Consider the following 71,078-nt stretch of genomic DNA (forward strand, 5'->3'; position numbering starts at 1 on the left):
CGTCGAGGTCTCTGTTTATTGACTGGGTATTGAGGCTTATAAACAGGGCTTCAGGCAGGGAGGGGGAACACGGGAAGCACGGAGAGAAGGATGGAAAATTCCTAAGGGAGGGTGAGGTCACTTTGGTCCCAGGCCCCTGCAGCTGGCTGATTAGCAGGTACTCCAGGAAGTTGTACAGCCCGAGGTTAGGCCAGGAACTTCCTGCCTTTGTAAGGTTTGATAAAGTAAGGACACTGCTGTCCGGAATCGGTCCCCAACAGTTCCCCCTCTTTTCTCAAAAATGGACTAAATCCATGTGACCGGGGTGGTCCGAGAGAGTCCCTGTCTTAGGCTACACAGGGGGCTTCCCATGCTCGGCAGCATGCCGTGTTGAGCCGGTCTCGGGCGACCTCTGTATGCTGTTGTCTCCGGCGTGGGCCCTGTACTATTCCCGTCATTGAGTACCCTCTAGCAGGACCGTGGGGACGTTAGGGCCTTAGGACACTGAATCTGAGTCCTTGATGGGGCTCCTGGCCGGCCTCCTCAGAATCTACTCTGTGATAATGAATCGAGACGTGTTGTGGTAAGGCCGAATCAATCTGATTATTGATAAATCGAGTCAACCGCTGAAAGGCCCAGGGACCAAAGGTCAAACCACCCGTGCTGATTTTTAAACTCCCTTTTTCTTTGAACCAGCCTTTCCCTTAATTTTTCCATCGATTCCCTGACAATACCAGTGTTGTCGACATAAAAGCAGCATTCTTCCTTCAAGGCTGCACATAATCCCCCCTCCTTTAAAAAATAGTAAATCCAGACCTCTTATGAGCGAGGTTAAAGATTTCTCCAGAGCAGAAATGGATCTTTCTATGGCCTCTAGGTCAGTAGTCATAGCCATTTGTAACTGCATAAGGTGGTTGCTCTGCACGAGAGCAGTAGTTCCTGTACCAATTCCTGCAGTGATGCCCCAATACCTAACAAGAGGGCAATAGTCATAGACACAGGTTCTCGAGTGTATCTGCCTCTCTGCTCAAAGAATTCCATATCGGAGACTAATTGGACCAGAACATAAGAGTTTTCCCATTATCAATGGCAAAGCGAGCTTCCCCTTATTTAGTTTTTGCCATCTGCAAGTGTGTCATGGGTTCAGAGGTGGATATTGGAATTCTAGCATCCTCAGTTTAGTGGTACCCAGACATGAATCATCATTTAGTTAAGACATCAGTGATATAAGAGCCAACAGTAATTAGCAGAAGCACAGGGCCAAAAGCCTTATGATGGCTGACAGAGTTCCTTATCCTCAAGCAACTTGGAACTTTATCTCAGGTTCCCTATGACAAGAAATTCCCTTTTGAGCTAACATTCCAGGGTGGGGGGGAAACAGGGTCGATGTTTTCTCTCTTCTATAATTACTTCCTGCTGACATTTGGACGTTGTTATCAAGGCCCTGGAAAGCCAGAATGTTAGTCAAAGACAAGAGGGAACGTTTTATTGACCAGCTGAAGAGATGGTATGCATATCGGCTGAATTGGTCCATATCAGCTTTCAGCAAGTTCAGGGCTCATAGTCATTTGCAGTAGGTTGTCACCAGCAAATGATGCTTGGATGTATCTGTCAGCCAAGTGGAAACCTGTTGAGACAGATATAAACTAGGAACAGGAGTTAAAACTTATGAATTTTTGGAACTTTTAGACCCATAGTCTTAGTAATTGTAGTATTATCAATTTGCCCTGAAATCTATAGTGTCTTTTCTATCTAGAGAACCAAGTATAGATTGGACTGAAATTTCCTTGGCCCAATGAAAAGCATCTGTAAGGCTATATTTAGAACCTTTTTTAAAGAGACTTATTAGCTTTAATTAATTAATCCATTGATCAATCAATTACTAAGCTGAGAAAGCTATAGCTAGCCCAGTAATCAATATCATCAAAGATCTGAGAAGGATAAACTTTACCTGAGTGCAGACTTTTAAGTCTATTTAAAAAACAACATATACTATCCATTACCCAGACTGTCATCATCCCAGGCTCCTATAGTCTTCATAGTGTTGGCAGGACAGGTGTCAGGACAGCATTGTCCACAATTCAGCTGGCATCTTCTTGTCATTGTTCCATTTCTTCTTTGGAGACCTTGGGAGTCATTGCTAGGAGCTGGGGAGCTCAGAGTCTCTGTTTGCTATAGTAAGCTTTTTATCAAATAATGTAAATGCCATATTCATCAGATCCTTGACAGGTTTGAGGACTATTATCTATTAAATGTATCTGAGCCAAACAAATCTAGGCCTAATCTTGAAAATATCTCTAAGTTTGGTAACAATAACCAGGCCAATTTGTTCTCCTATAGATATATTAGTCAAATATACCTCTCAGTTTTTTATTTACATAGAACAGTTTATGTTTTAAACTAGTATCTGAATAGCCAGATGACTAGTATTAACTTGTATTTCTTAACACAAAGGACATGCAAACTCAGACATTCAAAACCAAACATACATGTGGCCACATTTTTCATTCATACCTGTAGAGTAGACAGACATTTTTACAACTATGACCCATTGGAGTCTCAATGTAACAGCAGAATAGCAAGACAAAGAAATCTGAAACATGTTTCATTTTTTTTTTATATATATCTCAAGTCATTTTTTATAAAAACATTATATTTTATCTTAACCAACAATAATTTAAAACCAATTCTCTTAAATGATGGTAAGTATTTGTAACCTACTGAACTCAAATGACCAAAACCCATGTAAATTTTTATTTTTCCTGTGGAAACAAAAGCATAATTTTCCCAGTATCTTGAACTGGTAATTTAACATTTCTTTTTAAGCAATATCAGGACAGAGAAGGGCTAACAAGAGAAGCTGCTGGCCGGCAGAAGAGACCTTGAAGTTATCACAGTAAAGGAAGGGAGGGTCAGATTCTCTCTTTAGTGTTCACATATTTTTTGTCAGTTGCAGGCAGTCCCCATTGCCCTGTCCAGAGCTCCCGTCTTTGCCTGCCTGTACCGAGAGCACGCACCCCCACCCTCGTGAGAGCAGCCAGCTGGCTGCAGTCCTGATAGCAAGAGAGCTAGGGAGGGACGGAGATGGCCTTTGTTATGCCTCTCTTTCCTCCTCTTCCTCTAGGAAAATAAGGGAGGTTAGTAAACAGAAACAAATAACATTTACACAGACAATCCAAGAACCGGAACATCAGCACTGAGACGATGGCCTTATTCACAGCCAGCAAGCCCCTCCTGCAGTATGCAAGCCCCACGTGGCAGGAGCTACCTGTTTATCTCAGTTCAATCGGGGAGTGGGGGTGGGGGACCCAGTTCCCTCTATTGTGGCTCACACATCCTTCCAGTGGGCTAGGCAAAGGTCTAGTAGAGAAGAAGGGAACTGTCCCATAGCGTCCGTCACAGTCAAGTCAACAAAGAGAACAATTAATACATTACACAGAAGACCAAGGGCACACGAAAAAACTTTGCCCCAACAAGACAACCAACAAAGCTCCAAGAACAATGACAGCCTGATGTGCTCTGGGAGGGGGGGGGGGTAACCCTCCAGGCTCAATCACATCAAAAACAATCCAGACTCGAGGATCTCTGTCCTTGATCAAACAGACATCAGGGGCTTCCACATCCTTGTCAGTCAGACATGCACCTTTTTTTTTGTTTTGTTTTGTTCATACACTTTATTATTCTGTGACAGTGCTCTCTCTACACAGCTTCTATTCTGCTCTCATGTCTAGCTCCTTTCTTGCCTGATTTCTCTATATATATCTACCTCTAGGTTCTATCTTAATTCCTTCATATAGTTCTGACCCTTCTAGGTTCTCATCTATCTAGTTCTTTCCCCTATCAGCTCCTCTCCCATCTCCTTCTCTCTCATCTGGCTCTTCCTCATCTTGTTCTTCCCCATCTGGCTCTTCCTCATCTTCCATCTCGTTCCTCTAGTCCTCTCTTCTAGCCCTTCGATCTAGTTCTTCCCCATCTCAGTTTGTTCCTCTCAAGTTCTTACCCATCTAGTTCTTCCATTCTCTTTTTTCTTTTTCTTTCTGTGCCCTGGAAGTCCCGGTATATAAAAGGGAGGGTCCAAACTAAACTGTGTAAAGCTATTACTTAACATCCACCTCTCCTAGGCGGTGTCTCCTTGTGGAATTTACCTTAAGTCAGGAGACTTGTATGTGGGTGGTTATCACTGTTAGTCCTCGGAAGTTGAGCGACCACCTGGGCGGTGTCTCCTTGTGGAATTTACCTTAAGTCAGGAGACTCGCCTGTGGGTGGTTATCACTGTTAGTCCTCGGAAGTTGGGTGACCACCTGGGTGGTGTCTCCTTGTGTCCCTGAAAATGGCTAGGGGAGATATCTGATTCCAGAGAAAGCCTTTCCTGGGGCTGTTCTCCAAATGCCTGGAATGTGTATGTCCAGAGAGTGATCAGTCCACACTGTTAGCCCTTCTTAGGGAAAAATCAATTGGGAAAACTATGAAGGCACACATGATTTTTATAACAGAATACAGCTGATATATAACAAGCCAAGTAACACCAAAAACTCCTTAGGATTTGGCTTCCTCTGGAGGAATTCCCTGATTCCTCCAGGTAGTGACTTTGCCATAACCAGCTGAGTTTTTATGATATATTCCTGCGGCCTGCAGCAGTTCCCCTTTTTTCGTTTAGTTAAACAATTTTTTTTTTTTTGAAGAGAAGGAGAGAGTAAAGTAACAATGATCACAACAAAACATACAAAAAAACTCATAAAATGGCTCTGACAAATTCCCGGGACAAAATACAAAGTGGCACTTCCTCCCATCGTGGGGGAAGATACCCAAAGATGCTCCTAAACCAAATGGTCACCTCTGAGGTGGCCTTAGGGCTCTGGGACGTCTCCCTTCGCTGCCAGGTTCACTGTCCGGACACGTCTGCCCCAGTGAGAGCCTGCAAAGTACAAATCGATCGACCGGTACAAAACAAAAGTCCATAAAAACTAAAAAAGGCGTCGGGGACATTTTCCCTGTCTCTGATTAATTTGTTAATATCTTTTCCAACCTTGTTCCAAGTCAGAGGGTGAATTCCTGGTCCATTAATCACTAACCAGGGACATTTCTCCTCCGCATATTAGAAGAATTTTATCAAATCCTTTTTCTTAACTCTTATTCCTCTCTCCCTAAGATTACCTTTTCATCTCCTTTAGAAAAACAGCCTCTTTAGATAAATTTTTGCCCATGATCGATGGGACGACATACTTACCTCAAGACTCTCCCGCGTTGCACGAGTGATGCAGTCCGGGCGTCTCTACCCTGATCCTCTCCGGGGCCCCTTCCGTTGTCCGTCGTCCGGCAGGTCACCGTGCCTCGAGCCCCACGTTCGGGCGCCACTTGCCCGGTCCCGCGGGCCAGGTTATTTGATGAGACCCGAGGAGGCACCTCCTGAAAGATCAATGGGGGCGAGAGAGAAAGGAGACCAGGCGCGTAAAGGAAGACAAAGTCAGTCTGAGTTGCGTCGAGGTCTCCGTTTATTGACTGGGTATTGAGGCTTATAAACAGGGCTTCAGGCAGGGAGGGGGAACACGGGAAGCACGGAGAGAAGGATGGAAAATTCCTAAGGGAGGGTGAGGTCACTTTGGTCCCAGGCCCCTGCAGCTGGCTGATTAGCAGGTACTCCAGGAAGTTGTACAGCCCGAGGTTAGGCCAGGAACTTCCTGCCTTTGTAAGGTTTGATAAAGTAAGGACACTGCTGTCCGGAATCGGTCCCCAACACATCTTGGTGGATTTTCCCTGTGATAAGTATGTAATGTCTTTCCTGATCTTTTTCGATTGATTTTAGTTTGAAGTCCATTTTATTAGATATTAGGATAGCTACACCACCTTGCTTCTGAAGTCCATTTGATTGGAAAGTCTTTTCCTAGCCTTTTACTCTGAGGTAGTGCTGTGGGATGTTTTGTATGCTGTGAATATGTGTTGCTCTGATTGGTTGATAAATAAAAAGCTGATTGGCCAGTAGCCAGGCAGGAAGTATAGGCGGGGTAAACAGACAAGGAGAATTCTGGGAACAGGAGGGCTGAATTGGGAGCCACCCTAGGAGCAACATGTAATGGGACGCAGGTAAAGCCATGGAACGTGTGTCGATACATAGATTAATAGTTATGGGCTAATTTAAGATATAAGAGCTAGCTAGCAGAAGGCTTGAGCCATGGCCATGCAGTTATAATTAATATAAGCCTCTGTGTGTTTACTTGAGGGATGCTAGTGGGAGAGATTTGTCCTGACTGCCGGCAGGCCAGGACACAGGAAAACTTTAGCTACAAATGGAGCCAAAAACGTAGGACCTAAAACCAGAGAAAGGTTAAAAAAAAAAAAAAAAAAAAAAAAGATTCTAAAATGGAGCTAAAAACAGCTTCCTAGTTGTGTCTCTCAGGCCAGCCATGAGCTATAGTATGGCGGGTTTGAAGAGGCATGTGGGCTTGAGTGCAGCATGGCAGATCTCTGCCGGTACGCAGTGGTGTCTCCAAGCCACACAGAGCACTGTGTCGTGACAGGTTTAGCTTTTGCTAGTACAAAAAAAGAGGTTTCTGGGCTACATGCTGCTTTGATAGAAGCATAGACCCACTGCTTCCCAGAGTCGGTGGTGAGCATGGTTCCCAGAGCTGACTATAAACATAGTTCTGCCATGTTGGGAAGCTGAGGTGGGCAGAGAATGCTGCAGTTTAAAGCAATAGATTCACAATAAGACAGATTCAGATGGGATAAACCTCTAAACGGTTTACAATGTGTGTAAAAATGTATGTAGGCTTGGAAGAGAGAAAAAAAGTAATATATGCAGTTATATAAAGAAATAGATAGTTTTAAAAAAGAAAATCTTTAAAGAGACAGTAAAGGTGGTATAAAAAAATAAGCCACATAAAGATGGATATTACACAGAGAATCTGGATTGTGTTGTCTTTGGGATTTTTAACTCCAGAGAGACATTTGATTGTAAAGGCTGCTCAGTTAAACCAGTATGTATATTTTAAAGGTATTTTGACTTCAAAATTTGGATCTAAGGATATGTTGCTTTGGAAAGGAGGCTCTGCTTTTGTTTCCACAGGAAGCAAGAGGCTATGGATTTGTTCCAGGTTAAGATACATCAGGTTTGGCCGGGCGGTGGTGGCGCACGCCTTTAGTCCCAGCACTTGGGAGGCAGAGGCAGGCGGATCTCTGTGAGTTCCAGGCCAGCCTGGTCTCCAAAGCGAGTTCCAGGAAAGGAGCAAAGCTACACAGAGAAACCCTGTCTCGAAAAAAACAAAAAACAAACAAAAAAAAAAAAAAAAAAAAAAAAAAACAACAACAACAAAAAGATACATCAGGTTTGACCAGCCAAGACTCCCTGAAAGCTGGATGCTGCTGCTTTATAAATGTTTCTGTCACTGAATATGTGTGCCATGTCATTGTTATGCCCAGATCACGGGGACCTCTAAAAGACCACCACAGAGACTGAATCTTATACGTAAGAGCAAAGAGCCTTTATTTCAAGCTCTGAGCTCAGTCCCTCTGTCTGTCCCATGAAGCAGTGAGAGCAGAGAGCCCTAAGCTCAGGTGGGGTGGGGTTTTTATCATAGCAGAGGTTGGGGTGAGGGGATTTCCAGGGTTCAGGACCCTGATTGACTGACATTTGTCTAGGGGTATAGGTGTGTGCTGGGAATGTTTGGAATATCAGGTATTTACCCTTCCCTGGGTGGATCCTTGGGTGGGGTCAGCTTATGGCTTTTCCTGGATCTGGGTGTTGCCTGCCAGTAAGCCTGTCACAGAAGCTGTGCCTGGGCCTCTAGGCCTGTCATGGCAGCTGTGTGATCACACTATTTGGGGGCCCCTCCACAGTCACCTGCTTTCCTTGAAACTGTGACAAAATGCCTGATGCAAGCAACTGAAGAAGAAATGGTTTACTTTAGATCACAGTTCAAGGAGGTTACGACCCACCATGGAGAGGAAGACATAGCGCTGGCCCGGGCCCAACAGGCCAAGGCCCTTGACACTGAGACTGAGAACCTGAGTTTGATCCTTGGAACCCATATGGCAGAAAGAAGAGAATAGCTATATTACACATTAACCCTTGACCACTACACATGTGGCATGCATTTGTACACACACACACACACACACACATACACACACACACACACACACACACCAAACAAATGTATAACAAAGGAAGTCATGGCCCCAGAAGCCTGAGGCAGCTGCTTGTATCCCATCTGTGATCCGGAAGAGGCTCCCATGGGGTGTCGCTTCCCGTATTCAGTTAGTCTTTCTGTTTTCGGTAAATGACTAGAGCTTCTGGAAATGCTGTCATAGGCAAATGCAGAGGTGTGTTTTCCTGGAGAGTCTAATTTGGGCCAGGTTGGCACTAAAGATTCACCATCATAATGTTATATTTTTTTCTTATCTATTTGTCTCTTGGAAAAACATTTAAGTTATTGGGGTGTGGTGATGCACACTTTTGATCCCAGCACTCGGGAGGCAGAGGCAGGCGGATCTCTGTGAGTTCAAGGCCAGCCTGGTCTACACAGAGAAACCCCATCTCAAAAAAACCAAAAAGTAAAAAAAAAAAAAAAAAAGAAAGAAAAACATTTAAGTCATTGCTATATTTTTGTGACTGTAAACAGTTTTGCCATGAACATGGATATGCAAACTATCTCTTTGAGATCTCATTTTTTTTTTTGAGACAGAGTCTCACTACGTACTTGTTGTGTGACAAAACTTTTCCTGGGGAGACCCAACACACATCTCTTCACCTCAGATTGGGAACCCATGGCAGACCAAAGTACAGAAATCAAACTTGGTGACCCTAGTGGGTTTTGTTGGGGTCACTTACAGGAGTGTGGGTGAGGGGTCACTTACAGGAGCAGAGATGACTCACAGACAGCTGCATCACCAAGGCCCACCCCAGCAGGGGTGACAGCTCACACAGCTGGGAGCCTGGAGCCCACTGTACAGCCTGCAGGTGCCCATCAGTTTGGACTCTCAGCTCTGTTGCTTACTCTGGCATAGTGAGTCTGAGGCTGTTTTGAGTTGTTTACCTTCCTGCTTAAGGAGGTTCCTGAGGGTGGAATGGTTCCTTTTTGGAGGAAGCTGTTATACAACAGAAGTTCTAGATGTTCTAGAATTCACAGTGTAGAGCAGGCTGGCCTCCAGCTTTCAGAGATCTGCCTGCCTCTCTGCCTCCCAAGTGCTGGAATGAAATGTGTATGCACCACACCTTGCCTCACTTTCTTTAAAATCAATTTTTATTGTATTTTTAAAATGTGTATGTATGGGCCAGGCAGTGGTGGTTGCACATGTCTTTAATCCCTGGGGAGGTAGAGGCAGGTGGATCTCTGTGAGTTCGAGGCCAGCCTAGTCTACAGGGTGAGATCCAGGACAGCCAGGGCTACACAGAGAAAGTTTGTCTCAAAAAAACAAAAACATCTAAAATATGTGTGTATAAGTATATGCATGGCACGGTGCACATGTGGAGGCCCAAGGACGTGTGAGAGTTGGTTCTCTTCTCCCACCCTGTGGATCCTGGATGTCAAGGAGAGGTTGTCAGGTTGATGTCAAGCACTGGCTGGTGTTTGACACTGCTCCCAGGAAGATGTGAACAAGTGTCTGTTGTCAATGGCAGACAGAAGTTCAGACACCACCGAAGTCCAATTGGTGAGCCAGCGAGTTTTGTTGGGTTTACTTACAGGAGTAGAAATGACTCAAAGTGTGTTTCATGAGTGTCCGTTGAATGAAGACTCAGAGGCACGTTAAGAATGAGTCCGGCCTTTTGCGGTTGCAGGGGATCTAAGCTCTAAGGACTGAAAACTTGCCCTTTGCCCACCCTTTGCCCAGGGCATTTGTATTTTTCTCCATGTTCACACTTTGGCCGGTTGATTTCCATATGTTCAAAACAACCTGTAAAGAGCTTCCAAAATACAATGCCAAGTGCAAATTCCCTGATTCATCAGGTACCGCAGTTTTCCAGGTTTCCCAAACTAAGTTTTGCATAGGATTTGTATTCTTGGGAGACTCTGAGACAAGATTCACATAGTGCGACAAGAGGAACAAAGGGTGTCTGCTAAACAAAAGATGGATTAGGGCAGGTGCTACTCTCTGGAGCCAGGCCAGGTGCAGCCACAGATCCCCCTTTATTTTTATACAATAATTAATTATCTTGAAGGTTATGCAGCCTCACAGTAAATACTTTTTTTTAATCTCTCTCTCTCTTACAATCTTACATAAGTATATCAAAACGCATTTTAAAGCCAATAAAGTTCCTATTGCTAAAACAAGGGTAACACCTGCAGGATAAGAAGTCTATTAAATGATTCGTAGGGTTGGATGAGGCTGTGGTATCTTCGAGATTTTCCATGATGTCCCTTTCTGTCATATTGTTGTAGCCCTTTTTTGAAACCCCCAGAGACCACCAAGGAGCCCGTTTTCGATGCAAGTACATAAGGGTCCTTTCATTCAGGTTCAACCTGGGCCACCACACGGCAGATGGAAGGAAATGTGGCGGTGGCCACGAGCCCAGGTGTAGAAAATTTTTATAGGGAAAAACCACAAGCCGGAATTACATGCTTGGGATTGGTTGGGTAGAGGGATATGGGGCAAGGTGACTTTTTGAAACTATTGGTCTAGACTTTGGGTGCAAAACAACATTTGAAACCATTGGGTTAGACTTTTGGTGGGGAACCACAACCTGCTGAACAGGATTATCTGGACTGCTCAGCAGGATTATCTGGATATCTTCAAGGGCCATAAACCACAGACAGGATGTCTGCAGGAGCATACTGCTCTGTATCCGTTCGAGTTGTCATTCCTGGGGTCCTTCCTGGAACTGAGTACAGCAGGTGGTCTGAGATGGTGGCCCTTTCCCTAAGATGGAGCCTGTAAAGTCAAGTCTAAACCTTCACAATATCAGGTAACTTTTTTGCAAAAGTTTCTTTAATTTTTTTCTGTAAATTAAAAACCGTTTGAGAAGAATTAGGGTGACCCAACAAATGCATTCTAACCTTTTCCCAATCATACTTGCTTTCCTTAAATCTTAAGGGTGTGATACAGTAACAAGAAACATTCCAATCATATTTTTTTTTTTTTTTTTTTTTTTTTTTGGCTTTTCGAGACAGGGTTTCTCTGTGTAGCTTTGCGCCTTTCCTGGAACTCACTTGGTAGCCCAGGCTGGCCTCAAACTCAATCATATTTTAATTTTATCTGCTCCTTCAAAATCTCTAACTGATCCCCTAACAATACAACAGCTTGTCTTAATTCAGCCAATTCATTTACTATCTCATTATCAATTTTATTTTGTCCAGTCCAAAGTTCTTCTGAATGCCTATGCCAGTCTCTAATGAATTCAGTGGTTTGGATTTCTTTATGAAGTGCCACTCCAGTCAGTAGTTGTTGCTGTAGCTGTCAATGCAATGATTCCCATAATACCTGCAACCACCAGTCCAGCCATACGACGTGTTCTTTTTAATATTCTTTCAGCGAGCTTCTGTACCAGGATCATTGCAGGAGAGTCTTGCTATGGCCTCGACAACTTCACCGGTATCCAGATTGCTGGCCTTGCTCTGAGAATATATAAACTTCCAAAAGTCAAATTTAATAACATACTAGAATTAACACAAATACAAAGGGTACACCGTTCACAAGTGATGCTGTAATTACTTGGGTGCCGTTGTACAGGCCCCTTTAATAGCAAGTAAGGTAATGGGACACATGCCATAAAAGGGTGGCTTTGAGTTAGTCTAAAAGACAGAGTGTACTTATCATCTTTAATGTTTGATTTTCCTTCTCACGCCTTAAGAGGGTGGAAGGCACTTGCCAATTTCCACAAGTTAGTCTGAATTGAATCACCAAATTGCAGGAGAGGCCTTGCCATTCCAACTCCATGCCACTGAATAGGTCCATTAACAGAAGCATTGATTTTCATAGTTCCATTTATATTATACTGTTTCCGTCTTAACTCTGAGTGAGAATATTTCCCCTGAGGGGAGCCGTAAGGGCTCCAATCAATGACGTCTCCTTGGGAGATAGTAATTAGCACTCGAGGTTTCTCACTCTTACACTGTCGCCAATGTATCCAATCAGATTCCTTGTTGGTAACCCTCATCTCACAGAACGGTAGATTTATGGAACCAGTAGCATTAATCTCCTGTCCTTTAAAGCCAGACACATGAAGCCTATAAAATTTATTATGATAATGTTGGGTAGTATTGACTATGGACAGCCATACTTGAGAGGTAATTTTTAGGCATTGAATTCCATTTCCCATGCAAATAGGAATTCCTTGTTCTCCAACAGTGTAATTGTCAATCACTCTACCCTCCTCCATTGGCTGAGCAGGACCTCAGCTGTCATAAGGACCAGGTAGCCAAAAAGATTCATTAACCACTACAGGAATATTCATATCTCCCCAACTTACTGCTACGTTAACTGGGTGGGTTTTGGGTTGTCACACAAACTCTTAAGCTGTCACCAGGTGGGAGGATTAGTTGTTTGCTCCAAAGGCCTTTGTATTTTTTCCTTCTCAGAGGCATCTCAGCAGCATTCAAGAGACTCTTTTTGTTCATGCTGGATTTTTGTCAATTTGATGGGATCCACAATTTTTATCTCTCCTGTGGAAACAAGCATAACTTCAGCCCTAACTTAACACTTTCCCTGGACTACTTTGATGTTAAAATATTTATAATACATGGGCTGACTCGATTCAGCAATTCTTTCCATAACTCAGTGTTGTTCCTGTTTCATTAATGTTTAAAAAAATTTAAAGTTAGTAAGACATTATGCAGTCTATCTCTGGGAGGTCTTCATATCCTGCTTCTGTCTAGCAAGCATCTCTGTTAGCATGTGATTAGATCTTTCAACAATTGCTTATCCTGTAGGTAACCTGTTTTATGTTGTAACGTGCAAAAGATTGTTTCATTTTACTGGAAACATAAGCTGGGGCATTATCAGTATTACTTGTGCTGGTATGCCCATTACAGCCATTGTTTCTAATAAATGTGTAATTATAGAATCAGCCTTTTTCAGAACTTAAGGCAGATGCCCATTGGAATCCAGAATAAGCGTCAATGGTATGATGAACATATTTTAATTTTCCAAAATCTACTAAATGAAATACATCCATTTGCCAAGTTTCATTTGTGTACCTTTAGGATTAGTTCCTGCAGGTAAAGGAACTTGATTATAAAAAAAAAAACAAGCAGGACAGTTTTTGTATGATTTCCTTAGCCTGTTGCCAAGTAATGGAAAATTTCTTCTTTAAGCCTCTACTATTAACATGGTGTTTCTTATGAAATTCTGAAGCTTCCAACACATTTCCTATCAATAATTGATCAATCTTCTCATTTCCCTTTGCTAAGGTCCAGGGAACCCAGTATGAGATTGAATAATATAATGTGGGCAAGTCCTTTCTCAGATTGCCTGTTGTAGTTGTACAAATAATAAAGTTAATTCTGAATTATCGGGAGTAAATTCAGCAGTCTCTATATGCAATACAACCCTTTTTGCATATTGAATATCAGTAATTATGTTGAGAGGTTTTTTTAAAATCTAATAAAACCATCAGAATGGCATACAGCTCTGATTTTTGAGCTGAGTCATATGGACTTTGAACAACCTTGCTGATGTTCCCTGCTTTCTGACCAGCCATTCCTAATTCATTTGCATCAGTGTACAATGTAAGAGGCCCAGGAACAGATGCTCACTTCACCACGTGGGGAAGAGTCCATTCAGTTCTTTTTATAAACTGAATTTGCTTACTTTTTGGATATTTGTTGTTAATTTCTCCTAAGAAATTACTACAAGCTCTTTGTCAATCATCATTAATCTCCCACAATTGCCTAATTTCAGTATTGGTATAGGGTACCATAATCTCAGCTGGATCCATACCTGACAATTGACCAAGTCTTAATCTTCCCTTTGTGATTAGCTCAGAAACTTCTTCTATATAGGTTTTTTAATTTTTTGCTCTGTTTATGAGCTAAGAAAATCCATTCCAAAATATAATCCTCTCTCTGCATAATGAGTCCAGTAGGGGAATGATTTGAAGGTAAAATTACTAAAATACACCTCTTTGTGAGGTCTAATTTATCCACACAGGCATTTTGTAATTTTTGTTCTACCATGGCTAATTCTTTTTCAGCCTCAGCTATTAACTGTCTTGGACTGTTTAAATCTGGGTCACCTTGCAAAATTGGAAACAAATTATAATTCTGGGGTAGACAATCCAATTGTAGGCCACAACCAGTTAATATCACCCAATAGTTTTTGAAAATCATTAAGAGTGTGCAACTGATCTCTCCTAATCTGTACCTTTTGTGACTGAATTCTCTGTTTACTCAAGTTAAACCCTAAATAATTAAGAGAATCTTCTCTTGGTATTTTTTTTTTTTTTGAGACAGGGTTTCTCTGTGTAGTTTTGGTGCCTGTCCTGGATCTCACTCTGTAGTCCAGGCTGGCCTTGAACTCACAGAGATCCGCCTGCCTCTGCCTCCTGAGTGCTGGGATTAAAGGTGTGCGCCACCACCACCCAACTTCTCTTTGTATTTTTTCAGGAGAAATCTGTAATCCCCAATAGGGTAAAATTTTCTGTACCATATTAAACATTTTTTCTAGGGTATCTATATCAGAAGCAACCAATAAAATATCATCTATATGATGATAAATAATAGAATAAGGAAATTGTTTGTGTTCCATTTCTAGTGGTTCATTAACAAAATATTGATGTAAAGCTGGGCTATTTAGAATTCCCTAAGGGAGGATATTCCAATGCTATCTCCTTACTGGCTGAGCATTATTATAAGTAGAAATTGTAAAAGCAACTTTTTTTTCTATCCTGTTCCTTTAAAGGAATCATAAAGAAGCAACCCTGCAAATCAATCATTATAATGGACCAGTCTTTAGGTAATAAAGAAGGTAAAGGAATCCCAGGGTGTAAAGATCCCATAGATTGAATTATTTTATTAGTAGCTCTTAGATCAGTTAACATTCTCCACTTTCCACGTTTCTTTTTTTTATTACAAATACAGGAGAATTCCAAGGGCTAGTACTCTCCTCGATGTGCTTAGTGTCTAACTGTTCTTTTACAAATTCTTCAAGCGCCTGCAATATTTCTTTAGTTAAGGGCCGCTGCTCTACCCATACAAGCTTCTTAGTTAGCCCTTTTAAAGGCAGGGCAGTTGGGCTACTGGCAGTGGCCCCTACTCTAAATTTGGAAAGCCAACTCCTGTCCTATCTTGCCTTTGTACAACCTGCATAGCCTGTAAAATCACAGGCTTCAACTTCTCCCCAATGCTCTTTCCAGGAACATACCCCATTTTTAACATCATTTTACGAGCTGTTTCTGACATTGTAGGAATATTAATTGAGCTCCCCGTTGTTGTAACAAGTCTCTCCCCCATAAATTCATGGCTACATCAGCCACATACGGCTTTGAGATCCCTTCCTGTCCTTCCGGCCCTATACATTTAATCCATTCTACATTCTTTTTTGACTTGAGATAAGGTTCCAATGCCTACAAATTGAGTGGAGATTTCTTGTAAAAGCCAGTTGGGATCCCAGGATTCTTGTGAAATTATAGATACATCAGTATTAGAATTTAATAATCGTTCAATCTCAATCTCATTTAATTTTACTTTTAATTTAGGCCATTCATCATTGGTAACTGTTTGCCAAAACACCTTTTTTCTCTGTACTTCCAAAGCCTCCTCCTGTTCTACATATAGGCGCCACTTTGCCTTTAAGATATGGAAGCAATAATAACTGAGCAATTCTATCACCAGTTTCTATTTCCATGGTCCTTTTTACATATGCCATCTATAAAAGCATTAAAGACAATCTCTGTAGGATTTTAAGAAGTAACTTTAGGCAATACTCTGGAGTATTTTTTATAAAATCTTAAAAAGAGGATCCTTTTTTTTATAGATCCCAAGTAACACGTTAATGCAACTTGTCAATTATCAACAGTGTAGATCAAATAATTTACCTGCATTTTATTTAGTGGGAAAATAATTTTGTAAGTTCTTTACCAATAAGAGATTATTTTCTATGAGTTTTTATCCTAGCAACCACATTATTTAATAAGCTAACAACCCAGTCTGTTTCAGGTGTTACATTTTTAAGAATTTAACAAAGAATTTCTAGAAAGCAACTTAAAGAGCAGAGCCAAATTCTCAGTAATGATCAACAGACACGAGCATACTCAAAATATAGTTTAAATTATGAATCCTGTTCCTTCAGTTTATCTACCATGAAAATCAAACATTCATCCAAACATTTATTAGACAAGCAAAAGAGAACATCCTTTGTACAGTGAATGGTTAATATCTCTGGGAATCCAAACAGCATCCACTTAGCATTCCATGTCCTGACCACAACCATTCTTCACCAGAAGTTGGGCCCGTTTAGACTTCCTCTTTCTCACATAAGAGACTACTAATAATGAGTTATTCCCATCATTAGGGAAAAACAGAAAACATTTCCCACGAAGGGATTTTTAATATTGAATTATTCCCACTCTGAGGGAAAATAAAAAAACATTTAAACCAGAGTTAAGCAAACAGACAACACAGTTATAAGCTCTGGGCCTGCTGTTCAGGCTGCAGACGTGAGCCCACCTGTTGATTCTGTGTAATTCAGATGTCGCCACTCTGTGCTGGCAACCAGAAAGAGCTCAGAGTTTAGCTATCCTGAAATTTTTTAGATAGGAAAGAGCCTTTTTGGCACCCAATGTGGTGGCAAGAGTTTCCACCTAAAAACTGAAAAAAAAGATGCTAAAATGGAGCTAAAAACAGTTCCTAATTGTCTCTCTCAAATGAGCGGCAGCTGCCAGTTTGAGCTACTGGTGGGTTCCTATCGTTCATTCGCGCTCGACCTGCCGTATGGCGGGAATGAGGCCTCTGCAAGTGGCACATTAAGCTGCATGGTGGATTTAGACTTTGCTAGTACAAAACAAAAAAAGAGATTTCTGGGCTACACGCTGCTTGGATAAAAGCATAGACTCACGATAGCTCCCAGAGCTGGCGGAAAACATACTACCACCATGTTGCCATGTTGGGAAGCTGAGGTGGGTGGAGCCAGCAGTCACAGCTGCTGCAGTTTAAAGCAATAGATTCACAATAAGACAGATTCAGATGGGATGAACCTCTAAACGGTTTACAATGTGTGTAAAAATGTATGTAGGCTTGGAAGAGAGAAAAAAAGTAATATATGCAGTTATATAAAGAAATAGTTTTAAAAAAGAAAATCTTTAAAGAGACAGTAAAGGTGGTATAAAAAATAAGCTAAATAAAGATGTATATTACACAGAGAATCTGGATTGTGTTGTCTTTGGGATTTTTAACTCCAGAGAGACATTTGATTGTAAAGGCTGCTCAGTTAAACCAGTATGTATATTTTAAAGGTATTTTGACTTCAAAATTTGGATCTAAGGATATGTTGCTTTGGAAAGGAGACTCTGCTTTTGTTCCCACAGAAAGCCAGAGGCTATGGAGTTGTTCCAGATTAAGATACATCAGGTTTGACCAGCCAAGACCCCCTGAAAAGTCTCCGATGACACCAAGGCCCAGATGATCCAACATCCAGAATGGTTTGAAGGCAACTGGCTCAGATGATACACCCTCACGGACTATTCCATAATTCTAAAATTTTCTTTGTTTCCCCATAAGATACAGTGCCCCCCTCCAGCAGGAAGTAGTGGAAGAGAAGCTACGCCCAAATTCCCAAATTATATGTAATTTTACTTTGTTAAGGTTAAAACCTTCCTTTTTGGAAAAAAAAGGGGGGGGGATGTTGTGGGATGGTCTGTTTGTCAAATGTGTTGCTGATTGGTCAGTAAATAAATCACTGATTGGCCAGTGGCTAGGCAGGAAGGATAGGCGGGACAAGGAGAAGAATAAAGCTGGGAAGTGGAAGGCTGAGAGAGAGAGACACTGCCAGCCGCCACACTGACAAACAGCATGTGAAGATGCCGATAAGCCACGAGCCACGTGGCAAGGTATAGATTTATAGAAATGGATTAATTTAAGCTGTAAGAACAGTTAGCAAGAAGCCTGCCACAGCCATACAGTTTGTAACCAATATAAGTCTCTGTGTTTACTTGGTCGGGTTTGAGTGGCTGTGGGACTGGCAGGTGAGAGAAATTTGTCCTGACCGTGGGTCAGGCAAGAAAATTCTAGCTACACCTTTTCTTCCTCTATTTCTACTGGGAAGAGGCTTTTTTCTTTTCTTTATTTTTCTTTTATGGGGTCTTTTAATCTTTAGGCCTAGTTTTAATATTTTTTCCCCTTTTTACTGGGAAAATCCTTTTTTCTTGATTAAACATTTTTCTCTTTAACATTGAGAAATTTCCTTTCCTTCCCTCTTCTCTATTGGGAAGATTTCCTATTTTATTTTCTTTCTTTCCCTTTTTTTTCTACTGAAAAAGGTCTTTTTCCTTGATTTATTTCTTGTCTCAGGAGCCATTCTATTTCTATCTTTAAAAATTGGCCGGGCGGTGGTGGCGCACGCCTTTAATCCCAGCACTCGGGAGGCAGAGGCAGGTGGATTTCTGTGAGTTTGAGGCCAGCCTGGTCTACCAAGTGAGTCCCAGAAAAGGCACAAAGCTACACAGAGAAACCCTGTCTCAAACCCCCTCCCCCCCCCCCCCCCCCGCCAAAAAAAATTGTACAGTTACCACTTTTTCTTTTGACAAGCATTTTAGCAACTGTACATTTTGTTGCTCCTGAGATGAGGAGTTTAAATTCCCCATGACCCTGCCAATCCTGGAGTCCTCTTACCCTGAGAATGCTTCCCTCCAGTTCTTAAGATGGCCGCCTCTTCTGTCCTTCTTCAAGCCATGCATCCGGGGCCAATTTTCGAGGCACAAGTGCCTTGGTTCACGTGTGTCCATTGAGTGAAGACTCAGAGGCACCTTAGGAATGAATCCAGCCTTTTGACGCTGCAGGGGGATTCAGTCTCTGAGGACTGAAAACTTTCCTTTTGCCCAGGGCATTTTTATTTTTCTCCATATTTATACATTAGCCAGTTGATTTTCATATGTTCAAAACCAAAGATGGATTAGGGCTAGGTGCTACTCTCTGGAGCCAGGCCAGAAGTAGCCCAGGGGAAATGCCAATGCCGCCACAACAGAAGTCCAACTTGGTGACCCAATGAGTTTCGTTGGGGTCACTTACAGGAGCAGAAATGACTCACAGACAGCTGCATCGTCAAAGCCCACCCAGCATGGGTGACAGCTCACACAGCTGGGAGCCTGGAGCCCACTGCAGTCTGCAGGCAGCTTAGAATGTTGGCTTGGCTGGCAGACACTGAGAGACTTGGAGGGTCATATACTCCTGACTCTTGCTGACCCCAGATAGTTCTGACTCTACAGGTCGGAGACCCCAATGAGAAGGGGAAGGGACAGACGCTAAAGTCAGTCTGGTGCAAGTCCCTGGAGAGCTGTGTGGGAGGGGAGCATGTGTGTTCTAGTGACGACACACTGCCAGTAACTTGTGTCCTCCTCAGCCTTGGATGTCTCACCCATGACACTTGCATACTCATTGAAGGCTAGGACACCATCCGCCTAAGACCAGGCCTACCTAATCCATCTACCAATCTCCCTGGAAGCCTGAGATTCTTAGTGTTTATAGAGCTGTGTGATTAAGTGTCAGAGCCTGCCGACAGTCAGCTGGGTAGCTGGGTAGAGGCGTGTGGATTGAAGAGACAGTGAAGAAGACAGAAAAGAGTCAGAGGTCTGCCGGTCAATGCCGGACAGCCCCAAGTTTATTTCACAGCAGCTTACATACAGTCTTGAAGGACAGAGGTAGAACAATGCACAGCACAGATATTCAACCACTGTCTATCCTGCCTTGTGTCAAGGAGCAGGCAGTTTCTTTTTCTATCTCAATGTACCTCCAGCTGGCGTCAGCAGCCTGCATCTAGCTAGATAGTGTGTTCCTTCCTGTGGGCTAATCAGGACTTTCTCACAGCCCTGGAGCAAGCAAGCTTGAACTCTATTGACTCAGAATAGACTTCAGATTCAAACTGGGAAACTGAGTCAGTTGTGGGCTCCCACAATTAAGTCCAAGATAAGCTTGGCAAGTGTTGTGAGCTGAGCCAGGCCCCAGATGGAGAAGCCCTGAGTTTTTAAATCAGTAGAAAGAAGCATGGTGGAATAGCCTCCTGTGTCCCACATGGGGAGTGAGAGAGTTGGCACAGAGTGTTTTGGTAGACCCTAGTCTGCCCTTAGCTTCTGCATAGGCAGGAGGCCCCTTCAGAAGCTCGCTCTAGCCGGATGCTTGTGAGCTGGAGTAGTGATCCCAGACATCAGGCCTTAGCCTGTGCAGGATGGCCTCCTGTTGCGCTGTTTGGTTTGGATATAGTTTCCTTGTGTCCCCTAAGAGTTCATGAGCTGGAAACTTGGTCCTCAGTGTGGTGACATGAGAGATGATGGCATGTGTATGAGGGGAGACAATTGGGAGGCGATCAGGCCACTGGGGTGTTGCCCTGGGAGGGACTAATGCTGTAGACTGGTTGAGTAGGTCCCCCTGTGTGAGTGCTGGAGACCACCCATACACTGACATGGCCATGTGACTAGTGCTGTTTTCTGTCCCTCTGCCACATGCAGTCAGGGGGTCCTCACCAGAGGCTAAACAGATGAGACTGCAGGACTTTGAACCTGGAGCCTTCAAAATGATGACATTTTTTCCTTATACTCCACCTTGGGTATTTTATCACAGCCTTATAAAAAATAATAATACACTCAACTCTTCCCAGGGCATACCTCCCAGGGAACTAGAGGACCTGCATCCCTGGGGTTTCCCATAAGCCTCAGCATCATGAGGACCCTAGATAAATCTTTCTGAATAGAGCCTGGAGGTGTGAGCCCAAACTCACATGAGGACATGGCTCACTGATGGATCAGTAAGGCCCGAGGACTGGCCATATGGCAACTATTAGGTGACTGATGTAGGAAAAGGCTTACTGCCATGGCCACAGAGCAGAGCCACAGTATGAGTTCTGAAGCTCAGGGAGCCCAAGTCCCCACTGGGGGTAATGTCCAATGGGGAGGTAGCTGGGTTCAGAACTGGGTATTGGCACTAGGATAAGCTGCCAGGTCCTACACCTATTTTCAAACTGGCCCTTTATTCTTGCTTCTGCCAGGGGTGTGAAGCCTCACTACAGCCCTGGAGATAGGGAGCTTTGTTCTTTGTCTCCCCATTTCCCACCTCCCTGGCTCCCCGCCAGACAGGGTTGCTCTGTGTAGCCCTGGCTGTCTTAGAACTCACTCTGTAGACCAGGCTGGCCTTGAACTCAGAGATCCTCCTGCCTCTGTCTCCTGAGTAAAATTCTGGGATTAAAGGCGTGCACCACCACTGCCTAGTTGAGATAGGGAGTTCTAGTCTTGTTTTATAGATGGGACACAGACACCCAGAGAAGCACTGTGATACAATGCACTGCACCATTGGCCCATGTCCCCAGCAGTGGGCAGAAGGGACAGGTTTTGCTGTCAGGAGCCTGTGTGATCCTTTGTAGACATTTAGCCTCTCTGGTCCTTCACTGTTCCTTGTTCCTGGGGAGTTCAATTGGGGAAGTCATGTATGTGCCCTATGGACCCTGGCCTAAGAAAGTGACAGAACTCTGGCTGTGGTGACTGTCTCCTAGTATCACCTGATGGGTTCTGCAGGGGCATTTGGGCAGTGCTGAAATTGAGCAGTGACAGTTCAAAGTCCCATCGGTTGTCGCCGCCATATCCTCCAACCCAATCACTGCCCAATCTCAAATCCAAACAGTCCAGGCTCCCCTGTGAATTGCAAGGCTTTTATTGTTGGAATCCTGTTCTTAGACACCTGGAGGGGAGTGGTAGGCTTGCTACATCTAGGCAGGTGAGCAGACAAGGGGCTTTTTTGAGGCTTCTGGCAAAGATGGATTCATCAACACGCTTTGTTAGCTTCTATTTTTGCCTGCAAAAGAAAGCCAGGGAGGCCTCAGAGGTGAAGGAGATCTCACCAACCATTCACAGGGCATCTCTTGGGGGGACCTACAGCCCGTGTGCCATAGCTCCTGGGACTGACCAGGCTCAGGGAGCCACCTCTCCCCCCTGTCTCCATCAAACCAATGCAGGCAAAGCCTTGTAAAGAGCCTCCAATCCAGCCTGATGGAAAGAGCCAGCTGCCCTCGGGACACCCTGGGCACATGTGGGACAGAATGGAGGAGCAGCTGGGGAGGACCTGCAGGGCTCTAGGGGGACCTGAGGGCAGCTGCAGCTCCACAAGTGAACTGATTCCTGTCACATGATGACTCTCAGACACATGCAGCCGAGGTGGTGACTTACCCTACTAGTACTAGTGACAAAAGGGGATTCAACTAGATTCTCCAGCTGAGTGTCCCAGGCCTGGATTCTACACAGTGACCTTGGAGGTCCAGAGGACAGGAAAAAGATGAGTGTCTTGGGGGTGCGGTGGTAGACTTGAAAAGTTAGGATAAAAGATCCAGGCTGGGGAAGGGATGCCAGGCCCTGTGCCCGTGTGGCTGGACTCGGGAGGCTGGGACAGAAAGGCTGATGGAGGCCAAGTGGTGTTGTGGGGCAGGGATCCTGGAGGGTCTGGTCTGGCTTAGCTGAACTGAACAGCCAGGCCCAGCTGAGGCTGCCTGAGTGTCCCTTCCTGCCCCAACCTCATAAAATTCTCAGTCGGGAGAGTCATATTTCTGGATTCACAGAGAAGCTGCAGTGGTAGGGAGAGACAGTCTCCATCCCTCACCTGGGGTGAGCATGTCGGCAGACTGGCTCCCGGGCCAGACACATAGAGAACTCACCAGCAAACTCTTTAAATTCTCCTTGTCTTCCTCTGTCAACTTGTTATCAGTGCATGTCTTCAGATTTTCAGCATTTTTCAGTGTGGCAGAGTCATCCTTGTATTGTTTAATGAATTCGACATAGTCAGTCACAGACGGGCCGAGAAAAAATTCCAGCTCCTCTTTTATAGCTGGGCAAATGCCACAGTCTGGAACACAAAGAAAAGGTGATCTTCCCTTGAAAACCTTGATTCAGAACACACACACACAGACACACACAAACACACACACTCATACACAGACAGACACAGACACAAACACACACAGACACACACAAACACACACACACACACACACACACGTCCTTCCTGTGGAAGTGAAGGTTGAGAGCCCTGGAGACCCTGCACCCCTGACACCCACACCCTAGTACCCACTTCCCCCTGATGTCAGGAGCAGGACAACCCCAAGCACCACGAGAGCACCAGAGAGCTTCATGGTAAAGGTGGCAGGTGCTCCTGCCCAGCTTTGGCCCCTTTTAAGTACCCTGGGCTGCTCCATGGGGAGGAGGGCCTGGGTCTGAGCCCCTCCAGGCTCCTCCCACACACCGCCTGGAACTCCCTGGGGCTGTGTCAGGGGCAGGTGTGTGTTTTGGCTACAGGATAAGATCCTGGTCAACAAAGGGCCCTGGCTCAGTTGGTCCCTTCTTAGTGCTCTGCTTAAGGTCACATGTCATGTGACCAAAGGAACTGATGACTAGGGAGAGGGCAAATGGCCCTCCATCAAGCCTCCAGAGTGAGGCCTGTCCTCACCCTGTCACACCAGGGAACTCAGTGTTTACTTCAAGGCCTCCCTAGCAGGCCATGTCAGGGACAGGCCAGATCACAGACCACTTGGCGATCCTGCCCTGACTGTGGCGGCCCTGTCCCATCTGTCACTGGCCCCCTGGCTTCACTGAGCCATCTAACCCTCAAGTCTCCTGCTGTGGCAGTCATCCCTCAGCTTGATCTTTTCTTTGTTGTGCTTGTTTGTTTGGAGACAGGGTCTCTACACACAGTCCTGGCTCTCCTGGAACTCCCCCAGTAGACCAGGCTGGCCTTGAACACACAGTGCTGGGATTAAAGGCACTACCCAGCTAAACCTACCTCTTAAGCCCTTGTTGATGTTTCTGGGTTTTTTGTTTTTTGTTTTTTGTTTTTTTCTGGAGCTGAGGACCCAGCCCAGGGCCTTGAGCTTGCTAGGCAAGAGCTCTACCACTGAGCTAAATCCCCAACCCCGTTTCTGGTTTTTTTGAGACAGGATCTTGCCCAGGTTAGTCTTGAGTTCATAATCCTCCTGAGAATGGTGTGTGTGTGTGTGGTGTGTGTGTGTGTGTGTTTGTGTGTGGTCGGTGTGTTTGGGGGTATGGATGTGTGTGTGTGTGTGTGTGTGTGTGTGTGTGTGTGTGTGTAACTGAGCTTTCTCTCAGGCTGGTGGTAAGCACTGTTAAAATCCATTAATAACGGCCTGGTGTGGTGTCAAACACTTTCAAGCCCAGCACTCAGGAGGCAGAGGCAGGTGGACCTCAGTGAATTTGAGGTCATCCTGGTCCACTCAGGGAGTCCCAGACCAGCCAGAATTACCCAGTGAGACCCTGTTAATAACCACCATCAGCACGTTCTCCAGTTCATAGTGCACGCACATCCTGTCCATTTCCTCATAACTAAGCAAAGGCATTTCAGTGTGGAGCTTCTGAGCCCTAACTGAACACTGCCCGACTCTGTCTGCTGCTCCGGTGGCTTTGACCCTCAGTCAAAAAGCCAGCGTGACTGCCTTGGTGCCAGCACCGGCCAGTTTGAAGCCCCACAGACACCTTGGGAAAACTAGAGGGCCATCAGCTGGCTACCCTGGCTTCTGAAGGCAGGCCTCTGGCTGGCTGGTTCAGAGTGTCTAGCAGGGGAGAGGGGAAGCATCCTGGCTGTGAAACGTGACTCTTCATTCCTCAGACTCCATCCAAACCCACCCTATCAGAGGGACAGCCTGCTCCGGTCTCAACACGGCCAGGCCACACCTGGAGCCGAGGGGCGGTGTATGGTGGTGGTCGTAAATCTTGGGGTTCCTCTGCTCCCCTGCTGTCTCCCACCCCCCCCATCTTCCCACCCCTCCCACTCCCCTTCTGCTCGGCACCGTGAGTTCAGACAGTGCCAGGCAATGGCTAGATGTGGCTGCTCTATCTTGGACTTTCGGGACTCCAGATCATGAACCAAATTAACTTCTTTCCCATATGCATGACCTAGTCCTGGGTGTTTTGTCCTAGCAATGGAACACAGAGTACACCACTGTAGTACACGTGGATCTCTGGTGTCTGAACACACCCGGCCTCCACCACAGCACTGGACCCTAAACCTTGCCCCTTCCCTAGCACTTCCTGCACTGGCTGCTTTTTGGTGTCCCTTGGATGTCTAAGGGCTCAGGGGAACAAGGCATGTGACAGTCTCTTTGTCCCAGGGACACCACATAGGAGGTCTCCACAAATGCTGGTTAGATGGCTGAAGGGCTATCTCGCTTCCCTCAAGTCTGTAACGTGACCATCCTTAAAACATGAAACAAAGAGAACCTTTCCACGTAGCCCAGGCTGGCCTCAAACTGTCAACCCACCTGCCCCAGCTCCCAATGCACATTATATAAGTGCTTATGTAATTTGGCCAGTATTACTTTTTAAAAGTAAAGATTCTAAGTGTTTTGATAAGTCAGAACTAAGTAGTTTGTTGTTAAAGGCACTTGACTGTCACTTTCTCTCTATCACAGGTGACAGATGAAGTTTGCTGAAGACTTAGAGAGGCATAAGCCTTCTGACTTGCTGGTCAGCCAAACAGGATCTACATCCGGTAACTGTTTTGGCAAAGAGGTGTCAAGCACTAAGACTCACTGTCCACTATGTCCTCTGGTCCTTGTTTTTATGACCTGGCAGGTCCCATGGGCTGCTGACGCATGTGCCATATGCTGTGGCCTTTCTCCTTCTTGGCAGTATAGGAATGGAGACAGGACATCCAGGGGCTCTGAAGTGTCTCTGCTGGGTGACAACTGCAGCGCCGTGCTAGTCTGTGGAGCTGCATTAGGCTTCTTGTAGATCAAGAGGTTAAGTGCCTTGCCCCCGCATGTCAGAGGACACATGACTTCTACACATCCCCCGTGATTGGAACTGCTCATTGAACCATTAATATTCTGTTACCAGATGTCTCTACTGTCTTCCCATCTCCTCACATTTTCCTATTTGTGTGCTTGTGTGTGTGTGTGTGTGTGTGTGTGTGTGTGTGTGCACTTGTGTGTGGACCCATGCAAATGTTCATTTGTGTTGTGGTTACAATGTGTGCTGGCTAGTTTTATGTCAACTTGACACAAGCTAAAGTTGTCACAGAGGAGGGAATCTCAACTAAACATGGCTCTGCCTGGCAGTGATGGGGCACACCTTTAATCCCAGCACTTGGGAAGCAGAGGGTGGGGGATCTCTATGAGTTCAAGGCCAGCCTGGTTGATAGAGAGTTCCAGGGCAGGCAGGGCAACACAGAGGAACCCTGTCTCCAAAAATCAAAATCAAAACAAAACCAAAAAATAAAAAAAAATAAAAAAAACCAACAACAAGAAGAAAAGAAAAAAGAACAAAAGAATCCTGTAAGGCATTTCTGCCTACCCCTTCCTGACAGGGTTTCTCTGTGTATCCCTGGCTGTCACTGAAGTCACTAGGTAGACGAGGCTGGCAGGAACTCAGAGATCCACCTGCCTCTGCCTCTGGAGTGCTGGGATTAAAGGTGTGGGCCACCATCCCTTGCCCAGGCATTTTCTTAATGGGGGATAGCACCGCCCACTGTTGATGGTGCCATCCCTGAGCAGGTGGTCCTGAGTCTATTAGAAAGCAAGCTGAGCAAGCCATAGCAAACAAGCCAGTAAGCAGCACCCTCCATGGCCTCTGCATCAGCTCCTGCCTCCAGGCTCCTGCCCTGCCTGAGTTCCTGCCCTGACTTCCATGATGAATGGAGATATGGAAGTATAAATTGAATAAAACTTTTCCTCCTTTATCTGCTTTTGATCATGGTATTTTATCACAACAATAGTAATCTTTTAAATTATTTCTTTATTTTTGTCTTTTGAGACAAGGTTACTCTGTGTAGCCCTGACTATTCTTGAACTCACTCTGTTGACCAGGCTGGCTTCCAATTCACAGAGATCTGCCTGCCTCTGTCCCTGAGCAATGAGATTAAATGAATGGACCACCACGCCTGGCTGAGCAATAGTAATCTTAACTAAGACACAATGCATACATATGTGTGTGCACATGGCAGCCAGAGTCACACAAGTGCCTCGAGCCGAGCCACTCCCCATCATATAAATACATGATTGTGTGTATATGTGTGTGTGTATATATGTGTGTGTACATATAATCACACATACATATTTTATATACTTATTTATGCTTTTTAAAAGGATTTGTTTATTTTTGTTTTATGTGCATGCAGATTTTGCCTGAATGAATGTCTTATGCACTATGTGTCCAGTGCCTGTGGAGGTCACAGGAAGGTGTTGGGTCCTCTGGAACTGGAGTTACAGATGGTTGTTAGCTGCCATGTGGGTGCTCGGGCCTCTTAATAGCTCACCACCTTATAGTTTTTGAGACAGGGTCTCTTACTGAACCCGGAGCTTGCTAATTTGGCTAGACAGGCTGGCCAGTGAGGCCCAGGGGTGGACTTACTCCCTAGGGCTGGGATTACCGGGTGGGTCATTGTCCCTGGCTTTCCTCCTGGGTCTGGGGATTGAAGTTTATACAGCAAGAATTTTACTGACTGGACCATCCTCAGCTCACCTTGCTTCTTCCTTTGGAAACATGTAACTCACACTGAGGACTGAAGGGGTAAACTCCCCTCCCGAGAGGAGCATCTACAAATTCTCAGTCAGTAAGTAAAGGACAGTAAGAGCGCTGTCTTTCGTTGCTACTTGATTATCTGCTCACCAAGCACTCATGCCAGCGTGGATTCATATATTATTTCCAATCATATTATACTCCAATATGATGTTATTTAGATCGTTGTTCAAATTGTTTGATAACTGACCATTAGGAGCTTGTTCCTTCCTTGTGCCAGTTTCCACGTGTGTGTTCATCTGCTTGTGTGTGTGTGTGTGTGTTTGTGTGTGCTTGTGTGTGTGTATTTGTGTGTGTGTGCTTGTGTGTGTATGTGTGTGTGTGTGTGCGCTTGTGTGTGTGTGTGTGTGTGTGTGTGTGTGTGTGTGTGTGTGTGAATGTCAGAGAACTATTAGCAGGAAGTCAGTTCTCTTCATCTACCACATAGGTTCTGGGATTTGAACTCAGGGCATCAGGCTTAGTGGCAAGCACCTTTAATCACTGAGCTATCTCAACAGCCTTCCAGCCTATGTTCCGAGACAGATCTCTTACTGAACCTGGAGCTCACAGGACTAGTGGTGTGTACCACCACACTCACCTCTTTTCAGGGGTCCTGGGGATCTGAACTCATGTCCTGAGGCTTGCAGAATGAGCACTTTACAGTCTAAGCCGTCTCCTTAGTCATCTGTGCTTTTGTGTGTGGTGCTGTGGATTAACCTCAGGGCTTTGCACATGCCAAAAAATACTCCACTAATGTATTGTTGAACTAGTGACAAAATTCCAGAGAAGACATAACTTTCAGCTTACAGTTTGAAGGGACACAGTCCATCATGGTGGGGTAGGCACAGTGCAGGAACTGGCAGGGTTGATCACATCTACAATCAGGAAGTAGAGACATGACTGTCCAGCTTACTTTCTCCTTTCCACTCCTCTATGACCCTGGTCCATGCTACCCACATAAAGTCAGACACCCACATCAATTAACCTAGCCTGAAACTTCCCACAGAGCCAGAGCTTTTTCTGTGGTGACTCTAAATCCAGTCAGGGTGACCATCAAGAAAGCCATCACACACTGCAAGCTTCCTGCCTCCGGGAATGATTCCCACAATGCCCAGCTGAAAATCTCCTTAGTGCTCAAAAGTCTTTCTGAGGGTGGTAGGTTGATTTGAACTTGAGACAGTCCACACACAGCACTGCCTGTGGACGTGGAGCACTCTAGTTTATAGAGGGCCTGTGGGACTCTGACGACGGAGAGTTCATGGCACAGGGAGGAATCCCTCCCTCTGCTCGTTGCTGTCACCGCATGGACTGTACTGCTGGAACCTCTTGGAGACCTGCTCACTGGTCGAGGACAAGGACAAGAGAAGGACAACAGGAATGAGGTACCGTGGCAGGGAGTATGCAGCATGATGCTGTTGGTAGCGCATAAGCATCACCTGCCCTGAGGATACCCACACGACCACAACACAGGCTCTACCCAGGCTGGGAGTCACTAAAAGCCCAGATGGTGCCCCCATGTCCTCAGAGGTCCAGTCCAAAGGCTGCAGCAGCCAAGATGTCCAAGGGGACAGGTATGGCCCCGGACACACACCCTCTGCTCAGATCCTGAACTCAGGCAGATGCAGTGTTGTGGGCTGTTGGCTGCCCACAGTGACAGAAACCCTCCTCAACTCGTGGGTTTCCACCTCCAAGCTTGAAGAGGACATGCTTGGAGTCAGGAGAGGTGAGGAGGACTGTGACCAGGAAGCAGAAGTGACAGTTGGGGCCAGGACAACAGGACACTTGGCTCAGCATGTGCCTGCTTAGAAAGGTCAGCTCTAACTGTCTTTGGCAAAGATACAACCATTTTTGTCCAGAAACTGATGACATCAGGATGTCTCCAGCCATTTGTTCTTCAGAGTTGGGAGGGGCCCCTATGCTCACTCCCCCATGCGCGTGGGAAGGGGATCCATAGGTGCCAGGTTCTTGCCCAAAGGCATTTGGAACTCCTGGGAGGCAGGGTTGGGGTGGGAAGGGATGGAGGTGGGCGGGACTGGCTCAGGGAGACAGTAGTTCATAAGGTAGCAGGATCTGCTCTGAGAAGAGCATTTAGCACTCTGCACCATGAAGGGGACGCTGCTTCTGCTGGCCTTGCTGGTGACCGGGGAGCTGGGCATCCAGACAAGTGAGAATGGGCACAGACAGACTTTCTGACCTTGATTACCCAATCTCTCTTCCATAGATATCTCTAAGCAGTGCCCTGAGGCAGATCTAGGGGGTTCCTGGGAGGTCACTATCCAGGAGTCCTGCAGAAGACCCTTGTAGCTCTCTACTCTGGACTGCAACAGTTGGGGTGGGCGGGATGGGGAGACGGAGGTGTGGTGGTGATGATGGGTCTTAGCTGCAGGCACAGTTGACACTGAGTCATGTGTGGGACTCATGTGAAGGTCAGATATGCAGGCTGGTACACTCATACATCCCCTTCTGCTGGGAGTGTTGTCTCGTGGAAACTGCGTGCTGTGTCTGGGAGGCAGCAGCCTTTGGGAGGGCACGATTGTGTGGAAGGTCAGCTAGGACATTTGTAGATGTGAGAAACCCTGAGCCTCCTCTTCTGCCAGCATGGGGCTCCTTTAATGATGTTCTTCTATGTTTGCAGCGGAAGCATGCATTCCTTACTTGGAAACCTTCTATGTAACGGCCTTTGGAAACAAGAAAACACTGAATAAACTCATTTCCAAGTTTAGCCCTACTGACAAAGAAAGGGAGGCGCTGGAAAAAATCCAGGAATGCTTCAATGAGGGAGGATTGAAAGCCAAAGTCTTGGATGCCAAAGTTCTGGTAACTTCCTCCCTACCCCCATACCCCCATGCAGCATATGGTAGAATGCTGTGTACAGATGATCCACGCAGTCAGTAATGTGTGTCAGGGGATAGACAAAGGAGCACTCAAACCCTTGCCCATGCTATCTATCACATGTCAATGCAGCATGCCTGGTACACATCCTGCCTGTTCTTTGCAAGTTCCTGAACTCACTCCCACAGGATGGGTAAACAGGGGTTCTCACCCACAGCAGGACAGGCAGTGACACAGGACAGTCCTTGGTGTGGCTTCTGCACAGGGAGGGCACCCTCAGCTCTGTGCTAGGTGCCTGAAACTTCTACTGGCCAGGGTCACCTCCACTGGAGTCTCCCTTGACTCTACTCCCCTGTCTCAGATGGAGTCCTCCTGCCACTGGCATCCTCAGAGCCTCAGCCAGAACCTCCCTCCATGGCTTAGATGCCATCCCCACCTCCAGGGGGTGACTGCAGCTGCTCACCACAGCTGCTCCTTGTCTCCCTTCTGTCTCTTAATTAAGCACAGCTGGATTACACAGATGTGTGTTTTGAATAGTGCATCTCTTGCTCTTTGTTTCCTAAAGTACTTTTGAGTGTCAGGTCCTGCAAAACCACAGCACTCTCCAAAAAAGAGTTTCTTCTAACACACCCACACAGGGGATGTATGTATAACATGGTCATACAGCCAATGTGCTGGACAGATGTCCTCAGACAGGAGAGATCATCAAAACTCAGTTGTCTTATCCCCTCTCCAGACCTAGGCTCCATCATGCCTTCAGGCACCTTTTCCCCTTCATCCCTGCCTGGCCATCGTGGCTTCTCAGCCTTGCTCCTGACAGCTGTGGATGAGCTGCAGCTCCCTTGGGGCAGAGTCTGTAGCTGGAGACCTGAATCACTGCACGAATTTTCTTCCCTGTGGATAAGGAGAGGCCTCAGCATGGGTGACTGGGGCACCCTGCTGAGGTCTGCACCTTGCCTGTAACCACCTCTGCCCCTTTCTGTTTTCTTGTTTTCCAGGAAGCCATCCTCTTCAGCCCACAATGCATAGAGTACTATACCAAGGACATCATCGACAAAATCAAGAATTTCCTTTCCAAACTAACCTCTATGTAATATGATGACTGATCTGGTGTCATCTTGCTGCCCTGTCCTGTTTCCCTCCTGAAGTTGGAATCCAGACACCTGTCCCCTCCTTGTCCAGTCTGTTAAGCTGATTATAATAAACACCTGCAGCTCTGCTCTCTGCCCCCGTCTCTGTGCTGTGCAGGAATCATGGGATGTCTTCAGATCTGGGACACAGTGAGAGAAATGACCTGTGTGGGCACTCAGAGCAGGGCGACTGCCAGTCTGGCCAGGTGATCATGGGAAAGTCATTGCAGCCTTTTTGTTGCTCTGTAGACAAGGCTGACCTTGAACTCACAGAGATCCTCCTGTCTCTGCCTCCCAAGTGCTGGAATGAAAGGCATCTGCGACCAGCATGCCAGGCTGACTGCAGCCTTGTGAGACTGTAAGACAGGAGTTGTCTAGGGTACACAGCATGTAAGCAGTCACAGGCTTCACCGGCTCCAGGACAGAAATGAGGAGCACAGCTCCTCACCTCCTATGCTGCCTTGTGGCTTTATCTCAGGGCAGCTGGCTCCTCATGGATCAGTCCAGAACAGTGCAGTGACTCAGAAGATGACTTGGGGGTGCTTATCAGAATCTCTTGCTCTGCTAGCGACAGTCACCATTTGTCTTAGTCTGGTCTACATAGGAAGTTCCAGGACAGCCAGGGCGACATAGAAAGACCCTGCCTCAGAAACAAAAACAAAAGTTAATAATAAACAAAAGACTTTAATGGGGAAAAAGATTTGAGTAGATGCTCAAGTACAGGAAAGAGAGAAGTTCTAGGAAGAAGGTTCATTGGTTAGAGTTCTTCTGTGCATTACTGGGGACCTCAGTTTGAATCCCAGAACCCATGAAAGCCAGACTTGGCAGCATATGTCCATAATCCTGATGTTCTTAGACAAGGTGGGTGAGGAGTGACACCCAAGATTGCCCTATGACCTCCATAAGCACACTGTGGCATGTGCATGTATGTTCTCTCTCATAGTCCCCCACACAAAACAACCAGACAACCAGCAGGAGGGGAATGGCCGTCAATACAAATCACAGTTATGAACATCAGTTATCAGGGAGACACAAAATAGTAGCACAACTTCTGAGCACCGCAAGTGTTGGTGAGCATGCTGAGGACCTGCAAGTCCAGCTGCCGGCAGGAAAGTCACACAGTCGGGACAGTTTGTCAGTGTGGAAGATAAACATGCAGGAGACCTTAGACCCAAGAGTGCCATGTTCATCAGTTTCCTGACGTGACAGCCTGCCATGCTTCCTCGGGAAGGCTGGCCAGTCCTTAGAAAGACCGAAGGGTCTCACCTGCAACAGCTCTCATGTGCAAACTAGTGCCTCCTAGTGTACAGACTGGCTCAAGTTTTAGCACCCAAGCCAGTGTTTTTCCAAACCAACAGCTCAGAACCAAACATGACTATACTCTGAAACCTGTAGGGTTATTCAAACCAGTAAATCCTAGAACTGCTTACTCTGCCTGTGGAATCCCCAATCCAGGACAAGGCCTCCTGCTCCTCTTTCTGCCTCCTCAACAACACTGCTCTCTCATGAGGCTGTGGGCATGGCCAATGCCCCTTCTGTTGGGACACGGAAGTACTACGTTCTTTCTCTGTCCACCTTTTTGTGCTATCAGTCACGTCTAGGAGGAAAAATCTCCTGGGTAGGAATGAGACACCCAGGCCTTTGATACCTGGTTATTAACCCACAAGAGAGACTAAGAGGTGAATGTTCATGGCTGCTTTATGTCTAATGGTCCCAACTGGAAGAGATCTCACATCCCTTAACAGATGAACAAATCGTGGACTAAAGATGCCGGAGAAAACTGACTCATAACACAACCGTCAAGCACCCCTATTCTAATGGAGAAATCTTTATGGTTGTACAGTACTGTGATATTGCTCTGTATAAATGAAATGCTGATTGGCCAGTAGCCAGGCAGGAATCATAGTCGGGACAAGCAAAGAAGAGAATTCTGGGAACAGGAAGGCTGAGTGAGGGAGACGCTGCCAGCCGCCGCCATGACAAGCGAGATGTAAGGTACCAGTCAGCCAGGAGCCACATGGTAACTTATAGATGAATAGAAATGGGTTAATTTAAGATAAAAAAGTAGATAACAAGAAGCCTGCCATGGCCATACAGTTTATAAGTAATATAAGCGTCTGAGTGATTATTTTATAGGTGGGTTGAGGGACTGTGGGGGCTTGGTGGGACCTAGAGAGAAGCTCTCCAGCTACAGTACAGGAATCAAAGACACTCAATTTACATGGACTTCTGAAAGAGGAAAACAAGTCTATAGTAAAGTCATCAGTGAACACAGTGATGGGCAGTGAAGAAAGGAGCGATTATAAGGGGGGAGGAAGGGACATTAGGAGCATGAAGGTGTCCATTATTGTGACTGCAGTGATGAGTTCATGGATTTGTACAGTAGGTAAACCCTACCACATTTTATACTTTAATTACGCACAGCATAGGGCACATCGATTCAACCTCAATAGAGCTTTAATAAAAGGAATGGTTAAAAGCACAAAAATATGTATTTCCTCTCTACTGAAAAACCAAAAAGTTTTGTGGTGATATTTTATTTGTGCTGAAATGTGGAGATATTTTATTTGTGCTTTGATCAATAAAGCTTGCCTGGAGAATCAGAGGAAAAAGAAAGCCATTATAAGTAAACAAAGAAGTCAGACAGTTGCACCTGCCCTTAATCCTATCCCATAGCGGGCAGGATCTCCGTGTGGTCAAGGCCACACTAGAGAACAGAGCCAAGAGTGGTGACAAACCCCTCTAATCCTAGTACCAACCATAGAGACCTGGAGGTCTGTACAGACAGGTAGTGACAAGGAAGTGAGGCAGCTGGGCTAAGAGAGCCCATGAGAGTGCAGAACAGCAAGGCAATAAAGGCGTGGGTAGACAGGAAGTAACTCGCATTTGGAAGATACAGGGTTGGTGAGGTAAGGTTGCCTGGTGGCTTTTCCTATTCCCTGATCACCCCTATATTTGGTTCTGTGTTTTTTATTTAATAAGACCATTTTAGAAATTCATCTACAAAGTTTGGCAAATGCACACTGGTCCCACCTTCTCTCAGACAGACCTACTTGGAAGGGAGTAGAGCATCATGCACAATAAAAACTGGCTGTGAGTCCCGGGTCACACACATGGACCAGCATCTCTTTCCTTTCTCCAATTGGGCCTGTGTAGAAACATTTGAAATCTGCCATTGCTCTAAGTATCAACAGAGAAACAACCAGGGAAGCCTGAGACTATCTGTGTACCCTCACCTCTCACAGCTAAAGTGATCAGAGCATTCCAGAAGCATTTAGATGCCGACATTCTGGGATTTGCTGCCCTCCACTTTTACTAATCAAACCCAGGGTATGGATGCATTTATGGCAGACTGTAATGGGCTTATCCCAGGCCTGCTGTCCTCCAGGGACAACACACGAGGTAATACACACCAGGGTTCTCTAAGCACTGAACAACCTGATCCCTGCCAGCTACTACAAGTGGGATGGTGGCTTCAGCCACAGGTACCAATAGTGACAGAACTCTGGAAAGGGCTTTGTGCAGATTAAAAGTGCAATAAAGCTACCGATGATTCTCACTACCTTCACCCACAGCTCATGTCTCCAGTGTGGATGTCCAGATGGGAGTCAACTTGTGGTTGATGTGGTTGATCACAGAGGTCACTTTCAGCATTATCTCTGCTACCACTCATTAAATTGGCTTAAGAGGTCACATGCTCCCTGAACTCCAAAGCCGTTCCTCAATGTGAGTTTTCTCATACCAAAGAAAGGAAAGCCATTGGCTTGAAGTTTCTTTCAGTGTGGACTCTGGTGTTTAAGGAGGCTGGACTTGTGGGTGAAGAGTTTCCCCCATTCACTACACCCATAAGGATTCTCTTTTGTGGTGTTGAACAAGTGTTAACTAAAGGCTGAAGGCTTTCCCGCATTCACTGCAGTTTTAAGGCCTTTCTCGGGTGTGTGTTATCTGATGCAGGTTAAGAGTGGATCTTTGGGGCTGGAGAGATGGCTCAGAGGTTAAGAGCACTGACTGCTCTTCCAGAGGTCCTGAGTTCAATTCCCAGCAACCACATGGTGGCTCACAACCATCTGTAATGAGATCTGGTGCCCTCTTCTGGACTGAAGTCATACATGCTGTATACATAATAAATAAATAAATCTTTAAAAAAAAAAAAGAGTGGATTTTTGGCTAAAACATTTCCCACAATGAATGCACTCATATGGCTTTTCACCATTGTGAACTCTCTGATGTGAAATAAGGCCAGAGCTTTGGCTGAAGAACTTGCCACATTCGGTGCACTCAGAAGGTCTTTCTCCAGTGTGGATTCTCGGAACAAGTGTGTTTTGTAGCTAAAGAATTTCTCACACATTTTGCACTTACAAGATTTTGACCCAGTATGAACTTTCTGGTGTTGGAGGTTATAGCCTTGTTGAAAGGCTTTCCACATTTACTGCATTCATAAAGTCTGCATGTGCTGTGGACTTTATGATGCTCATCAAGTCTGCGTTTCCTGCTAAAGGCTTTCCCAGTCAGTGGATACAGGAAGCCCTTTTTTTAGTGTGGACTCGCTGATGTTGAGCAAGTCTGTGTTCATAGCTGAAGGCTCTCCCACGTTTGTTGCATTTATAAAGCCCGGAGGTGATGTAGACTCTGCAGTGTATGGCAAGATCAGAATTCTTTCACGGACACTTCCTACAAGGTGTACACCTTTCTGAGGTACAAGAAGGCCGGAGTGTTGGCTGAACTTGCCACACTTGAAGTCATAAGGCCTTTCTTCCTTGTGGATTCTCTCATGCTGAAGAAGTAGGTATTGGCTGGGATAGACTTTCCCACATCCGCTGCAGGAATATGGACTATCCCCAGTGTGATGTTGTTCATGCTGAACAAGATAGTATCTTTTGTTGAGGATTTCCCACACTCATGACGTGCATAAAGGGTTTCTCCAGTGTGAACTTGCTTATGCCTAACAAGATGGGGTCTTCTGAGGTGCATTTTCTCACACTCAGTGCACTCACATGGCCGTTCTCCAGTATGGATACCCTGGTGCTTGAGAAGAAGCCCATTGTTGTGGCTAACTGATTCCCCACATCATACATCTGTAACCTGTCAGGGACCAAACATGAACCATGGAAAAGTACTAGCTAGGCCAGAGAACAAGGCACAGGCCCTAAACCAGATGCCCTCAAAGATAAAGAACATTCCTCGGTCAGGTAGGTCAGATAGCATAGCAACAGAACAATGGGCCCTGACCAGTGACCTTATCACCTAGCACAACATCCTGCAGCCTCATGACCTGCACATCTCCCCTCAGCTGCATGTCTGGCACCTCTTCCCTCCTTCCTGCCCCCTCCCCCTCCCATGCTATATAAGCCTTGCTGAGGAGAATAAAATGTGCAGCTTGATCAGAACCCTGTCTTGCTGTCTTCCTTGGTGTCTCCCGTCCCTTTCATTCTCTCCCGCAGGTGGGTTGTCCCCGTTGAGACCCCGCTGGCCAGGGCAGTAACCTCCACCTCCACTGTGAGAGCTCTGCCAGCGCTCAGAGCTAATGGGCAAGATCCTTTTCGCTCATGCTGGAGAAGGCCCGAGTTTTCCCTACCCTCTTCACGTATGAAAGGGATTTCTGGATTAGGGACTCTGTGGTTCTTAAAATGGGGATCCCTGTCCTTGTCATCACTAAGATCTTTCCTTCCACTGTGCTGGTGTTGGGGAGCGGGTGTTAACTCTGAAGGAGAACTGCCTTCCACATGCCCCACACATATGCGGTTTGTGTCTGGAATGTACTCCCTGTTGTTCAGCTTGCAGAAAAATATGTTTCATGACTGGGCCACACATCCCACAAGGGTCGGTTTTCTGGATAACTGAATCAGCAGTGGTAACCTGTAGTGGGTGGCTGTTTGAGCCGTGTCCTGAAGCCCCGCCCCTAGTAAGGCAGCTGTAGCTGTTACACCTGCCTGTGACCTTGAGGTACTGGCCTCTGGGGTGTGGCAACCGGGGACCCTTAAGACCTGAGATGCACGTAAGATGCCTCCTCTTGGCTACCTTGTGGTTCTAGATGCTGAGATCATAGACCAAGCCATTCAGTGTAGGACACATAGCTCAGCTTTCCTGGACCCTACGATAAATTTCCCATGGTTATGAATTTACCTCCAAATAAATTCCTTTGATCATTAAGTAGACTCCATGGATTAATCTCAATATCTGGCGCCCACTCAGGAGTGTGGGTCAGCCATTCCCCAACCTCCACCCACCTAGATATGGATAGGTATAGGATATTAAGGTAGATTATTGTATATACTAGTAAACTAATTTAGTCAAATAGCAGCCTTACATAATTTGCACTGTTATGGATTCTTGTATATTGATACAAATGTAAACTATTTTTATATTCCTATGTAAGATAATTTGTATATTGATAGAAATACAGAACTATATTTGTTGTAATTTACATATATTTCTATTCCTATTTGAAACATTATGTATATTGATACAAATATAAAATTATATTTGTCATACTGTATGTATGTTCTACCTCTGCTTAGGATATTTTATATATTGGTATATATTTAAGATTATTGTCATAATGCCTATTGCACTATACATTTCTACCTCTGTTTTAGATATTTTATGTACTGTCATAATTTTGAGGTCATTGTCCTTTTACAGTACATTTGTTTACAGACTGTTTACCTTGTTTATGTGAAGCCTTAGTCCTCAGGTTATTTAGGTAGATAAGACTTACAGATTTACGGCACCCATGCTTGTCATATCTATAGTTATGTTAGTTTGATTGTCTAGATTTACAGATAAATGTAAATCAGATGGATAGGTGCTGTGGGATGGTCTGTATGTCAAGTGTGTTGCTGATTGGTCAGTAAATAAATCACTGATTGGCCATTGGCTAGGCAGAAAGTATAGGCGGGACAAGGAGAAGAATGCTGGGAAGTAGAAGGCTGAGGAGGACACACAGCCAGCCACCATCAGGACAAGGAAGATGTAAGGTACCAGTAAGCCATGAGCCATGTGGCAAAGTAAAGATTAATAGAAATGGGCTAAATATAAGAGTAAGAGCTAGACAATAACAGGCCTGAGCTAATGGCCAAGCAGTTTAAATAATGTAAGAGTCTGTGTGTTTATTTTATAAGTGGGCTCTGGGACTGGCGGGACTTGGTGGCGGGAGCTGGAGAGAAATTCTCCAGCTACAAATGGCGTCCAACGTGGTGGCAAGAGTTTCCACCTAAAAACTGAGAAAAAAGATTCTAAAACGGAGCTAAAAACAGCTTCCTAATTGTCTCTCTCAAATGAGCAGCAGCTGCCTGTTTGAGCTACTGGTGGGTTCCTGGCGTGTGCGCTCAACCTGCAGTATGGCGGGAATCAGGCCTCTGCAAGTGGCACATTAAGCTGCGTGGTGGATTTAGCCTTTGCAGGTACAAAACAAAAAAAGAGGTTTCTGGGCTACACGCTGCTTGGATAAAAGCATAGACCCACGATAGCTCCCAGAGCTGGCGGTAAATGTAGCCATGTTGGGAAGCTGAGGTGGGCGGAGCCAGCAGCCACAGCTGCTGCAGTTTAAGGCAAGAGATTCACAATAAGACAGATTCAGATGTAATAGTTTACAATGTGTGTAAAAGATACGTAGGCTTGAAAGAGACAAAAAAGGTGATATATAGAGTTATAGAAACAAATACATAGTTTTAAAAAATAAAGTCATTAAAGAGACAGTAAAGGTAGTATAAAAAATAAGCCACGTAAAAATGGATATTACACAGAGAATCTGGATTGTGTTGTCTTTGGGATTTTTAACTGCAGAAAAACATTTGATTGTAAAAGCTATAGAGTTATGCCAAAATGTATATTTTAAAGATACCTTGACTTCAAAATTTGGATATAAGGATATGTTGCTTTGGAAAAGAGTCTCTTTTGTTTCCACAGAAAGCCAGAGGCTATGGATTTGTTCCAGATTAAGATACATCAGGTTTGACCAGCCAAGACCACCTGAAAGGTCTCCAATGACACCATGGCCCTGATGATCCAACATCCAGAATGGTTTCAAGGCAACTGGCTCAGACGACATACCCTCATGGACTATTCCATAATTCTAAAATTTTCTTTGTATCCCCATAAGATACAGCGCCCCCCTCCAGCAGGAAGTAGTAAGAGAAACTACGCCCAAATTCCCAAATATACCAAGCTGACTTTGGAGATATGTAAAGGTTAAAACCTTCCTTTTTAAGAAAAGAAAAGGGGAAGTGCTGTGGGATGGTCTGTATGTCAAGTGTGTTGCTGATTGGTCAGTAAATAAATCACTGATTGGCCATTGGCTAGGCAGAAAGTATAGGCGGGACAAGGAGAAGAATGCTGGGAAGTAGAAGGCTGAGGAGGACACACAGCCAGCCGCCATCAGGACAAGGAAGATGTAAGGTACCAGTAAGCCATGAGCCATGTGGCAAAGTAAAGATTAATAGAAATGGGCTAAATATAAGAGTAAGAGCTAGACAATAACAGGCCTGAGCTAATGGCCAAGCAGTTTAAATAATGTAAGAGTCTGTGTGTTTATTTTATAAGTGGGCTCTGGGACTGGCGGGACTTGGTGGCGGGAGCTGGAGAGAAATTCTCCAGCTACAGATAGGTAATCTTCAAACACTTCATAGACCTAGAGAATATGGCATTTAAATAATTTAGAATTCTGCTGATGTGAGACACAATTACCCCTGGCAGCACCGAGCTGATCCCGAGAGAATGTTGGGCTTTTTTTTTTTTGGTTTTCGAGACAGGTTTTCTCATGTAGTTTTGGAGCGAGAATGTTGTACTTTTAAGACACTCCATGTGAAAGTCTGTCTTCTTCCTGGTACATAATGACCTGCTGGGCAAAGAACAGCCCTTTCTTCCTCTGCTCACAGTATGAATGCTCTCCTTTCTGGACAAGCGGGACAGAAGGAAAAGTGACTACTGAACTCTGGCAAGACAGGGTAAGATGGTCTTTCAAAATTCTTGCTTCTGAAAATGGTCTGTCAGATATTCTAGGCCTGTAGCCAAATTGGATACCCCAATGGTGCTAAGAAACTTTAGATGACTGTCCAGGCTGCGGGCTGTTTCTGTCTATTCTCGAAAGATCTCTGAAAGTTGCTTGCGTGCATTTCCTGTTTTCTCAGCTATTATAATATTTCTTCCCAGATCTTTGATGAGGTTAAAGACTAACAGTTACACCTACAATCTTCTCATATCTTAGCTACAACATATTAGGTACTAGATTCAGATTCTTCAGGATAGGACAGCTTTTAAAAAAACCCTCTTTAACGTACCATTTACGTATGTCCTGGACATCTCTGGATTTTAGCATGTGTCTCCTGTTTGATGTTGTTCTTGTTGGTTGTAGTTCCATTTGTTTGTGTCATCAGATAATCATTCCTATTGTGTATAGTTCTGTGTTAGGTTAGAACTCTCTTATTTAGACAAAAGGGGAGATGTAGTGGGAGCTTTTACAGCCGTGTTCTGAAGCCCCGCCCCTAGTGAGGCAGCGGCAGCTGTTACACCTGCCCGTGACCTTGAGGTACCGGCCTCTGGGGTGTGGCCACCGGGGACCCTTAAGACCTGAGATGCACGTACAATGCCTCCTCTTGGCTACCTTGTGGTTCTGGAGGCTGAGATCTTGGACCAAACCATTCAGTGTTGGACATAGCTCAGCTTTCCTGGCCTCTACGATAAATCTCCCATAGTTGTGAATTTATGCCCAAATAAACTCCTTTGATCATTAAATAGACTCCATGGATTAATCGTAATAGTAACCTTGACTTTAAGTCCTCCTTGAAAATGTGCCTCCTTGGCTTCTACTTGAAACCAGAAACCTGAAAGCAGAAAATATTAAAGTAAATGGAAACCTTATGGGAGGAAATAGCCCCACTAAAAATGGCTATCTTACAGATCTAAGAATCCTTACATGAGCCTCTTTTATGGCTAGTGGCAAAAGTCACCATAAGAAAAGTTCTGTTGTACTGACCGTGGCCATGCCGGAAAAAGAGAGCTTCATAGTAGGGCAAAGACACAGTGATGACACGCATTTCAGGAAGGACAGGTGGCCTCTGACTCACTCTGTAGATGGCTTTCCACAAGGTTTTCTGTTGGTGAGGTGTGAGCACTGAAGAGACACTCGGGTGTATAAACCCAGGAAAGAAATGGCAACCGAGGACCTGTCCAAAGACTATTTAGACATCTCACACCACACCGAGTAGTTCACTGTGAGAGACCACTGCAGTGAGAGCAATGGGAAGAGAAGTCTGGTTAACCCAAGCCAAAAGCCTGAGTAGGACTGGCAGGTGAACAGAGAGTGAGGGATGAGCACTGAGTGAAGGAATGAGCCACGGCCCTGTCCTTGGTCAGAACACTAATGGCAGAGGGGAAGTTTCTGGTACCAGTCACAAGCCAGCCCTGACCTGCAGCCACCCTCGCTCTTCTCTTCCCAGAGCTGGTCCCCCTCCAGGGCTGTCTTGTGGCCCCATCAGTCACCCAGGCTTGTTCCTCCAGCTGGACAAGTACACAAATCCTGGAAGGTACAAATCCTATTCAGAAGATAATGCAGGTCAGTGGACAGCAGCACCACAGGGTGACCCTCACCTCAACAGAGCCTAAGACAGGGAACTAGTAATGACAAAGAATGTTCAAGGGCCAGGCAATGCAGCTCAGCAGCAGAACACTTGCCTAGCATGTACTGGAGAGAAAGAGGGAGCCCAGTGCCCTCTGAAATCAGGCAAGAGAAAACGTCAGCAGGAGGGGGTGGCAGAATGCGGGCAGGAGAACCGTTTCAGTCAGTGGTTTTGCCAGAATGAAGAGTAGCCTGGTAGGATCTCTGGTTCACTGGAAGACTCCTATCCTGTATCATTCCCTGGCAGGCTTCTGGCTCCTAGGATGAGATAAGCAAGTACTTAGTCCACCTTCCACCCACAGCATCTATGCAAGAAAACCAAGAAGGAAATGGGATCTATACATGACCATGGGACAAAGGGGAAGAGCCCAGTCCAGAAGGCAGGGGAAGTGAAGAAACTGACCCAGTGAGGCTGCAAAGGCCGAGTTTTCCAGCATCACATCATGGTATAGGAGGCTCTGTGTCTCATCCAGAAGCTTCCATTTCTCCAAGGAAACGTACACTGTCACATCCTCAAACGTCACACTGCCCTACTGTGATGAGAAAAACAGTGTCCTTAAACAGACGTTCTACTCTCACTCTATCCAAAAACCACAAAGAAGGTACTTACTCCCACATGTCCTGGCTTACCTCACAGGAGAATATGAGGCTGGTGCCACAGCTGCCCTACTCTTCCTTCTATTGGTCATCCCGCCACCCACAGCTAGTAAGCCTCCTGAGCAGATAAATGCTATCTAAGCTATGGGCCTGACATCAAGGTCCCATGCCACTCCTTGCCTTGCCCGAGTTCCCCAGTCTGCTTCCTCTGTACCTACACAAATCCAGGCTTGCTTCTTCCTCTTGGTCATGGGAATATCATTTTACACCCACTTCAAGAACATCACTCTGTAGGTCAACTCTTTCCCATTTTTTCATCTCCCATGCCACAGTAACGCCATGGCTGTATGTCATCCTGTATCAGATTTGTTTTGGTGCATAGCACTTGGGAGAGCTTTGCCTTGTTCCTAGCTTCAATCTCAGCCTTTGTATCTACTTGCAGCTAGTAGATACTTGAAGTGAAAACCTAATTAATCTCATCAATAAAAACCAGGAGTCAGATATTGGGGTAAAAACCTGAATGATCAGATAAGCAGGTTTACGGTGATATTTTATTTGTGCTGAAATGTGATTTTATTTGTATGTTAATAAAGCTGCCTGGAGATCAGAGCTAAGAGCAAACCATTTAGCAGAAGTCCAGAGGTGGTGGCACACGCCCTTAATCCGATCACGTGGCAGGCGAATCTCTGTGTGTTCAAGGACACAGCCAAGCAGGGACCTGAACCTTTAATCTCAGTACGAACCATAGAGACCTGGAGGTCTGTATAGACAGGCAGTGACAAGGAAGTCATGTGGTTGGGTTTACAGCCAATGAGAAGGCAGAACAGAAAGGCAATAAAAAGACAGGACATAGGGAGAAGGTCTCTCTCAGAGGAAGGACAGCAGCGAGTGGTAAGATAAGGTGGCCTTAGCTCTTGGCTACTGCTCAATCTCTGGGCTTTTAACTCTTTATTTGGCTCCATGTTTGTTATTTAATAAGACCATTTCGAATTACAACTACACGTTTCTCCCACCAAAAGGGCCGAGATCCTGCCTTTGCCCCACCTTATCACTTCCTGTTTCCTCTCTGTACAGACCTACAGACCTCTATGGTAAAAAGTGGCTAGTTCTGCCCTCTGATTCCAAGCAAGCTTTATTTGTCAGAACCCAAACAAAATATCACACATTTTTTCCCTTTTGTCTAAATAAAAAGTGAAAGTTTTAACTAACATAGAAAAACTATATACAGTAAGTACAATAACCATATACAAACATATACAGGCAATAATTACATTAACAATGTCTAGTTGTGGTGATATTGTGTTCCCCAAAATATTGTGCACCCTAATAAACTTACCTGGGGTCAGAGAACAGAACAGCCACTAGACAGACATAGAGGCCAGAAAACAGTGGCATTCACACCTTTAATCCTATGACTTGGGAGGCAGAGATCCACCTGGATCTCTGTGAGTTCAAAGCCACACTAGAAACAGCCAGGCATGGTGACTCACACCTTTAATCTCAGGAAGTGATGGCAGAAAGCAGAAAGGTATATAAGGTGTGAGGACCAGAAACTAGAAGCTTTTGGCTGGTTAACCTTTTAGGCTTTTGAGCAGCAGTTCAGCTGAGATTCATTCTGGATGAGGACTGAGAGGCTTCTAGTCTGAGGAAACAGGATCAGCAGAGGAATTGGCAGGTGAGGTGGTTGTGGCTTGTTCTGCTTCTCTGATCTTCCAGCATTCACCCCAATACCTGGTTCCAGATTTGTTTTTATTTTTATATTTAATTTGTTTTTATTAATATTATTTTAATAATAATTTTATTATTCATGCTGTTAGTTTTTCGGCTGCGCTGTGTTCTTACCCTGCAAGGAAATGTCATGAAACACAACAGAATCCGCTAACAAGAGTTTTATTAAAGGTAAAGGGACAGAGAGTGAACAGGCCTGTGGGAAGCACGTGTGTGGAGAAGAAGAAGGAACCGGGAACATGGCGCTGGATTTTAAAGGCTGGGCGTGGACAGATCAGCGTCACTACTACACGCAAGCACATAGATCACATGGCCAGGTTGTGCGCCTACGTAACCAATGGAACGTCAAGGATCTTGGTCGCGTGAGATGCCCTGACCCGGAAATGGCTATCCTGACCTGGAACTGGCTAGGCAGAGGTGTCCAGGTCCACCAGGCATCCTGGTCACACGAGATGCCCTGACCCGGAAATGGCTATCCTGACCTGGACCTGGCTAGGTGGAAGTGCCCGCCAGGCATATGCGAACACGACCAACCGGGGCTTGTTGTGTAAACCTTTCACATGCTACATCTAGTCCATTAGCATTTGACACATCCAGAGAAAATACTCCATTATCTGTCCTATCTTGGTGAATGTAAAGTGTTGTATCTAATTCACTTTCCATCCTAACTTGAATTACCACCCAGCCGGGCGGTGGTGGCGCACGCCTTTAATCCCAGCACTTGGGAGGCAGAGCCAGGCGGATCTCTGTGAGTTCGAGGCCAGCCTGGACTACCAAGTGAGTCCCAGGAAAGGCGCAAAGCTACACAGAGAAACCCTGTCTCGAAAAACCAAAAAAAAAGAAAAAAAAAAAAGAATTACCACCCAAAACTATCTTTTTATGTCTTTCAACCTTATACACTTTACTCCTCATTTATAAATTTCTCTTTTGAATTTAGTAACAAGGAAAACTATAGCTATAACTATCTTCCTTTTACCTCCATCAGAGACTCGAGAAGGACATAAAATTACCCGAGTAAACAGGAAGTGCAGAGCAAACAACTTCCATAATGAAGAAATGACAGAGACAGCTGGCTGCCTGGACAGTCACCTAAGGTTCGTCGGCAACAGTGGGGCATCCATCTTGGCCTACAGGCCTGGCATAGCTGGCAGACTTTTCTGTAAAGCATGATTTTTGAAGGAAGTCCCGTCTTGCCTTGGCAAAGTCCCGTAGTCACTCTCTTTTGTGTCCTGCTTGTCCAATTTGTGCAGCATACGGTCAGCAGTCGAGGCAAGGGCAGTTTCTTGCTCAGTGGCTAACTTTTGCCACTAGCAAAGAAAACAAATTCCATATGGAGTTTCTTCAATGCCCACCATCTTTTCTGAAGTAGATTGATGCTGCCAGGAACAAAAATGTCTCATTGTCATAAAACAAAACAAAATAAAAAACCACCAAAACCTTATGTTACTGAAACATCTTTCTTTCTTGTGTAGCTGTGTGGTCGCTACACAAGTGTGTGATTTACCAGGTCCGTGGAATGAAGACACAGAGGTGTCTTAAGAATGAATTTAGCCTTTCATGGCTGCAGGGGGTCCAGCCTTGAAGGACTGAGCACTAACCCTTCGCCTAGGGCAGCTTTATTTCTCTCCAGTACAGTTTAGCCAGTTAATTTCCATATGCTCAAAACAATCAGAAAGGGGCTCCCAACAATGCAATGTCAAGTGCAAATTCCTCGGTTTCTCAGGTACCACGGTTTTCGGGGGTTTCCTGAACCAAGTTTTGCATAGGCCTTTGTATCCTTGGGAAACTCCAAGACAGGATTCACACAGAAGGCAACAAGGGAAACAAAAGGTGTCTGCTAAACAAAGATGGATCAGGGCTGGTGCTCACTCTGGAGCCAGGCCAGGTGCAGCTCAGCAGGGATGCAGCCACAAGTGTTTCCCTTTGTTTGTTTGTTTGGAGACAGGGTTTCTCTGTGTAGTTTTGGTGCCTGTCCTGGATCTCACTCTGTAGACCAGGCTGACCTCCTCGAACTCACAGAGATCCACCTGCCTCTGCCTCTCCAGGGCTGGGATTAAAGGCGTGCACCACAAAAGCCCGACTGTGTTTCCCATTTTTTAACATGGGAAAAAAAAATTCTCTCTTTAAAACACAAAAAAAATTCCTCCCTTTAAGAATTCCTAATTTTCTCACCTGCCTTATCAATTCCTGTTTCCTCTCTGTACAGACCTCCAGATCTTTATGGTTAACTAGTGGCTAGCTCCGCCCTCTGACTCCAAGCAAGCTTTATTTGTCAGAACACAAACAACATATCACACAACAGATACTTAAGTCTTTCCCAACTCTACTGCATAGGCTGTTTGTTCCCCAGTACCTCAACCATCAAAACCCAGCTTCCCAGGTCCTGCAGCCGCCACTAACCCTCTCATTTGCCCATAAGCTTAACCATCAGTCCAAGTGAAGATCTCCCAGCCCCACCAAGGGTTACCACCAAAGTCTGGAGAACGGTCACAGGTACAGGCCTCTGCCTCGCTGTCACCTCCCCTTTACGGTTCTGCCTTCATACCCATCCCATGCCCAGTATCTCTTGGCAGCCTTGGTCCCCTGCCAAACAGTTCTAACCCCCCAACATGACTTAACCTTATGAGTCCAGTATTCCTAAGCCGACCCCCGACTGCTTCCTTGCTCCCAGCCATGCTGTCACCTGTGGCAGGGTCCTGTGCAGAGGGGCGGGGCCAAGGAGGGGCAGAGTCAACAACACAGACTGCTGGAGAACGTTCAAACAACAAGCTCAGTTTATTCAGGAAGAGGCAAGCCTTATATACCCTCCACTGGTGCGACATGGCTGCCTCTCATTGGTCCAGGTCATCTCCAGATCATGTCTCAGCTGCTGGTGCTAAGGCCCTTAGGCAGACCCAGGTGGGCTCTCAGGAAGTATCTTACTACTGGTTTGGGCTGGCTGGCCCTAAAGCCTGTTAGGGATGAGTCATCCTACAGTCACCATGCCCTGAATTCTTTCCTTTCCTAAATTTAACTAATTTCTACTTCTGTCTACATATAGGTCACCAAAATGGGGCGTCTCCAATTGGAACCTCTGTCCTGTACTCCAGCCATACACTCAATGCCTTCTTCACAAAGAGTTCTCTGTAACTGCTTAGATTCAACAGGACCCCAGTCCTACTTTCTTTGTCTTTTCCTTGTGGTTGCTTGCTTTGTATATTTGCGAAAGGGTTTCTCTGTATAGTCCTCTGGTCTCTGGGAAGCGACGCCTTCGTCTGGTCTCCAGGGGCACTGAACGTCACATGCACAGACATACATGCGAGCAAAACACCCATACATATAAAAATAACAGCCTCTTCAGCTCACCACGGCACCAGCGTCCTCAGAATCCAAGTCCCTCAGCTCATCCGCTCCCTTTCCCGTCTCTTGCCAAGCGACTCTCCAAGCCTCTCAACACGCGGGTATCGCCCTTTAGAAAACGTCTCAAGCTTTCCTAGCACTGGGTGACAGAAACAGGGACCTCCCTCAACCAGGATCCCCAGTCCCGAACAGCCAGGTCTGCCTGGGAAGACTGGGCAGGGGCTGTCTCTGACTTCTGATGTGTCCAGGGTTGTCTGCAAAGCGGTGCCTGGGGGCCACAGCACCATCCCTGGCCCACTAAGTCAGGGCGGCCGCCACCTGCCGAGCCGGGGCTGAGCTCCAGGCTGCAGCGCAGCCGACGTTCCGCCGGCCGTTGCGGGCGTCACCTGTGCGGCCCTCGAGTGAGTCTCCTCGAGTCTCAAGTGTTCCTTAACCTGCAGCGGCAGCACAAACTCAGACCACTTATTCACATGGCCCGCGATTGCTGGAAGTTCCGCCTTGGTCGCTAAGCGCTGAGCCTTCTGGGTAATGTAGTCCTCCACTGCCACGCCCCTTGGCCGTCTTAACACCTTAAATTGCACCAAAGATATACATGGCACCTTGGCGACAGACCTCGCTGGTGTTCCAAAGTTCTGGTCTCACTCCTGCAACAGGGGATGTACGGAGATTGCAGTGGAAAGGACTACAGCTAATCACAGACAAGTAGAGAGACCGTATTTCAGATATGCTCCACTGCTACAAAACCAGAAAACCCAGGGAACCAGATTTGTCTGACCCAAGCAGTGTGTTCACCTGAACTTTGGAGTTAATACTGTTCCCTTATTTCTGTTTCGACGCATGTGGACTGAACGTTTGAAAACTGAGTTGTGTGGTTCATGAGACGGACCAGCATGTTAAGGACTTGCTCCCTATTCTGGCAACCTGTGTTCACTCCTCAGGACCTGCGTGGTAGAAGGAGAGCACCTTTGCCATCTGCCCACATCCAGTCTGTTCTCAGGTTTATAGATGGGACACAGACACCCAGAGAAGCACTGTGATACAATGCACTGCACCATTGGCCCATGTCCCCAGCAGTGGGCAGAAGGGACAGGTTTTGCTGTCAGGAGCCTGTGTGATCCTTTGTAGACATTTAGCCTCTCTGGTCCTTCACTGTTCCTTGTTCCTGGGGAGTTCAATTGGGGAAGTCATGTATGTGCCCTATGGACCCTGGCCTAAGAAAGTGACAGAACTCTGGCTGTGGTGACTGTCTCCTAGTATCACCTGATGGGTTCTGCAGGGGCATTTGGGCAGTGCTGAAATTGAGCAGTGACAGTTCAAAGTCCCATGGGTTGTCCCCACCATATCCTCCAACCCAATCACTGCCCAATCTCAAATCCAAACAGTCCAGGCTCCCCTGTGAATTGCAAGGCTTTTATTGTTGGAATCCTGTTCTTAGACACCTGGAGGGGAGTGGTAGGCTTGCTACATCTAGGCAGGAGAGCAGACAAGGGGCTTTCTTGAGTCTTCTGGCAAAGATGGATTCATCAACACAATCTGTCAGCTTCTATTTTTGCCTGCAAAAGAAAGCCAGGGAGGCCTCAGAGGTGAAGGAGATCTCACCAACCATTCACAGGGCATCTCTTGGGGGGACCTACAGCCCGTGTGCCATAGCTCCTGGGACTGACCAGGCTCAGGGAGCCACCTCTCCACCCTGTCTCCATCAAACCAATGCAGGCAAAGCCTTGTAAAGAGCCTCCAATCCAGCCTGATGGAAAGAGCCAGCTGCCCTCGGGACACCTGGGCACATGTGGGACAGAATGGAGGAGCAGCTGGGGAGGACCTGCAGGGCTCTAGGGGGACCTGAGGGCAGCTGCAGCTCCACAAGTGAACTGATTCCTGTCACATGATGACTCTCAGACACATGCAGCCGAGGTGGTGACTTACCCTACTAGTACTAGTGACAAAAGGGGATTCAACTAGATTCTCCACCTGAGTGTCCCAGGCCTGGATTCTACACAGTGACCTTGGAGGTCCAGAGGACAGGAAAAAGATGAGTGTCTTGGGGGTGCGGTGGTAGACTTGAAAAGTTAGGATAAAAGATCCAGGCTGGGGAAGGGATGCCAGGCCCTGTGCCCGTGTGGCTGGACTCGGGAGGCTGGGACAGAAAGGCTGATGGAGGCCAAGTGGTGTTGTGGGGCAGGGATCCTGGAGGGCCTGGTCTGGCTTAGCTGAACTGAACAGCCAGGCCCAGCTGAGGCTGCCTGAGTGTCCCTTCCTGCCCCAACCTCATGAAATTCTCAGTCAAGAGAGTCATATTTCTGGATTCACAGAGAAGCTGCAGTGGTAGGGAGAGACAGTCTCCATCCCTCACCTGGGGTGAGCATGTTGGCAGACTGGCTCCCGGGCCAGACACATATAGAACTCACCAGCAAACTCTTTGCACTCTCCTTTTCTTCCTCTGTCAACTTGTTATCAGCGCATGTCTTCAGATTTTCAGCATTTTTCAGTGTGGCAGGGTCATCCTTGTATTGTTTAATGAATTCGACATAGTCAGTCACAGACGGGCCGAGAAAAAATTCCAGATCGTCTTTTATAGCTGGGCAAATGCCACAGTCTGGAACACAAAGAAAAGGTGATCTTCCCTTGAAAACCTTGATTCAGAACACACACGGAAAGACACACACAAACACAAACACTCATACACAGACAGACACAGACACAAACACACACAGACACACACAAATACACACACACAGACAAACACATACACACGCAGACACACACACACAGACATGCATACAGACACACACACAAACGCACACAGACACAGACACACACACACAGACACACTCAAACACACACAGACACAGACACACACATACACACAGACACACAAACACACACAGACACACACACAAACACACACAGAGACACACAGACACAGACACACTCAAACACACACAGACACAGACACACACATACACACAGACACACAAACGCACACAGACACAGACACACACATTGACACACACAGACACACACACAAATGCACACAGACACACACATACACACACACAGACACACATACACACACACAGACACACACACAAACCCACACAGAGACACACAGACACAGACACACTCAAACACACAGACACACACATACACAGACACACACATACACAGAGACACACAACGCACACAGACACAGACACAGACACACACACAAATGCACACAGACACACACATACACACACACAGACACACACAGACACACACACACAGAGACACACACAAACATACATACACACACTGATACACACACTGACCTACACAGACACACACACACACACACACACACACACATACACACACACACGTCCTTCCTGTGGAAGCGAAGGTTGAGAGCCCTGGAGACCCTGCACCCCTGACACCCACACCCTAGTACCCACTTCCCCCTGATGTCAGGAGCAGGACAACCCCAAGCACCACAAGAGCACCAGAGAGCTTCATGGTAAAGGTGGCAGGTGCTCCTGCCCAGCTTTGGCCCCTTTTAAGTACCCTGGACTGCTCCATGGGGAGGAGGGCCTGGGTCTGAGCCCCTCCAGGCTCCTCCCACACACTGCCTGGAACTCCCTGGGGCTGTGTCAGGGGCAGGTGTGTGTTTTGGCTACAGGATAAGATCCTGGTCAACAAAGGGCCCTGGCTCAGTTGGTCCCTTCTTAGTGCTCTGCTTAAGGTCACATGTCATGTGACCAAAGGAACTGATGACTAGGGAGAGGGCAAATGGCCCTCCATCAGGCCTCCAGAGTGAGGCCTGTCCTCACCCTGTCACACCAGGGAACTCAGTGTTTACTTCAAGGCCTCCCTAGCAGGCCATGTCTAGGACAGGCCAGATCACAGACCACTTGGCGATCCTGCCCTGACTGTGGCATCCCTGTCCCATCTGTCACTGGCCCCCTGGCTTCACTGAGCCATCTAACCCTCAAGTCTCCTGCTGTGGCAGTCATCCCTCAGCTTGATCTTTTCTTTGGTTTGTTTGGAGACAGGGTCTCTACACACAGTCCTGGCTCTCCTGGAAGTCCCCCAGTAGACCAGGCTGGCCTTGAACACACAGTGCTGGGATTAAAGGCACTACCCAGCTAAACCTACCTCTTAAGCCCTTGTTGATGTTTCTGGGTTTTTTGTTTTTTGTTTTTTGTTTTTCTGGAGCTGAGGACTCAGCCCAGGGCCTTGAGCTTGCTAGGCAAGAGCTCTACCACTGAGCTAAATCCCCAACCCCGTTTCTGGGTTTTTTGAGACAGGATCTTGCCCAGGTTAGTCTTGAGTTCATAATCCTCCTGAGAATGGTGTGTGTGTGTGTGGTGTGTGTGTGTGTGTGTGTGTGTGTGTGTGTGTGTGTGTGTATGTGTGTGTGTGTTTGTGTGTGTTTGTCTGTGTGGTGTGTGTGTGTGATGTGTGTGTGTGTGATGTGTGTGTGTGTGTGTGTGTGTGTGTGTGTGTATGTGTTTGTGTGTGGTCAGTGTGTTTGGGGGTATGGATGTGTGTGTGTTTGTGTGTTTGTGGTGTGTGTGTGGGTATGTGTGTGGTGTGTGTATGTGTGTGTGTGTGGGTATGTGTGTTTGTGTGTGTGGTGTGTGTGTGAGTGTGTGTGTGTGTTTGTCTGTGAGGTGTGTGTGTGTGTGATGTGTGTGTGTGTGTGTGTGTGTAACTGAGCTTTCTCTCAGGCTGGTGGTAAGCACTGTTAAAATCCATTAATAACGGCCTGGTGTGGTGTCAAACACTTTCAAGCCCAGCACTCAGGAGGCAGAGGCAGGTGGACCTCAGTGTATTTGAGGTCATCCTGGTCCACTCAGGGAGTCCCAGACCAGCCAGAATTACCCGGTGAGACCCTGTTAATAACCACCATCAGCACGTTCTCTAGTTCATAGTGCACGCACATCCTGTCCATTTCCTCATAACTAAGCAAAGGCATTTCAGTGTGGAGCTTCTGAGCCCTAACTGAACACTGCCCGACTCTGTCTGTTGCTCCGGTGGCTTTGACCCTCAGTCAAAAAGCCAGTGTGACTGCCTTGGTGCCAGCACCGGCCAGTTTGAAGCCCCACAGACACCTTGGGAAAACTAGAGGGCCATCAGCTGGCTACCCTGGCTTCTGAAGGCAAGCCTCTGGCTGGCTGGTTCAGAGTGTCTAGCAGGGGAGAGGGGAAGCATCCTGGCTGTGAGATGTGACTCTTCATTCCTCAGACTCCATCCAAACCCACCCTATCAGAGGGACAGCCTGCTACGGTCTCAACACGGCCAGGCCACACCAAAACCCACCTGGAGCTGAGGGGCAGTGTATGGTGGTGGTCGTAAATCTTGGGGTTCCTCTGCTCTCCTGCTGTCTCCCACCCCCCCCATCTTCCCACCCCTCCCACTCCCCTTCTGCTCGGCACCGTGAGTTCAGACAGTGCCAGGCAATGGCTAGATGTGGCTGCTCTATCTTGAACTTTCGGGACTCCAGACCATGAACCAAATTAACTTTTTTCCCATATACGTGACCTAGGCCTGGGTGTTTTGTCCTAGCAATGGAACACAGAGTACACCACTGTAGTACACGTGGATCTCTGGTGTCTGAACACACCCGGCCTCCACCACAGCACTGGACCCTAAACCCTGCCCCTTCCCTAGCACCTCCTGCACTGGCTGCTTTTTGGTGTCCCTTGGATGTCTAAGGGCTCAGGGGAACAAGGCATGTGACAGTCTCTTGTCCCAGGGACACCACATAGGAGGTCTCCACAAATGCTGGTTAGATGGCCGAAGGGCTATCTCGCTTCCCTCAAGTCTGTAACACGACCATCCTTAAAACATGAAACAAAGAGAACCTTTCCACGTAGCCCAGGCTGGCCTCAAACTGTCAACCCATCTGCCCCAGCTCCCAATTCACATTATATAAGTGCTTATGTAATTTGGCCAGTATTACTTTTTAAAAGTAAAGATTCTAAGTGTTTTGATAAGTCAGAACTAAGTAGTTTGTTGTTAAAGGCACTTGACTGTCACTTTCTATCACAGGTGACAGATGAAGTTTGCTGAAGACTTAGAGAGGCATAAGCCTTCTGACTTACTGGTCAGCCAAACAGGATCTGCATCCGGTATCTGTTTTGACAAAGAGGTGCCAAGCACTAAGACCCACTTGTGAGCTGTCACTATGTCCTCTGGTCCTTGTTTTTATGACCTTGCAGGTTCCATGGGCTGCTGACGCATGTGCCATATGCTGTGGCCTTTCTCCTTCTTGGCAGTATAGGAATGGAGACAGGACATCCAGGGGCTCTGAAGTGTCTCTGCTGGGTGACACCCCAGCGCCGTGCTAGTCTGCGGAGCTGCATTAGGCTTCTTGTAGATCAAGAGGTTAAGTGCCTTGCCCCCGCATGTCAGAGGACACATGACTTCTACACATCCCCCATGATTGGAACTGCTCATTGAACCATTAATATTCTGTTACCAGATGTCTCTACTGTCTTCCCATCTCCTCACATTTTCCTATTTGTGTGCTTGTGTGTGCATGTGCATGTGTATGTGTGTGGACCCATGCAAATGTTCATTTGTGTTGTGGTTACATGGTGTGCTGGCTAGTTTTTTCTTTTTTCTTTTTATGTGCATTGGTGTTTTGACTGCATGTGTGTCTGTGTGACGGTGTCAGATCTTGGAGTTCCAGACAGCTGTGTACTGTCATGTGGGTGCTGGGAATTGAACCAAGATCCTCTGGAAGAGCAGTCAGTGCTCTTAACCTCTGAGCCATCTCTCTGTGCTGGCTAGTTTTATGTCAACTTGACACAAGCTAAAGTCATCACAGAGGCGGTAACCTCAACTAAGAACATACCTCCTCCGGGTAGTGATGGGGCGTGCCTTTAATCCCAGCATTTGGGAAGCAGAGGCAGGCAGATCTCTTTGAGTTCGAGGCCAACATGGCCTACAGAGAGATTCACGACAGCCAGGCCTCACAGAGAAACCCTCTATCTAAAAACCCAAAACCAAACCAAACCAAACCAAACCATAAAAAAAAAAGAAAAAAGAAAATCCCTCCATAAGTTTGGACTGCAGGCAAGCCTGTAAGGCATATTCTCTCTCTCTCTCTCTCTCTCTCTCTCTCTCTCTCTCTCTCTCTCTCTCTCTCTCTCTCTCTCACCAAGAGAGGGTCTGTGTAGCCCTGGCTGTCCTGCAACTCACTCTGTAGACCAGGCTTGCCTGGTCTCCGAGATCCACCTGTCTCTATCTCCCAAGCACTGGGATTAAAGGAATGTGCTACCTACCACCCCTGGCCAGGCATTTCCTTAGTGAGTGATTGATGGGGAGGGCCCAGGCCATTGTGGGTGGTGCCATTTCTGGGCAGGTGGTCCTAGGTTCTATTAGAAAGCAGGCAAGCAAGTCTAGCAAACAAACCAGCCAGCAGCACCCTCCATGGCCTCTGCTTCAGCTCCTGCCTCCAGGCTCCTGCCCTGCCTGAGTTCCTGCCCTGACTTCCATGATGAATGGAGATATGGAAGCACAAGCTGAATAAACCTTTTCCTCCTTTATCTGCTTTTGTTCATGGTGTTTTATCACAGCAATGGCAATCTTTTTAATTATTTGTTTTTGTCTTTTGAGACAAGGTTACTATGTGTAGCCCTGACTATCCTTGAACTCACTCTGTTGACCAGGCTGGCTTCCAACTCACAGAGATCTGCCTGCCTCTGTCCCTGAGTAATGGGATTAAATGAATGGACCATCACGCCTGGCTGGGCAATAGTAATCTTAACTAAGACACAATGCATACATATGTGTGTGCACATGGCAGCCAGAATCACACAAGTGCCTTGAGCCACTCCCCACCATATAAATACATGTTTGTGTGTATATGTGTGTGTATATATGTGTGTGTGTACATATGTACACCCATACATATTTTATATACTTATTTATGCTTTTTAAAAGGATTTGTTTATTTTTGTTTTATGTGCATGCAGATATTGCCTGAATGAATGTCTTATGCACTATGTGTCCAGTGCCTGTGGAGGTCACAGGAAGGTGTTGGGTCCTCTGGAACTGGAGTTGCAGATGGTTGTTAGCTGCCATGTGGGTGCTCGGGCCTCTTAATAGCTCACCACCTTATACTTTTTGATACAGGGTCTCTTACTGAACCCGGAGCTTGCTAATTTGGCTAGACAGGCTGGCCAGTGAGGCCCAGGGGTGGACTTACTCCCTAGGGCTGGGATTACCGGGTGGGTCATTGTCACTGGCTTTCCTCCTGGGTCTGGGGATTGAAGTTTATGTAGCAAACATTTTACTGACTGGACCATCCTCAGCTCACCTTGCTTCTTCCTTTGGAAACATGTAACTCACACTGAGGACTGAAGGGGTAAACTCCCCTCCCGAGAGGAGCATCTACAAACTCTCAGTCAGTAAGTAAAGGACAGTAAGAGCACTGTCTTTCATTGCTACTTGATTGTCTGCTCACCAAGCACTCATGCCAGCGTGGATTCATATATTATTTCCAATCATATTATACTCCAATATGATGTTATTTAGATCGTTGTTCAAATTGTTTGATAACTGACCATTAGGAGCTTGTTCCTTCCTTGTGCCAGTTTCCACGTGTGTGTTCATCTGCTTGTGTGTGTGTGTGTGTGTGTGTATGTGTGTGTGTGTGTTTGTGTGTGTGTGTATGTGTGTGTGTGTGTGTGTGTGTGTGTGTGTGTGCGCGTGTGAATGTCAGAGAACAATTAGCAAGAAGTCAGTTCTCTTCATCTATCATGTGGGTTCTGGGATTTGAACTCAGGGCATCAGGCTTATTGGCAAGCACCTTTAATCACTGAGCTATCTCAACAGCCTTCCAGCGTATTTTCCGAGACAGATCTCTTATAGAACCTGGAGCTCACGGGACTAGTGGTGTGTACCACCACACTCACCTCTTTTCAGGGGTCCTGGGGATCTGAACTCAGGTCCTGAGGCTTGCAGAATGAGCACTTTACAGTCTAAGCCGTCTCCTTAGTCATCTATGCTTTTGTGTGTGGTGCTGTGGATTAACCTCAGGGCTTTGCACATGCCAAAAAATACTCCACTAATGTATTGTTGAACTAGTGACAAAATTCCAGAGAAGACGTAACTTTCAGCTTACAGTTTGAAGGGACACAGTCCATCATGGTGGGGTAGGCACAGTGCAGGAACTGGACAGGGTTGATCACATCTACAATCAGGAAGTAGAGACATGACTGTCTAGCTTACTTTCTCCTTTCCACTCCTCTATGACCCTGGTCCATGCTGCCCACATAAAGTCAGACACCCACATCAATTAACCTAGCCTGAAAAATCCCACAGAGCCAGAGCTTCTTCTGTGGTGACTCTAAATCCAGTCAGGATGACCATCAAGAAAGCCATCACACACTGCAAGCTTCCTGCCTCCGGGAATGATTCCCACAATGCCCAGCTGAAAATCTCCTTTGTGCTCAAAAGTCTTTCTGAGGGTGGTAGGTTGATTTGAACTTGAGACAGTCCACACACAGCACTGCCTGTGGACATGGAGCACTCTAGTTTATAGAGGGCCTGTGGGACTCTGTTGACGGAGAGTTCATGGCACAGGGAGGAATCCCTCCCTCTGCTCGCTGCTGTCACCGCATGGACTGTACTGCTGGAACCTCTTGGAGACCTGCTCACTGGTCGAGGACAAGGACAAGAGAAGGACAACAGGAATGAGGTACCGTGGCAGGGAGTGTGCAGCATGATGCTGTTGGTAGCGCACAAGCATCACCTGCCCTGAGGATACCCACACGACCACAACACAGGCTCTACCCAGGCTGGGAGTCACTAAAAGCCCAGATGGTGCCCCCATGTCCTCAGAGGTCCAGTCCAAAGGCTGCAGCAGCCAAGATGTCCAAGGGGACAGGTATGGCCCCGGATACACACCCTCTGCTCAGATCCTGAACTCAGGCAGATGCAGTGTTGTGGGCTGTTGGCTGCCCACAGTGACAGAAACCCTCCTCGACTCATGGGTTTCCACCTCCAAGCTTGAAGAGGACATGCTTGGAGTCAGGAGAGGTGAGGAGGACTGTGACCAGGAAGCAGAAGTGGCAGTTGGGGCCAGGACAACAGGACACTTGGCTCAGCATGTGCCTGCTTAGAAAGGTCAGCTCTAACTGTCTTTGGCAAAGATACAACCATTTTTGTCCAGAAACTGATGACATGAGGATGTCTCCAGCCATTTGTTCTTCAGAGTTGGGAGGGGCCCCTATGCTCACTCCCCCATGCGCGTGGGAAGGGGATCCATAGGTGCCAGGTTCTTGCCCAAAGGCATTTGGAACTCCTGGGAGGCAGGGTTGGGGTGGGAAAGGATGGAGGTGGGCGGGACTGGCTCAGGGAGACAGTAGTTCATAAGGTAGCAGGATCTGCTCTGAGAAGAGCATTTAGCACTCTGCACCATGAAGGGGACGCTGCTTCTGCTGGCCTTGCTGGTGACCGGGGAGCTGGGCATCCAGACAAGTAAGAATGGGCACAGACAGACTTTCTGACCTTGATTACCCAATCTCTCTTCCATAGATATCTCTAAGCAGTGCCCTGAGGCAGATCGAGGGGGTTCCTGGGAGGTCACTATCCAGGAGTCCTGCAGAAGACCCTTGTAGCTCTCTGCTCTGGACTGCAACAGTTGGGGTGGGCGGGATAGGGATACAGAGGTGTGGTGGTGATGATGGGTCTTAGCTGCAGGCACAGTTGACACTGAGTCATGTGTGGGACTCATGTGAAGGTCAGATATGCAGGCTGGTACACTCATACATCCCCTTCTGCTGGGAGTGTTGTCTCGTGGAAACTGTGTGCTGTCTGGGAGGCAGCAGCCTTTGGGAGGGCACGATTGTGTGGAAGGTCAGCTAGGACAATTGTAGATGTGAGAAACCCTGAGCCTCCTCTTCTGCCAGCATGGGGCTCCTTTAATGATGTTCTTCTATGTTTGCAGCGGAAGCATGCACTCCTTTCTTCAGTGTCTTTACTGCAATGGCCATTGGAAACAAGGGATTAATGAATGCCGTCCTTTCCCATTATAACCCTACTGCCCAGGAGAGGGAGGCTTTGGAAAAAATCCAGGAATGCTACAATGAGGCAGGACTGAGGGGCAAATTCCTGGATTTCAAAGTTATGGTAACTTCCTCCCTACCCCCACACCCCTATGCAGCATATGGTAGAATGCTGTGTACAAATGATCCACGCAGTCAGTAATGTGTGTCAGGGGATAGACAAAGGAGCACTCAAACCCTTGCCCATGCTATCTATCACATGTCAATGCAGCATGCCTGGTACACATCCTGCCTGTTCTTTGCAAGTTCCTGCAACTCACTCCCACACGATGGATAAACAGGGGTTCTCACCCACAGCAGGACAGGCAGTGACACAGGACAGTCCTTGGTGTGGCTTCTGCACAGGGAGGGCACCCTCAGCTCTGTGCTAGGTGCCTGAAACTTCTACTGGCCAGGGTCACCTCCACTGGAGTCTCCCTTGACTCTACTCCTCTGTCTCAGATGGAGTCCTCCTGCCACTGGCATCCTCAGAGCCTCAGCCAGAACCTCCCTCCATGGCTTAGATGCCATCCCCACCTCCAGGGGGTGACTGCAGCTGCTCACCACAGCTGCTCCTTGTCTCCCTTCTGTCTCTTAATTAAGCACAGCTGGATTACACAGATGTGTGTTTTGAATAGTACATCTCTTGCTCTTTGTTTCCTAAAGTACTTTTGAGTGTCAGGTCCTGCAAAACCACAGCACTCTCCAAAAAAGAGTTTCTTCTAACACACCCACACAGGGGATGTATGTATAACATGGTCATACAGCCAATGTGCTGGACAGATGTCCTCAGGTATTGGACATCAACAAAATACTCAGCTATCTTATCCCCTCTCCTGACCTAGCCCCCATCATGCCTTCAGGCACCTTTTCCCCTTCATCCCTGCCTGGCCATCGTGGCTTCTCAGCCTTGATCCTGACAGCTGTGGATGAGCTGCAGCTCCCTTGGGGCAGCGTCTGTAGCTGGAGACCTGAATCACTGCAGGAATTTTCTTCCCTGTGGATAAGGAGAGGCCTCAGCATGGGTGACTGGGGCACCCTGCTGAGGTCTGCACCTTGCCTGTAACCACCTCTGCCCCTTTCTGTTTTCTTGTTTTTCAGGAAGCCATCCTCTTCAGCCCACAATGCCTGGGTTACTATACCGAGAACACGATGGACAAAATCAAGACTTTCCTTTCCAAACTAACCTCTATGTAATATGATGACTGATCTGGTGTCATCTTGCTGCCCTGTCCTGTTTCCCTCCTGAAGTTGGAATCCAGACACCTGTCCCCACCTTGTCCAGTCTGTTAAGCTGATTATAATAAACACCTGCAGCTCTGCTCTCTGCCCCTGTCTCTGTGCTGTGCAGGAATCATGGGATGTCTTCAGATCTGGGACACAGTGAGAGAAATGACCTGTGTGGGCACTCAGAGCAGGGCGACTGCCACTGTCTGGCCAGGTGATCATGGGAAAGTCATTGCAGCCTTTTTGTTGCTGTGTAGACCAGGCTGACCTTGAAGTCACAGAGATCCTCCTGTCTCTGCCTCCCAAGTGCTGGAATGAAAGGCATCTGCCACCAGCATGCCAGGCTGACTGCAGCCTTGTGAGACTGTAAGACAGGAGCTGTCTAGGGTACACAGCATGTAAGCAGTCACAGGCTTCACCTGCTCCAGGACAGAAATGAGGAGCACAGCTCCTCACCTCCTATGCTGCCTTGTGGCTTTATCTCAGGGCAGCTGGCTCCTCACAGGTCAGTCCAGAACAGTGCAGTGACTCAGAAGACGACTTGGGGGTGCTTATCAGATTCTCTTGCTCTGCTAGTGACAGTCACCATTTGTCTTAGTCTGGTCTACATAGGAAGTTCTAGGACAGCCAGGGCGACATAGAAAGACCCTGCCTCAGAAACAAAAACAAAAGTTAATAATAAACAAAAGACTTTAATGGGGGAAAAAGATTTGAGTAGATGCTCAGGTAAAGGAAAGAGAGAAGTTCTGGGAAGAAGGTTCATTGGTTAGAGTTCTTCTGTGCATTACTGAGGACCTCAGTTTGAACCCCAGAACCCATGAAAGCCAGACTTGGCAGCATATGTCCATAATCCTGGTGTTCTTAGACAAGGTGGGTGAGGAGTGACACCTGAGATTGCCCTTTGACCTCCATAAGCACATGTGCATATGCATGTATGTTCTCTCTCATAGACCCCCACACAAAACAACCAGACAACCAGCAGGAGGGGAATGGCCGTCAATACAAATCACAGTTATGAACATCAGTTATCAGGGAGACACAAAATAGTAGCACAACTTCTGAGCACCGCAAGTGTTGGTGAGCATGCTGAGGACCTGCAAGTCCAGCTGCCGGCAGGAAAGTCACACAGACTGTTGGCATCCTGGCCGGCCCCTTTGGGACTCACCCTGCATCCTGACGTAAATCCTCCTTTAAGGAAAATCTCTATTCTTCTTCCACTGGCCCTCCTCCCTTTCTGGCCATGATGTGTGCACACCTTCACCCTCCCTCTCTCCCTGTCTCCCTCTCTCCCTCTCTGTGGAGACTCATAAAGGTTTCCTAGTGAGAACTCAGGGTGGGAGAATCTGAGCTTGCTTTACCCAGAGGTTTCCTAGTGAGAACTCAGGGTGCGAGAATCTGAGCTTGCTTTACCCAGCAGGGCTGCACAAGGGGATGATTTGGCCATGCGTGTGGTTACCAGGTGTTTGGAAGGGTCTACACTTGGCTGTATTGTGTGCCTCTATCTTGCAAGGGGGGGGGGAGGTCTTTTGCCCTGCCCTTGGCATTATTATAAAAAGTCCTTTTGACCAAAGGGTAGAGGCCATTGGGTATTGATCCAAGCCCTCCTGAAACTGTCCTGTGTTTGTCTTTCTTCTCGTCAACTAGGTCTCCTTTTCTAACATTTTCTTATTCCTCTCCTCCTAAGATCCCTTCAAAAAGGAAGGCACAGGCCTCTCCCAGGTGGCGCCTGAACATGGGATAGGTACAAAGGACGAGAGAGGGGGGGGGCACCACGGAGCAGGGAGACATGTCCGGTTATGAATTAAGTTTATGCAGTGGTATTCTATTCTTCAGGAGTAAAGTTGTATGTATAAAGCAGAGCGGCTAAAGTTAAGCTGAAGCCAGTAGTAAAAGGCTGCAGCAAGTATCTCTCTCTGTCTCTGTTCCTCTCTTTCTCTCTCTCTCAATTTCTAGCTACCAAATTAGGTAAAAATTTAGGGTTTAGGTATGGGGATATTATGTAGGCTTAATAGGAAGAAATTAGGGTAGGAGTAGAATTTCCATAGTGCCAGACTAGGCACTCAGAAAGCAGCATTCGGGAACGAGCAACAATGGTGAAATTAGCAGTGTGATTAAGAGAAGCTGATTCGGGGCAGAAATAGTAGACAGTTGTTTGTATATTCATGTTTAGAGACTTTGAAAACTAGGAGAGTTAAGGTAGAATAGCAACAAGTACAGAGGTTCTTAGAGTTTGTAGAGGAGCTGTGTCCTTGGATTCCTGACTATGGAACTCTGGACACAGACTCATGGTGGAGAACTGGAGTCAAAATTCACAACATTATGAGGAGCACGGGCTGGAAAAGATCCCAGTGGAAGCTTTTAGCCTCTGGGCACTTATTCGGGACAGTTTGAATCTGAGTCCCGAGCAGCAGGGGGGAATTTTCCCTGAGGCGGACATAGTGGAAGCAAAACCTTCTGCTCCACCGGAGCTGCCGCTAGATGGGGATGCTTTTACAAAATCATTCAATCAGGGTCAGTCCCTTCCTGGCCATGAAGCCGAGTTTAAGGAACATAAATCTTGGAATGAGACAAGGGAGGAGCTGAAGGGCTTGAGAGACTTAGTAATTTCTCTTTCTCAAAAACTGGAGGCTCTTCAGGTCTCCCCTTCCCAGAAGGGTACTCCTCTTCCTTCTGCAGTGGCGGAATCAGACTCACTTGGGGGAGGGGGTCGTCTATCAGAATGGAAAAGTCGTTCCTAATTGTCATGGCGCAAAAGCCTCCTGGAGCATGGCAAACCCTTGCTGCTAGAGCTACATCTCCCCTTCAAGCCAGTAGTAGAGAAGCAACTAGCAGAGGGAAGGAGGCACAAGGACTTCAAATGTTCCCTGTAACTGAGCAGCAAATGCCAAGGGAAATACAGTGTGAGTGCATGTTCCAATTCCTTTTAAACAACTTAAGGAAATAAAAACGGCATGCAACCAATATGATCCGACATCCCCGTTTACACAAGCTTTGTTAGAAGCCTTGCTCTAGAAGCCTTGCCTCCTGGGGAATGGAAACAGATGGCCAAGGCTTGCCTGTCAGGAGGAGACCATTTGTTGTGGAAAAGTGAGTTTGTGGAGCAATGTCAGGCCACAGCTGAAATAAATTGGGTCTAACAGATTCCCATTACTTTTGATATGCTTGCCGGAGAAGGCTTTTATTGGGAGATAGGTCAGCAGTTAAAATTTTGATGTGGCAGAGTATGCTCAGGTTGGTGCAGCCGCCAAGAAGGCCTGGACTAAGCTTCCACAGTCTGGAAGGCAGACTGGAGATTTTACAAAGGTAAGGCAAGGGTTTTGTCTCTAGGCTAATACAGACAACAAGCAGGTTAATTGGGGATTCAGAGGCTGGACATTTGCTGGTTAAACAGCTCTCCTATGAAAATGCTAATGCTGTATGTCAGGCCACTTTGAGACCTTTTAGAAAGAAGGGAAACATCTCTGACTATATTCAACTTTGCTTGGATATTGGGCCCTCATATAAACGGGATAGTTACGGCTGAGGCATTATAGGGAAAAACAGTCAAGGATGTTCTTTACCAACAAAGAAATTATGGCTCCAGGCAAGGGAGAGCTGTTGGACCACCAGGAAGTGTTTTTGGGTGTGGCCAGATAGGACACTAGATCAAAAGGTTGTCCTCAAAGGGGAAAAAGCCTAAGGGCAAATAATGAACCTGGGTTGTGCCTGAGATACAAGAGAGGGAAGCATTGGGCTAATAAATGTCTATCAAAGACAGATACCCAGGGGAATCCTCTTCAGGGAAACGAAGGAGGGGCCAGCTGCAGGCCCCGACAGAGTAGATTTTTGAGGTAGTTCTGCAGTCTGTCTCCCTGCAAAGAAATTCGTCCAGGACCTCTACAGAGCAACCCCAAGCAATGCTGGACTAGATCTCAGCTCTTCCATCTATATGGTTTTAACTCCTGAAATGGGGATGCAGGCCCTTCCTACTGGTATTTATGGGCCTTTGCCAGAAGGCACTGTAGGGTTATTGCTGGGAAGAAGTAGCACCACCATGCAGGGGTCTTTGTTGCTCCTGGAGTAACTGACGCTGATTATGTGGAAGAAATTAAGGTAATGACTCGTTCACCTAAGGGAATTTCTGTAATATAGACAGGCCAGAGAGTTGCACAGTTAATTTTACTTTCTCAGGTACAAACAAGAAATCCAGTTAAAAGGGATAAGAAAGGAAAAACTGGATTTGGTTTGTCAGATGCCTACTGGCTATAAGTCATAGGTCCAGAACTCACTCTGGTTATAAATGGAAAAAGCTTCTCTGGTCTTCCAGACACTGATGCAGATATGTCTGTTATTGCTACTAGTCAATGGCCTTCCATGTGGCCAAAGATTGAAACTATTATACAGCTGCAAGGAATTGGTTAAACTCAGAGTCCTGAGCAGAGCAGCATTGAACTTTCCCCGGAAAGATGAGGAAGGTCCTGAGGGAACTTTTCATTGTCCCTCACTTGCTGTAAACTCCTGGGGTCAAGATGTTATGAGCCATGTGGGAGTATATTTATATAGCCTGAAAGGACCAAGCAGATGCCATAACGGGCTGCTCAGTCTTCTCTCAGAGATCAGGCCTCAATTTCAGTTTCCTGAGACTTAAACAAGCAGTTTCTGTGAGGGCCATGAACAAAAGACATAGTCCTTGCAGTAGCTCCCTTTCTGCATGTACTCTGACTGTTCAAGGTTCAGCCAGGTGTTTACTCTCTGGGACCCCTCACCAGCTTAGAGCTACGTGCATGGGTCAATGTGAACATGCTAGGCCAGCCTGTCTCCATGGCAGCTCAAGGACAGAGCCTGGGCCACTGAGTCAGCCCCTACAGTCAGCATGTGCAAGGCCAGCCAGCCCCCATGGCAGCTCAAGGACAAAGCCTGGGACTTGTCCTGGACAGCCCCCAAAATGATAATTGTAACCTCCAACCTCCACAGTTTTTGCCTTTAAATAGCTAGCCTCACAAAGAAAGAGCAGCTCCTCCCTGCCTCACTGTATTGGGTGTAGGAACGAATTCCCTGCCTAGGCTTGTATCTATAGAATAAACCTTGCTGTTGCATTCTGGACATCCTCAGTCTTCAGTGGTCTCTTTGGGGTCGTGATCTGGGCATAACATAGCCCTAATATAGTCGTCACTAAACAAAGGTTTTCACAAGGGCTGCTTCCCGAGTAGGAGTTAGTAATAAATATTGATGGTCAAATGTCATCTCTGATCCCTCAAGAAAGGGCTAATAGGGATGGATTAGAGTATTTTTAGGAAGGGTTGCTGAGCAGCCTGTACTCCATGCAGATCCTATAACTTGAGAATCTGACAATCCTGTGTGGATAGATCAATGGTCCCTAACAGAAGAAAAAAATACAAGCTATCCAGCAGTTAGTACAGAAACAGTTGGATGGTGGCCATATTGAGCCCTCTAATTCTCCCTGGAATTCTATTTTCGTGATCAAAAAGAAGTCAGGGAAATGGAAATTATTATAAGATTTGAGGAAAATTAATGAGACCATACAGCCAATGGGAGCTTTGCAGCCTGGATTGTCTACCCCTACAGCCATACCAAAGGATACTTATAAAATTATTTTGGATTTAAAGGACTGTTTTTATACCATCCCTTTGGTTCCCCAAGATTGCTAAAGATTTGCATTTAGTGTTCCATCAGTTAATTTTAAAGAGCCCATGAAGAGATTTCACTGGAAGGTTTTACCCTAGGGAATGGTCAGTAGCCCAACATTGTGTCAGAAATTTGTGGCTCAAGCTATCTGAAAGGTTAGAGATAAGTTTCTGCAAGTCCATATTATATGTTCATTATATGGATGATGTTTTGCTTGACACCTTTGGACAGCTTCAGCACTGCCTTACCCATACAGGGTTAATTATCACTCCACAAAAAGTGCAAAGACAGCCACCTTTTCAATATCTAGGATATGTACTATACCCTAAGGAATTAAAGCCTCAAGAATTGGGAATAAGAAAGGATGGGTTGAATAATTTTCAAAAGTTATTAGGAAACACTAAATGTTTGTGACCTTATTTAAAATTATATACCAGTGATTTGGAATCCTTAAGTGATATTTTAAAAGGAGACATGATCCTAATTTGCCCAGATGGTTAACTGAAAAAGGTAGACAGGTTCTTTTACAGATTGAGAATGCTATTAAAAATCAGTAGATATATCATATTAATTATGATCTACCTTGGCACACCTTTATCTTGCCCACTAGACATACTCCCACAGCAGTATTATGGCAAAATGGTCCTACGGCATTAAGTCCATATTATGAAGCTGCAGCTTGTTTGCTACAGAAAAGCCTGATTGAATCTAGATGCTATTTTGGTAAAGAACCAAGTGTGATCAGTGTTCCTTTTACAAAACAACACATTTATTGGCTTTCTCAAAATAATGAGTCTTGGGCAATTGCCTTTTCTCAGTTTTTAGGTCAAATTGATAATCAGTTTCCAGCTGTCAGTTGTTGTAATTCACCCAAGTGCATTCCTTTCTATTTCCAAAGGTTGTGGTGAAAGATCCCCTAAGAGATGCTATGCTAGGTTTTACTGATGATTCCTCCAATGGGAGGGCTGCTTATGTTATCAATGGTAAAAGCTCCATAGTACAAACAACCCCAGCTTCAGCGCAGATAATAGAATTGAGAGCTGTGACTACGGTTTTTCAGTTTCTTGTAAATAGTTTGTTTAATTTATATACAGATAGTCATTATATTTACAGAGCTCTTCAAGTTACAGAACCTGTTCCATGCATTGGACTAGTAACAGTCAGGTTAGGATGCTGTTTCAACAAATTCAAGATGCCATTCACCAACTAAAGCTACCATGCTTTGTGGGTCACATTAGAGTTCATTCCAATCTTCCTGGCCCTTTAGCTGATGGTAATGCATCAGTTGACAAATTAACACAAATGATCACCTTATCTCAAGTAGAATTAGCTCAACAATCACATGCTTTTCATCACCAAAATAGCAAAAGTCTAAGAAAGCAATTCAATCTTACCAAGGAAGTTGTTTGACAGCTAGTTAAACAATGTGGGGTGTGTCTGAAATATCTTCCTGTAGCTCACTTGGGGGTAAACCCTCGAGGCCTTCTTCCTAATCATTTATAGCAAATGGATGCCACTCATATTTTGGAATTTGGCAAGTTAAAATACATATGTGGCAATTGACACTTATTCAGGATTTTTAATGGCCAGTGCACAATCTGGAGAATCCACAAAACATGTAATTGCTGGTTGTCTGAAATGTTTCTCCTATATAGGGATACTAAATATTGTTAAAATTGATAAAGGTTCTGGATATAGTAGTAAAGCATTTCAGCAATTTTGTTCTCAATGGCAAATTGAGAATGAAACAGACATTCTGTATAATCCTCAAGGACAAAGCATCGTTGAGAGAGCCCATGGCAGTCTCAAGATGCAGCTTCAAAAAATTGAGAGGGGGTAATTGTACCCTCAGTCACCACATAATGCATTGAATCATGCTCTTTTTGTTCTGAATTTTCTGAATGTGGATGTTGTTGAGCAATCTGCTATGGATAAATTTTGGCATGATGCCACCCAAGTGACTTTTGCTCAGGTGAAATGGAAAGATCCTTGCTCGGGATTATGGAAGGGTCCTGACCCTGTTTTAATATGGGGTCGAGGGCATGTTTGTGTTTTTTCACAGGATGAAAATGAAGCTTGATGGCTGCCTGAGTGCTTGGTGCAGTGCGTGGAACAGAGGAATGTCAGCTCCGATGACACCATAGCTGCTGACGTTTCCCTAGATGAGCTTAAGTGAGAGTGAAAGACCCTAACCCTTCAGGCTTACACCCCCCAAGCCCCAGGAAATAAGGAACTAAAAAGAAAACTAGTTCCAAGGGCCACCTGACTCAGCCACTACTCAATCACCCCTGTAACAATATAACAATGTAAAAAGATTTCTGTTAAGAGATGTGCTCAGCTGTGACTGGGATAGTTGCAAGTGTTCCAGGAAGGACCACTGTGACCTTTGTGTAAACTCCACTCCCGCCCTGTTACCCCCCTTGAGGTTTCAGGAAGAATGTGCATGCGGACATGACGGTACCCACTCTGTGATCACCCTGTGATCAGGACATGAAATTGTATGGGAATTGTAATCTTAAAAGCCCTTATGGGGCTGCAGTAAGATGAGACTCTTGCTCTTGGGAGCAGAGGATCCCTTCTATATAGAAGCTTAATAAATCCTCATGCTGTTGCATCAACTGGACTGGAGTCTGGGTTCTTGGCGCGCCCACTTGAGACCCTAAACTTTGGGGTCCAGCAAGAGCAGCTGAAATCAGTGTTCCTGACACTGGTGTTGCATCCTGCAGTCTGGGGAAAGCAGGAGACTAAGGAGGCCTCCAGATTGCTGAGAAGGTGTGGTGATATTTTAATTGTGCTGAAATGTGATTTTATTTGTATGTTAATAAATAAAGTTTGCCTGAAGATCAAAGGTCATTATTGAGCCAGGAATAGAAGTCAGGCAGTGGTAGCCCATGCCCTTAATCCGATCACATGGCAGGCAGAGTCTCTGTGTGGTCAAGAACACAGCCAAGCTTGGTGACCCTTGAGTCTTTAATCCCAGTACCAACCATAGAGACCAGAAGGTCTGTATAGACAGGCAGTGACGAGGAAGTCATGTGACTGGGCTTAGAGCCAATGAGAAGGCAGAACAGGAAAGCAATAAAACGCAAGACACACAGGGAGAAGCTCTCTCTTAGGGAAGAATGTCAGTGAGTGGTAAGATAAAGGTAGTCTTGGCTCTTCGCTAGTGCTCTGATCTCTAGGGCTTTTAACTCTTTGTTTGGCTCTGTGTTTCTTATTTAATAAGACCCTTTAGAATTTCATCTACATTTGGCACCCAATGTGGCAAGAATTATTAAAAACTGTTGGTGGCCTCACAGGCCAGGGGTTTCAAGCCCCGGCTCAGTCAGAATTTACAGGCCTGGCCAGAGCTACTGGATTTGGCTGCACACAGTCAGAGCTGCACTCATCTGTAGCTGCAGCAGCTACATGCAGCTACAGCTGGAGCTGCTTGCCCCTGAATTGCCAAATCACATGGTCGGAGCTTAAGGAAGCCGAAGTTCAGGCCCAAACCAGCTCAAGCTGGAGCACGTGGCACATAGCTTTTTTTTCTCTCCTCTTGGTAGATAGTAAGCTCTCTCTCTCTCTCTCTCTCTCTCTCTCTCTCTCTCTGTCTGTCTGTCTCTCTCTCTCTCTCAGCAACCATGCTAGGTAGCTGTTTCAAAATTCCCTCAGATTTCTATTGTTCTACGCAGACTTGGTAAGTCAATTAAGATATCAGATATTTTAAAGGGAAAAAACTACTTAAAAGAGAAAAATTTTTCCACATTAAAAAAATGGGTAATATCTGTATAATAGAAGGAAATTGATCTTTGTTTATAAAACATTAGACAGACTGAAAATGGAACAATTACATGAGAGGATTAATGTTGATGGGATATATGTAACATCATTTATGCATATTGTTAGTTTGCTTATCTTTATTTTACAATTTAAAAAAGTAGTCAATTTAAGTGCCAGGATAAAAGCTTTAGAAAAACCTGTTAAAATGAATTATAGAGAAATTCAGACTCAGACAGAAGAATTTAAGGATGAAATTATTTCGGGATTGGATTATAAGGTTACAGAAAGAAAGCCTGTTTTCAAACAATCAAACTTAATTTATCTGGTAACTGTACAGCAGCTACCTGATCAAGTGCATGTACAAACTAATTGGACTCCAGTTGAAATGTTAGATTTAAGAAGGTTTAAGGAGGCTATAGTCTCTTATGGCATGCATTCCCCATTTGTAAAGCAAATGTTAAACTCCTGGTCAACTTGTAATAGGATTATCCCTCAAGACTGGAAGGAACTTGTAACTGCTGTCCTGGAACCTGTAGCACAGCCGCAGTGGCGCATGTGGTTCAGAGATGAGGCTAAGACCATAGAAAGTCAGTGGAGGGCTAGAGGTGTGGAAATCTCCCAGGATCGGCTTCTTAGAGAAGGCCAATATGCTGAAATACAAAGACAATGTTTATATGATAACCAAACCTTAATTCTATGCTGCATGGCAGCCATGAATGCATGGGACAGAATTGAGGAAGCAGGAAAGAAAACTGAGTCATTCACAAAAGTTATACTGTTGTGCCCTGGGCGAGACCCCCCCCCCCAAAGAGACCACCAGAGACACGAACTCACTGAAATACAAAAGCAAGGTTTATTGAAGCAGTTCAAGCTGCAGCAAGGCCCTCGTCAAGCCATCCAACACAGTAGAGGCTGGAGGAGATGCCCACTCCTCTGCAAGCTCAGTTTTTAAAGGCAAAAACCATAAGGTTGCATCATTTGGGGGTGCTAGTATGGGTACAATTGTGATTGGCTCAAGTTTTAGGGGCTTTCCAGAATTTCTGTGTTATCTTACTTTGTAGTTTTAACCGGTTGTTTGTCAGACTTTATAGATTACCTCTGGCATTGGGGCATTCTGTGGTTAATCAATTGTTACCAGAGAGTTTCAAACATCCTGACTTAGTACTTTGACCATCTCTGGCATTGGGGCATTCTATGGTTAATTGGTTGCTCCCAGATGGCTCTTCAAACATCCCGACTTTGTCCTGGGACCTATGTCAGCAGTTCTGAGAATCTTGAAACTCAGGCCTGTTTCAAGCTGGGGTGAGGGGCTTGCTTGAAATGGGGGTGCTTTGGTTCTTCATTTCCCCCTTCTCATGTGCCTAATGTAACCCAATAAGGGTTCCTAATGGCCAGCACGTAGGTGTCCCTTGTCTCTGCAGGCATATACCATGAGCTGAATTGTTCCCAGCCTCTGTCTTATGTATTGGAGCAGCCTGTTGAGGATACAGGACCTGAGGGTTAGTAACAGAAACAAAACTGACTGTTAGTGGGCCTATTAGGGTAGAAATTAAAGTAGTTAATAATGGCCATTTTGCCTCTAT

At 46.1% G+C, this 71,078-nt stretch overlaps 3 protein-coding genes across 3 annotated transcripts; 2 read left to right on the forward strand and 1 right to left on the reverse strand.

The window, feature by feature from the left end:
* Positions 1-22,626: 22,626 nt before the first annotated feature.
* On the reverse strand, positions 22,627-23,229 carry LOC131922911 (major allergen I polypeptide chain 1-like). The gene is made up of 3 exons (XM_059277788.1): positions 23,169-23,229; positions 22,756-22,943; positions 22,627-22,647 (listed from the first exon to the last, which is right to left on the reverse strand). Exons 1-3 carry the CDS (start codon positions 23,227-23,229, stop codon positions 22,627-22,629), a joined length of 270 nt encoding a protein of 89 aa, XP_059133771.1.
* Positions 23,230-29,633: 6,404 nt separating this feature from the next.
* On the forward strand, positions 29,634-31,655 carry LOC131902384 (androgen-binding protein homolog). Its single transcript, XM_059253379.1, has 3 exons — positions 29,634-29,768; positions 30,240-30,421; positions 31,435-31,655. Exons 1-3 carry the CDS (start codon positions 29,708-29,710, stop codon positions 31,528-31,530), a joined length of 339 nt encoding a protein of 112 aa, XP_059109362.1. The 5' UTR covers positions 29,634-29,707; the 3' UTR covers positions 31,531-31,655.
* A 26,529-nt stretch (positions 31,656-58,184) lies between these two features.
* Positions 58,185-60,204, forward strand: LOC131902385 (androgen-binding protein homolog). Its single transcript, XM_059253380.1, has 3 exons — positions 58,185-58,315; positions 58,785-58,966; positions 59,983-60,204. Exons 1-3 carry the CDS (start codon positions 58,255-58,257, stop codon positions 60,076-60,078), a joined length of 339 nt encoding a protein of 112 aa, XP_059109363.1. The 5' UTR covers positions 58,185-58,254; the 3' UTR covers positions 60,079-60,204.
* Positions 60,205-71,078: the final 10,874 nt, after the last annotated feature.

This window comes from Peromyscus eremicus, chromosome 1, assembly GCF_949786415.1.
Source record: "Peromyscus eremicus chromosome 1, PerEre_H2_v1, whole genome shotgun sequence".
NCBI lineage: Eukaryota > Metazoa > Chordata > Mammalia > Rodentia > Cricetidae > Peromyscus > Peromyscus eremicus.

Coding starts and splice junctions, on each gene's coding strand:
- LOC131902384 (XM_059253379.1), top strand. CDS start 29,708: ATGAAGGGGACGCTGCTTCTGCTGGCCTTGCTGGTGACCGGGGAGCTG. Junction 29,769..30,239: donor GGAGCTGGGCATCCAGACAA/GTGAGAATGGGC, acceptor CTATGTTTGCAG/CGGAAGCATGCATTCCTTAC. Junction 30,422..31,434: donor TCTTGGATGCCAAAGTTCTG/GTAACTTCCTCC, acceptor CTTGTTTTCCAG/GAAGCCATCCTCTTCAGCCC.
- LOC131922911 (XM_059277788.1), bottom strand. CDS start 23,229: ATGAAGCTCTCTGGTGCTCTCGTGGTGCTTGGGGTTGTCCTGCTCCTG. Junction 22,944..23,168: donor GCTCCTGACATCAGGGGGAA/GTGGGTACTAGG, acceptor TTTGTGTTCCAG/ACTGTGGCATTTGCCCAGCT. Junction 22,648..22,755: donor AGAATTTAAAGAGTTTGCTG/GTGAGTTCTCTA, acceptor CTGTGAATCCAG/AAATATGACTCTCCCGACTG.
- LOC131902385 (XM_059253380.1), top strand. CDS start 58,255: ATGAAGGGGACGCTGCTTCTGCTGGCCTTGCTGGTGACCGGGGAGCTG. Junction 58,316..58,784: donor GGAGCTGGGCATCCAGACAA/GTAAGAATGGGC, acceptor CTATGTTTGCAG/CGGAAGCATGCACTCCTTTC. Junction 58,967..59,982: donor TCCTGGATTTCAAAGTTATG/GTAACTTCCTCC, acceptor CTTGTTTTTCAG/GAAGCCATCCTCTTCAGCCC.